Raw genomic sequence first — 72089 nt, 5'->3', positions numbered from 1 at the left:
CTCTGCGCCAGGACAGGAAGTGACATCCTCAGGGCCAGGACTGGAAATGATGTGGTTGGAACCGGTAGGGATGTCCTCGGGGCTGGAACAAAAAGTGGTGTCTCGGCTCCAGAACTGGAAGTGATGTCATCGGACCCAAGCAGAGTTTCCCATGATCAGTCTACTAATGGAAAAGAGCAAGAATTAGTGCACTCTGCCACCCCTTGGTTTTGCGAAGAATTACTGCCTTTTGAACCTTTTAGCTGCTTCCCATGCTCACATGAGTTACACTTCAATTATGGGATGTATTGATAAGGGTCATGAGACAGAGGAGAGGAGTGAGTTGGAGAAGTTTGCTTCTTAGTGCTAAGAGAATTACCTGCAATTTAACGTCAGCAAAACCAAGGAAATGGTTATGGACTTTTGCAGCACCAAACAGCCTCTATATATTTTTATATATTAAAGTTTTGACTTTATATATTCTGACGCCGACTTTATATATTCAGAAAATTAATATATTTGCCTGTTTGGCATCCCATAGTATATGTGTCTGTGTATATATGTACACATGTATGTATATATATATATATATATATATATATGCCAGCAACACTCATGACAATGACAAAACAATTACGTTGTTAATCATGTTACGTTATTATTAAAATGTTTCCTTTTCTTTTTACTTCTCCGCTGCCAAGCGTGGGTATTTTGCTATATATATTGTGGAGGACTGCCGGCTTCTCATGCCGGTCAGCACCCCCAGGCCGCCAGGAGCAGCTCTCCCGACAGCAGGATCGTGCCCCGAGGTCCAGCAGGGCCTTATGGACTTTGTAGTGTCTATACACAGCCCTGCTGGATACCTTGGGGACCACCAGGAATCTCTGTGGGGGGGATTATGGGCCCTGTGAGGCCATATGACCCGGGAGTACGTCACGGTCACGTGACGGGAAGAAATGTCGTGCTCCTGGGTTGAGTAAAAGGACTGATTGCCCTGACCCGGAAGGAATTAGGAACTATGGATTGATGGGACAGGAACACCTCCGGGTCAGGGGCTATAAAAGGACTGTGCCTCAGTCCAGACACTGAGCTGAGCAGGGAAGGAGAGGAGCAAGTGTCTGGGCGAGGAGGAGAGTTTATTGTTGAGGGAATTGTGTTTATTATAGTTAATAGTTTAAGTAGTGTGGAAGGTGCTTTGTGCACGGTGTTAAATGAAAATAAAAAGGTCTTGGACATTTACCTGGTGTCTGGAGTTGTACCTGAGGGTTCAAGGGTGCACTACTGCCCCCTACTGCCACAAAATATATATATATAGATATGACAACAACACTCATATCAATGACAAAACAATTACATTAACACTCATGTTACGTTATTTTTAAAATTTTTCCTTTACTTTTCATAACTTCTTTTACACACTACTTCTCCCAGTAAGAGTGTATTCTGCTAGTGTATATATATATATATATATATATATATATATATATATATATATATATATATATATATATATATACTTTATACTTTTAATTATCCTGTTCCATTTTGTAATTATTGTACTCACCATTAATGTGATGGGTGAACTTAAGTCTTGCAACAGTTTCTGTAGGTTTGGTGAAATGCATGACAGTTTTAGTCACAAGCTGTTCTCAATAGAAAGGATTTGTTTGTAAATCGATTTTTAATGTAATGAATGCAGAAAAAAACAGTTGTGTGGTTAGGAATCAAGTAAACTAAACCAGCAGTTTGTGTTGATATTCACTTTCAAGTCTCCATTTGTGGCAATCTCTAGTAAGTTGTCTTACTGACTTAGTGGGAGATGATTAGTGGGGGGAAGGTTGGGGGTTAGGTGTGCGGGGAGCGCTGGTACAACAATTGAAAGGATTGCCAGTCTAAAACTTTGCACTTTCAATTGCAGGAAAGGACATATGAGTCTGATGTGTGAGATGCTCATTGAAGTCTTGTTTGGCACATTCTGCCAGGTCAAGTTGGTTTGAAGATAAGAATTTGTTTAGGAAATGAAAAACCGAAGTATTGATTTCATCTAACCACTGAGACCAAAATGCAAGCCTTTTAATTATTATCTATCTATTTCCTTGATATTATCATGCACATCAAACATATTGTTGGTTAAACCCTGAAGGCTGATATTCAAGTCATTTAAATGAGAAACAAATGTCAGAAATCTGGCTTAGCTGTGAGAGCCAATCAGTGTCATGTAAACAGTGTGAGAAGGGGTTTCATAAAAGGAGTCCTTATGTTGTGGATGTTTGGTTTCTAGGTGTCTCCAAAATGGCAATGACTTCACACTAACAGTGGCCACACGTCACATGCCACCTGCTGCAGCTGATGGTAATCACCAGTCCTGATGCTGACACAAGTGAAGCCCAGCAAGACGTATTTGTCATCAGTTTAATGCCTCTTACACAAAGGCTATTTTTGTTAGGTCACTGATTACATAATATTTGTTTCTGTCAGTGTTGCTGGATGCCACCAGGTGGCACTGGCAAGAGAGGATTTCACCTCTTCATGGTAGTTGGCTCTGACCTAGAAGTGCTTCCTTGGTGCAATGTGGTAGCACCTTAAGTATTCCAAGGTCCAGCATAAAATTAGGCAACCTCACCTAAATTGGTAGTTAGAGTTGGGAGGTTGTGGACTCTTGCTTGAAGGAGACAGGAGGAAAAGCATTGTGATTATGATTGGAATTATAGCTAAGATTGCACTTTTGCTATTGAAAGAAGAACATGGAAAAAATACTTTGTATCTGTACTAATAAAAGGCAAAGCCCTCACTGACTCACTCACTCACTCACTCACTCACTCATCACTAATTCTCCAACTTCCCGTGTAGGTAGAAGGCTGAAATTTGGCAGGCTCATTCCTTACAGTTTACTTACAAAAGTTGGGCAGGTTTCATTTCGAAATTCTACGCGTAATGGTCATAACTGGAAGCTATTTTTCTGCATAAACTGTAATGGAGTTGAGCTGGAAAGCCGTGGGGGGCGGAGTTTCGTGTGACATCATCACGCTCCCACGTAATCACGTGAACTGACTATGCACTATGAAATGCACTATGTAGAAAACCAGGAAGAGCTCCAAAAAGAGCTGAAGAAAACATGCATTATACAATTGAGAAGGCAGCGAAACAATAAGAAGCGAGCGACTGATACATACAACCATATTCATGAGTGCAGCTACTTCGAAAACAAAGCATGGTGTAGACCTAAAGTTTAAATTAAGTTTATAGACAGGCTGCCGCTGGCGTTTGTCATGCCCATGGGTAATGCGGGATACAAGTTTAATGAGAGGACGCAGGATATAGACGAGAGTTTTGATCACTTTGTAACTAAGTTAAAATTGCTGGTAAAGGGCTGTGCTTATGCAAATTCCGAGAGACTGTGTTTGTGGGGGGATTGACAGTTAAGGTGGGTGGGGGAGTCATGTCATCATCTCCCCTCCCATTCACCTCATTTCGCTGTGAGCTGAGCTCCACAGCTGACGCAGTCTTGCGGAAGCAACTTTGTGATGCTGCCACCAAATACTCACAAAAAAATCCACAAGTTAATACACAAGCTGTCTCTAGAGTTTCTTCACACTCTGAATCCTCCAGGCATTACTTACAAAAGGTTACATTGACAATCGTGTTACGTTATTTTTAAAATGGTTCCTTTTCTTAGCTCAAGCACAGCTGAGAAGCTTCGATGCATGTGCTCCATAACGCATTAAAAAATAATGCATTTAATCACACTTTGCATTCCAAGCAAAGGGGAACTTCTGTCAATGCATGATTTCCTGGTACACCGATTACATTGATGCACACATCAGAGCTACAAAAATGTTAGAGTCGGAAGAAAGCTCATTGCTAGGACTGATTTGAGGAAAATTTCGTTTCAAAAGACTACCCTACGGAAGCCTTGATAAAAGTGTGGTTTTGTGCAAACTGTGCAAAAAGGAGTTTCCATACCACCCAAGCACTTCAACCTTACGGTACCATGTAAATGCACTGTGTATGCTGTTAGCACTAGCAGTAACAGTTCAAGTACCAATAAAAGGTGTCGGCAGCCCAAACCTGATGAAATGACTGGCTTCAGGAACAAAATTAGTAAGTCAACATCGGCCAAACGCATACAAGCATATTCATGAGTGCAGCTACTTCAAAAACAAAGCACGGTGTAAACCTAAAGCTTAAATTAAGTTCATAGACAGGCTACCGCTGGCGTTTGTCATGCCCATGGCTAATGCGGGATACAAGTTTAATGAGAGGATGAAGGATATAAACGAGAGTTTTGATCACTTTATAACTAAGTTAAAATTGCTGGTGAAGGGATGTGCTTATGCAAATTCCGAGAGACTGTGTTTGTGGGGGATTGACAGTTAAGGCGGTGGAGGAGTCACGTCATCATCTCCCCTCCCATTCACCTCATTTCGCTCAGAGCTGAGCTCCGCAGCCAAAGCAGTCTTGCGGAACCAACTTTGTGACGCTGCCACCAATTACTCACAGAAAAATCCACAAGTTAATACACACGCTGTCTCTAGAGTTTCTCCACACTCTGAATCCTCCAGGCACTACTTACAAAAGGTTACATTGACAATCGTGTTACGTTATTTTTAAAATGTTTCCTTTTCTTAGCACAAGCACAGCTGAGAAGCTTCGATGCATGTGCTCCATAACGCGTTAAAAAATAACGCATTTAATCACACTTTGCATTCCAAGCAAAGGGAAACTTCTGTCAATGCATGATTTCCTGGTACAACGATTACATTGATGCACACATCAGAGCTACAAAAATGTAACAGTCGGAAGAAATCGCGTTGCTACGATTGATTGGAGGAAAATTTCATTTCAAAAGACAACCTGACGGAAGCCTTGATAAAAGCATGGTTTTGTGCACATATATATATATGTACTAGCAGAATACCCGCGCTTCGCAGCGGAGAAGTAGTGTGTTAAAGAAGTTATGAAAAAGAAAAGCAAACATTTTAAAAATAACGTAAGATGATTGTTAATGTAATTGTTTTGTCATTGATATGGGTGTTGTTGTCATATCTATATATATATATATATCTGTATATATATATATATATATATATATCTGTATATATATATATATATATAATATATATATATATAGCAAAATATCTGCGATTGGCAGCGAGAAGTAAAAAGAAAAGGAAACTTTTTAATAATAACGTAACATGATTGACAATGTAATTGTTTTGTCATTGTCATGAGTGTTGCTGGCATATATATATATATATATATATATATATACATATATACACACACACATATATACATACTGTATATACACATATACATATCTACATATATACTGTATATACACATATATATACAAATCTACATATATATATCCACATATATATATATATTAGGTGGGACTCTATTAAAAAATTAATCCAATTAATTAGAGGCTGTGTAAGAATTAATCTTGATTAATCGTATGTAATCGACACGTAAATTTGCCCCAAATCGCAAATGTTTTTTTTAATTTAAAAGGGTTTTAGTGGGTGACAGAATCAAATAATAGACATGGACATGAATATTGTAAACTGAAGCTGTTTTAATTTCTGAAAAAAAGCTTTTAAACTGCATTTGAATTCAAAACAGAAACAAAAATATCATCCCTGGTTAAAATTGGGCAGACTTAAAATAAAGTGGTAGTTTAAGTACTTTAAGTACATTTTCAGAATAGTATTGTCTTTAAATAATAATAACCAAAATTTCAACATAAAGTGCAGTTTTTCTTCTTAAAAAATAAGTCAGAAACATAAAAGGTAATTTGACCAACTTAATCTTTAAACTCTGAGTAACATTAGCCAAAATTATTTTGTACATTAGGCTAAAACAGTGTGATCATTGAACATTTTGTAATTAGATGTAATTAGAATTACTAACGGTCACGGAAGTCCAATGATCCCCAGTAAGAGCCACAAAGTCCGCTTTCTGTAATGCATCTAATTTTGCTTGCTTTTCAGTGTGCACAAAACCATGCTTTTATCAAGGCTTCGCTCGGGTAGTCGAAATGATCAGTCGTAGGAGCGCGCTTTATTCCGACTCTAACATTTTTGTAGCTGTGATGTGTGCATCAGTGTAATGGATGTACCAGGAAATCATGCATTGACAAAAGTTCCGTTTGCTTGGAATTGAAAGTGTGATTAAATGCGTTATTTTTTTAACGCGTTATGGAGTACATGCATGGAAGCTTCTCAGCTGTGCTTGTGCTAATAAAGGGAAACATTTTAAAAATAACGTAACATGATTCTGAGTTAACCGAATATTTTTTCATACGTCCCAAAACCAAGGAGATGCTAAGGTAAAATGAATCGGTAGCGCGTACATACTCAGTGCATCCCTCTCGGAATCGAACCTCAATTTCGCATTAGAGCGAAGACTCTACAATTAGCCACAGCGTGTGGCTTGTCTATGAGAGTATGTATTGTAGATCGGGTATATATATACATTTATATATATATACCCGTATCGCAGTGGAGAAGTAGAAGTTATGAAAAGAAAAGGGAACATTTTAAAAATAACGTAACATGATTGTCAATATACAGTAATTGTTTTGTGAGTGTTATTGAATGTTGCTGTCATCAAGGATTTGATTATCATTATTTGTTTCAATCAGGTCGTATTTGTACGATGTGTTGTGTTCAAGTTACATTCCGTGTTTGTCAATCGTTGTAAAGATAAGAGGTTTCATTCATCGATTAGTTTCTTACTGCATCAATAAACAGCTCGTCTTCCTCTTTATCTGAGATGTGACAAACTGCATGCACGGTTTTTTTACACTGTCTTCCTTTAGCGGGACATTCACTTTTTCCACCGTGTGCTTTGTTTCGCAGTAGCTGCACTTATGAATATGATTGTATGTATCAGGCGCTTCATATTTTTTGCTGCCTTCTCAATTGTGTAATTCGGTTTTGTTCAGCACTCTTTGGAACTGTTGCTTTTGTCTGTGCACTCGCCAGTTCACGTGAGCCGCTTGGTGTTCTTGCATCGAAGGTTCCCAGCTGTGCTGGTGCCATCTCGTGTAATGTCAGCTAAGACCCGGCACTTAAAAGTTTCTCTCGCAGTTTCAATGAGTTTGTGCCAAACACCACCCTGACCATCTCATCTTCCTCTGCATAAGCACAGTCCTTCACACGTGAATATTTACCGGCAGTGTTTGTATTGGATTGCCGCTGATGGACGGCCTTATATGGGCAGGCACTAAATTACAAGCGCTAGTGGCAGCCTGTCTATGAACTTAATTTAATATAAACTTTGTTTTCCGCAGTAGCTGTACTTATGAATATGCTTGTATGCATCATTTGCTTCATAATGTTTTTCTGCCTTCTCAATTGTGAAATGGCGTTTTGTGCTCATCGCTGTTTGGAGTTCTTCCTTGTTCTCTACGTACTTACGTAGGAGGCGTGATGATGTCACACGAAACTCCGCCCCACGCCATCTCTAACTCAACTCCATTACATTATATGTAGAAAAATAGGTTCCAGTTATGACCCTTACGCGTAGAATTTTGAAATGAAACCTGTCCAACTTTTGTAAGTAAGCTGTAAGGAATAAGCCTGCCAAATTTCAGCCTTCTACCTACACAGGAAGTTGGAGAATTAGTGATGAGTCAGTGAGTGAGTGAGTAAGTGAGTCAGTGAGTGAGTGAGTGAGTGAGGGCTTTGCCTTTTATTAGTATAGATATATATGTGGATGTATATGTATTGTCAGGGATGCCAGGGGCCATGACCCGGCCGGGACGTCACGAGGGACCGGATGTGGGTCTGTGCCCACCCTGGATCACGTGGGGGTCGCCTTCCTGGTTGCTTTGGGGGCCACGGGTACAGGGCATGGAAGCTCCACCCTGTAGGGGCCCGTGGTCACCGCCAGGAGGCCCCAATGCCTTGGGACCTGTTACCCCAGCACTTCCGCCACACCAGGAAGTGCTGGGGGGAAGAGTTAGGACGGCGCCCGGAGAGCTGCCGGGAGGACACCCGGCACTTCCGCCACGCTGGGGTGTGCCAGAGGAGGCATGCTGGGAACACCTGGAGCTCATCCGGGGTCTGTTTAAAAGGGGGTCGTCTCCATGCATTCGAGGCGGGAGTCGGGAGGTGGAAGGACGAAGCTCAAGAGAGCTGTGGAGGCGTCCAAGAAAGGCATTGTGGCCAGGGCTGTGATTGGGGTAATTGTGCACGTGACTGGGGTCTGAGTGACCAATGAACTGGGGTCTTTGTGACCATATCATTTGTATATATTGAAAATAAACGTGTGGTGGTGTTTTAACAACATGTCCGCCTGCCTGTGTCCGGGTCGGCTCCACAGTATATATACTGTATATATGTGTGTATATGTACAGTGGTGTGACAAACTATTTGCCCCCTTCCTGATTTTTTATTCTTTTGCATGTTTGTCACCCAAAATGTTTCTGATCATCAAACACATTTAACCATTAGTCAAATATAACACAAGTAAACACAAAATGCAGTTTTTAAATGATGGTTTTATTATTTAGGGAGAAAAAAATCCAAACCTACATGGTCCTGTGTGAAAAAGTAATTGCCCCTTGTTAAAAATAACCTAACTGTGGTGTATCACACCTGAGTTCGATTTCCGAAGCCACCCCCAGGCCTGATTACTGCCACACCTGTTTCAATCAAGAAATCCCTTAAATAGGAGCTGCCTGACACAGAGAAGTCGACCACCTCAAAAGCTAGACATCATGCCAAGATCCAAAGAAATTCAGGAACAAATGAGAACAGAAGTAATTGAGATCTATCAGTCTGGTAAAGGTTATAAAGGCATTTCTAAAGCTTTAGGACTCCAGCGAACCACAGTGAGAGCCATTATCCACAAATGGCAAAAACATGGAACAGTGGTGAACCTTCCCAGGAGTGGCCGGCCGACCAAAATTACCCCAAGAGCGCAGAGACGACTCATCCGAGAGGTCACAAAAGACCCCAGGACAACGTCTAAAGAACTGCAGGCCTCGCTTGCCTCAATTAAGGTCAGTGTTCATGACTCCACCATAAGAAAGAGACTGGTCAAAAACGGCCTGCATGGCAGATTTCCAAGACGCAAACCACTGTTAAGCAAAAAGAACATTAGGGCTCGTCTCAATTTGCTAAGAAACATCTCAATGATTGCCAAGACTTTTGGGAAAATACCTTGTGGACTGATGAGACAAAAGGTGAACTTTTTGGAAGGCAAATGTCCCGTTACATCTGGCGTAAAATGAACACAGCATTTCAGAAAAAGAACATCATACCAACAGTAAAATATGGTGGTGGTAGTGTGATGGTCTGGGGTTGTTTTGCTGCTTCAGGACCTGGAAGGCTTGCTGTGATAGATGGCACCATGAATTCTACTGTCTACCAAAAAATCCTGAAAGAGAATGTCCGGCCATCTGTTCACAACTCAAGCTGAAGCGATCTTGGGTGCTGCAACAGGACAATGACCCAAAACACACCAGCAAATCCACCTCTGAATGGCTGAAGAAAACAAAATGAAGACTTTGGAGTGGCCTAGTCAAAGTCCTGACCTGAATCCAATTGAGAAGCTATGGCATGACCTTAAAAAGGCGGTTCATGCTAGAAAACCCTCAAATAAAGCTGAATTACAACAATTCTGCAAAGATGAGTGGGCCAAAATTCCTCCAGAGTGCTGTAAAAGACTCATTGCAAGTTATCGCAAACGCTTGATTGCAGTTATTGCTGCTAAGGGTGGCCCAACCAGTTATTAGGTTCAGGGGCCAATTACTTTTTCACACAGGGCATGTAGGTTTGGATTTTTTTCTCCCTAAATAATAAAACCATCATTTAAAAACTGCATTTTGTGTTTACTTGTGTTATATTTGACTAATGGTTAAATGTGTTTGATGATCAGAAACATTTTGTGTGACAAACATGCAAAAGAATAAGAAATCAGGAAGGGGGCAAATAGTTTTTCACACCACTGTATATATATATTTATGTGTGTTTGTATACATATATATGTATATATATATATATATACATATATATGTATACACATATATGTATATATATATATATACATATATATGTATACAAACACACATAAACATATATATAATAATATATATAATAATATATATATAAATATGACAGCAACACTCATGACAATGACAATCATATTACGTTATTTTAAAAATGTTTCCTTTTCGTTTTCATTACTTCTTTAACACACTACTTCTCCCCTGCAAAACGCGGGTATTTTGCTAGTATTAAATATACAAGACTGCGTATGTGCACTTGTGTCTGGAGCCTAGGGACCCCTATTGCTTGCTCTATCTATCTATCTATCTATCTATCTATCTATCTATCTATCTATCTATCTATCTATCTATCTATCTATCTATCTATCTGATTGATAACCTATGTCAGGCAAGGTTGTTCTATCTGTAGGTGGGATTTAGTAATGAAATAGACCAGGTAATTGCAACATTTGTTGCAAATCTTGGCACTGGGCAAAAGAATGTAGAAGGAAGATTGTCCAGTTGAGGGTCCATCTAATACCAAACTAGAAACCTAAGCCTGTACTTGAAACCTAAGCCTGTTATGAGATGACAATGTGCTTATTAGTGTTTGAGCCAAATCGTGCAAGAGAAAAAGGCACTCTAGAGGAACCCTCAAATACTGTAATTCTGCAATTAATTATGAATTCTTCTCATCAATTGCTATTGTAATGACCTATTTTATGATCAGAAAGATCAGCATCAGAGTGGTAAATAATTACTTAAATGTTTAAGAATCGTTCAGTTAACTCGGTTCTTAGGGCGCAAAGCCTACTGACGCTCACGTCCAATTTTTTTATTTTTGAACTCTTAAAGCTTGCTCCCTATTTTGGGCCTGTGAAGGCTGAAGCCAGCATGTGAACTTTGTGGCTGGGCCTGAATTTTGGGTCTTTTTGTGATCTTACACCTTTTTAACTCTTTGGAATGCACCCAGGCTCATTTTATTTAGGGGTGCCAACTAACCCAGAGTACTCCATTGAAACCCATCTGAGCAAAGGGAGAATGTGCCTTCCTCACACTGACATTGACTGGGCAGCGATTCAACCGCAGGTCCTAGGAGCTGAGAGGCAGCAGTGCTAAAATCTGTGTTATCCTTTTATCCTTCGCAAAATTTACAACCAGAAATGTTTTTTTTTTTTTGATAGCTATTGACCTAATTAGCCTCGCAACATTATAAAGGTAAATAAAAAAAAGCCACAAGTCAAGATCTTTTAAAAATGTTTTTATGAAACTTCTTCTCCAAAAACTGAATTTTTTGGGATGAGAATGTCCTACTTTTGCAGAATGCCATCTCTGCTCCAGGGCTGTGGATGTGTTTTGTCATAACTGGTTTGAGACATGACAAAGGTATGCAGAGAAAAAGAGAAAATCAACTTTCTGTAGATTTTTCCTCTTCCTTTTGGATTTTCAGAAGGCAGATTTGTTCTTAATTGTTACCCATTTGTAGGATATGTGACTTTGCTCGTTGTTGATAAGCATAAGATAAATTGCTGTTGTGTTATTTCAGACATTGCCCAAAATTTTAGAATTGCCCAAAAACTCAGTACACAGTTTAACTTTTAATATAAGTAACTGCAAATATACACGCTGGAATTTAAAGAAACTGTTCTCAGGCACTTACCCTAGGTCTCATAATCTATGAAATCTTAAGTATGATTGATATTGCTGCTGATACTGAAGAAAAATAAAACTTTCATGACATAGCACAGCAGGGCTTAAGAGATCAAAACTGAAAACAATAGAAATGGAAATTAGTCAGCCTTCATAATGACTTTCCCTTCTTGCGCTCTATTGAAGAGAGATTTATTATTATGTGCTTTCACTTGCACATAAAAATGATTGAAAAACGGGCAGAGGGGAGGAAATATATCCAAGAGTGAAAAGTTCTGACTTGTCAAAACAGAGAGAAGAAAGAAAATATGGGACCTCCATCCTTAGCATTTAGGGGGAAAAAAACTGTTATAGAATGATGGAGGTCCATGTCAGTGCTGTAGTAGGATTATTGTCCAGACTGGAAAAAAACTCAAAACTGTTACTGAGATAATGGATACTCAACACACTAACAATAAATACGTTATACAGGATGATCAGATGTGCTGCTTTAGAAGAGATAAAGGATTGGGAAACTGTAGAATAACTTGTAATGAGCCGCCCCAAGAGGGCCACCACCAAGGTACTACATCCACCAAAAGACAGAGAGAGCTAGCAGTTTAATGGAGTAACAATAGAGTAGCATTATGTGTAATCATTTTGATACTGAGTGTTTAACAGCTATTATCTGACACTACAGTAGCTAGCTGGCACATGGCTGTGGATTATTTATTTCCCCCATATAAACCTCAGGACTTCCACATGTTGTTAACGTTAGTCAGCACATGGAGTTCTCTGAGTGATGTTGTACTGAGGATGTTTGTACATTTCATCAACACACAGACTCTCTTACTTACTAGTTAGTAACTGGCTGAATTGTGAAAAAGAAACATGCAAGCAACTTTGACGCACAAAAAGAGCAAAGAGCTCGGATCAGCTTCAATTGTTGGTTCATTTAATTGGTAACTAACATTACTAATTTAGGTAATGCCTTATTGCTATCTGCTGTCATTTGATGGACAAAATGAGGTTTACATAAATTCATAAGTGTAGGTGATAGATGTTCATTTTTTAAATATTTGAATATTTAGCTTCATTTTGACTCTGTATTTACTGCAAAAAGTACGTATATTAAGTACGTTCAATAGTAGTAGTTTTTATATTATTATTAGTAGTAGTAGTAACAGTATTTTAAATCTTAGTAGTACTAGTAGGTGTTGTTGTTGTATTTCACATTATATTTTATATTAGTATCTTTGTTGTTATTATTAGTAGTAGTAGCAGTGGTAGTAGTAGTAGTATTTTGTTGTTGTTGTATCATGTCACAAGTTATACTGTTGTCTATATCAAGTAACAAAGAATTACAGCACATTAATACCCTTGACCATTATTATTATTAGGCCTTCATTTATTAAGGAAACAAATCAATTGCTATATCTTTGCCATTAAATACCACTGAAGTCCAAATCTAAAGGTTGCCCTCCAGATTGCAAGAACCCTCCCAAATGCCAGTTTTACAAAACTTCAGCTCATCAAGACAAACAGTACTGTGGTCAGCCATAGCACAACAATGTATACAACTGTCATCAGCATCATCTCAGACCTCGAGCTGAATCTGTCGTGTGATGACCTCAGAGATGACTTTGTCTTCAGAAAATGTTGACGTGTGCTGCTGTGATATGGAACAAAGTGACTAAAGAAACTCCTAATAAACATGCAATCTCAACTTTTGATTATTTTAAAACAAGAATTTGTATTTAACGCTAAACGTTATAGTTGAGTTTGTGATGTGTTCATTATTAATTATTTATTTATATATTTATTGTTACAAATACTAATGTAATAGATTCATCCCAAGCGGCTCCCGGTTAGGGACGCAGTTTGGCTGCAGGTGGCACTGAATACTGTAGTTAATGAAATCATGTAAAGTAATATCGTAAAAGTGATATACCACTGTCACTACTTACAGAAAATTCATGAAGGATATTTGGGAATATCAAATTCAAAAAAGGGCATTTAAGGTAATGTTTTGGCCCAGGATAAGTCAAAATATAACTACTTAAATAGAAAGATGTACAGTCTCCTTGAAATTTATACCTAGGAATCCTGCAGAGTGTTAAAACACTATGTTGTTTATGTTGTCGAGCTTGGGTAACAGAGTCACAGAGAAACACACAGGAGATTTATAGAAACTAGAACTTCAATCAAACATGAGTCTCTTTCAGGAGTGAATCGAGCCCCATGTGTAGACAGAGGAGACAGTTCCATCTTTTAATTAAAAGTATAGAAAATCTTCCTCTTACTAAGGGTGTACCTCGGTAGTGGGACCCCCAACAGGACAAGAGGATGTCTGTGGGAGAAGAGACACAAGGCAATGAGTCAAAAGGACAGCTGCTGTACAGGCTTTAAAATGTTTGAAGCATCACGCTAGATGCAGATCTCGCGACATGGCAGCAGCAGCAAAATCGAGCAAAGAGGAGGTAAAAAAACCTGTATTTGTTCCCATTGTATTACTGTTTAAGACGGGGTTCTGAGGAGCGACCGTGTCTTCTAGGGGTACGTTCAGCCCCCCTCTTCACAATGTGTTATAGAAAAGCGTTTTTCTCGGCCACCAATTATTTTTCTGCATATCCTGAAGTGTGTCCATTGAGCAGTGTGAACAGCAAAGTAGTAATAAAAATGCTTGACATTGGCATATATTGAGTGCCACATGAGGTTTGTAGCAATAATGGACTATAATTTACAAATGTTCATTTCAAAAACCTTGTAAAAGAATGTAATTTCATACAAAATGTATCCAGTTCAAATTTTCCTCAATCTAATGCACTTGTAGAAAGGTCATTTTAAACAGGTAATCATCTCATAAAGAAATTTAAAGAAATCAGAGGTCGTTTTAATAAGAGCTTTCAGGTGTACCATAGTACTGGCATTGGACATGGAGCTTCTCCAGCACAGCTTCTCATGGGAAGACGATTACAATTGATAAATCAATACCTGCTGAATTGTGGAGTTCTGAGAAGTAAAAGGAAATAAGAAATGAAGCAAAAAATGTTTTTAAAAAATTGGGAATAGTCTCCCCTAGACTTTCTCATATACTCAGATATGGGAATGGATAGTTGAGGAGTAAACCGCAAGGCAATGATTATGTTTTTACATTATGTAGATCAAAGAACCAAGAACAAATCAAATCAAATTAATAATATATTGAACATTTATTATAAAAATAAAGTTGAATAAATTGAACTAGCCAGCCCGTGGTGTAGCATACGCCGCATAATTATTTATTGATGTGTGAACACTTCCTGATTGAATTTCTCTTTACGGTGGCACGACTGCCACGACTGCCAGATGTCAGCTCCGCTCGGTTTCTGACTCAGCTGGAGTACCGATGCACGAGTTTAGGGTCGGGAAGGCACGCAACTTGAGTAGCAACATCTAGATCAGTGAGCATCTTTTGACGCGGGGACCGCAGCTCGTTGCTCGAGACAGAACCCGACCACGTCCACTCTCTGGCCATCAAAGCAACTACAATGCCCATGACATTCAAAAGAACCCAGAAAATAATGAGCAACATATAATGTATGGGCCTCTGCCTCGTTTGTGTTACAGTGCTGCCTTTTCCTAGAAGAGGTTTAAATGCCTATCATTTCATAAACGATATCACTGACAGAATATTGCACGATATTTAGTCATCCTCACGTTTCCAATGCAGACACTTCCAAGTTCCGTAGTCTCCGTTGAGCTCCCCTCGCTTCTTCGGTCCGGTTGTTCGCTCGGCCACCGCTTGTCGTTTCGCTGTTCAGCACAGCATTAGCGGGCACACAAAGATTTGGTGCGCAGGACAAAGTAGAGGGAGGCGGCTGCTCAGATTTGTCATTTGCTAGTGAACGGCCATCGTGTCTCTGGCTCGTCTCGTAGCTACTGTGGAAAAGGTAGGATTGAACCAGGCAGGCACTCGAGTCTTCTTGATAAAGGACAGGATAATATGACAATAGTGTATATGAGGGCATACCGATCAGAGTTGGCGGGCGGGGCTCTGTGAGTTGGTGGGCGTGGCCCTGTCGTGCATATCCCATGGTCTTAGAGTTGGTGGGCGGGGGCTCTGTGAGTTGGTGGGCATGGCTCTCTGTCTTACTTGCACTCACTGTCTTGCGTGCCCTTAGTGAATTCTATATATAGATAAAAGCTAAAGTACCACTTCTGGTTAGAAGAAATAGCTCAAAAGTTGATAGAAATCTACGTTTTGTATCTAATACTCGTATGCAAAATTTGGTTCACCTAACTGAAAGCATACTCAAGTTATTGTGTTTACAGGATATACCTACACACATACACACACACACATAATTCCAAAAATGATACTTTAGGACTCAGGAAGGTCTAAAATGTTAAGATTCATCAAAATCTCGAAATGGAATATTTGGAGGATTCCAATACTGTCCCTATACTTCATATACTAGAAAGTCAAGGAGATCTAAAACATCAAGATTCATCAAAATTTCGACCTCGAATCTTCGGACGATTACAATACTTTCCCTATGCTTCGTATACGAGAAAGTAAAAAGGTGAATTAGGAATCTTACATAACTGGAAATAGAAGAATAAGTCATTATCCAGCAAAAACAGGAATCTAAAAGGAAGAGTAAAGGAACAAGTGCACACAACATCTTATATTCTTGGAAGAAATCAGCAAGATACAATCCTGAACAAGGCATCACAATCAGAAATTTCGCAAGGAAGGAGTGAAACACAGAAACACGTTGATTAACTTGTGGAACACCACAAACAATCAGAGAATCAAGAGAGGTCATCAACAGTGGTAAAAGCACCAAGAAGACTTATAGATACATACTGAAAGGAAACAATAGTTTTAAATCAAAAGCAAGCATCATAAATATCATCTTTCTCACCCATTGTTAATAGAATAGCTTAGATCAGGGGTTAACCAAACTTTAAGTCAAGGCCCACAAAATGTTGTACCATTTGGTCAAAACTCCACAGATATAAACCCAACATAATGAAGTAGAGCTGATCTCAGATACTTGTCAAGAGTAGAAGCATGATGTATGATTTTGTATACAAATAGACCTGTTTAATACATGCTTAACTACAGCAGACTATTACCACATATACTCTATGATCAAATGGCACACAATATCTGCAGGCCCCTTGTTTTAAGCCTTTTTTCTTGGTGTACCATCTCCCAGAATTTAAATATTTTGAAGTGTCCCCAATTGTTAAGTCCCGATGTCATGAAATTGCTTGGTTACAAGAACACTTCATAAATTGCCCACTAGAGGGTGAAAACCCTGTCAAAATACCCTGTCTAGAAACCTAAAGAGCCAAGACAAAGCTTGATTAAATTAAAGGTTTATTTTCACAAAAATGGCCATGCAAGCACAAATCTCCGAAGAGCACCAAGAAGTGCCTGAATAGGCAAAGCAGACACAGCAAACAAACTCCTAGACAGTGGCTGAAAAAGAGTGGAGGTTCAAAACTATCAAATACAAAATCCAGAAATCAAAGTCAAGAAAGAGCCAAGGTTCAAAAAAATCAGAAAGCACAGTCCCAAAACAGAATTAAATATAGTTGTCCAACTCTGGACAACACAAAGCAAAGCAATAGCACAGTAACTCACTAAAACAATCTCCACTGCAGTGTGTTCAATGAACCACCAGGAATTATGGGAGGCCCTCCCTTAAATAGGATGGAGGGCCATTCTGAGAGGTGATGGGCAGGTGGCCTCGCCCCTTGTGGGACCACTCACAAAGTGCAAGGGATGGGGACAAATGAACACAAGGAAAAATGGACATTATTAACAAAATAAACTGTAATACAAATAAATGGCACATTTGAACACCAGCCAAGGGAAATATGCTGACTGAACCATAACACCTGAACTCTTACTGGCATAACTAAAAGTGAGATTTCTTAACTCCCACCCCTACCTCTAATATAGTATTTAGGGATTTTAAAAACTGATCACAAAGTTGTTTTTTTTCTCTGTGGTTGTGTTGTTTTTTATTAATTTTTCTTATGTGCATCAAATGTTTTTCTGATGAACAATTTTTAATGTAGGAACAGCAGTATAGCTTGATAAGGAATATAAATTTGGAAGCTGAAAATGTCCCTTTTTTTAATTTACAAAAATCATACAGTTACATATGAATGCAGATCAAAAGAAGTAGAAAAATAACTTAAGCTACATAGAACTCCAACTCAGAAAAAGAGATAAATAACTCAAAGTCAGTTGTGAAGGCTGACTGCATTTATAATTATAGGCTCAGTACTGTCAAGGTCCGGGCCCACTTTTCATAACTGTAAGCACAGTGCTGCTCCTAATTTTAAAGAAGGATCAAGCTTACCAAACATTGGCAAACTCTGTCTGAAACAATAGCTTTGTTAAAAAGCAATGTTTGAAATGTGTCTTTTATTATGTACTAGCAAAATACCTGCGCTTCGCAGCGGAGAAGTAGTGTGTTAAAGAAGTTATGAAAAAGAAAAGGAAACATTTTAAAAATAACGTAACATGATTGTCAATGTAATTGTTTTGTGACTGTTATGAGTGTTGCTGTCATCAAGGATTTCATTATCATTATTTCTTTCAATCAGGTTCGTATTTGGAGGATGTGTTGTGTTCAAGTTATATTCCGTGTTTGTCAACCTTTGTAAAGATAACAGGTTTCATTAATCGAAGTGTTCACTACCCAAATCGGTACTCGTGAATCTAAGATGTTTAACAGGCATTCTCGGTATTAAGTTGTGGATTTGCCTGCGAATATTTAGCAGCAGCGTCTCTATGAACTTAATTTAAACTTAAGCTTTACACCGTGCTTTCCTATTGATATGTCAACAAAGGCTTGTTCAGCTTCAGAGGGTTGTTCCTTTCTTACTGCATCAATAAACAGCTCGTCTTCCTCTTTATCTGAGACATCACACACTGCATGCATGGGTTTACCTTTCCCAGTCCTGCAAACTTTAGCGAAGTGGTTCAATTTACCACATTTTTTACACTGCCTTCCTTTAGCTGGACTTTTTCCACCATGTGCTTTGTTTCCGCAGTAGCTGAACTTATGAATATGCGTGTATGCGTCACTCGCTTCATATTCTTTTGCTGCAGTCTCAATTGTGTAATGCGTTTTTTGTTCAGGCACTCTTTGGAGCTCTTGCTTGTTGTCTGCGTACTGCATTCACAGTCAGTTCATGTGAGCCGCTCGGAGTACATGCATCGAAGGTTCTCAGCTGTGCTTGTGCTATCTCGTGCGATCTTGCAATGTCCACGGCTTTATTTAATGTTAGCTCAGACCCGGCACTTAAAAGTTTCTCTTGCACTTTCGCTGAGTTTGTGCCAAACACTATTCTATCCCTGACCATCTCATCTTTGTTTGCATAAGCACAGTCCTTCACCAGCAATTTTAACTCCGTTACAAAGTGATCAAAAGTCTCGTTTATACCCTGCATCTTCTCATTAAACTTGTATGTCATGAATATCATATTCATCGTAGGCATGACAAACGCCAGCGTCAGCGTGTCTATGAACTTAATTTAAACTTAAGGTTTACACCGTGCTTTGTTTCCGCAGTAGCTACACTTATGAATATGCTTGTATGCGTCACTCGCTTCATATTCTTTTGCTGCCTTCTCAATTGTGTAATGCTGACGGATGGCCTTATATGGGCAGGCACTCAATTACATGGGAGGCGTGACAATGAGGGACGCAACTCCGCCTCACACGGCAACCAAGCTGCAGGCTATGGCAGTATATATGTACGTAACTAGGTTCCAGTTATGACCATTACGCGTAGAATTTCGAGTAAGTAAGCTGTGAGGAATGAGCCTGCCAAATTTCAGCCTTCTACCTAAGTTGGAGAATTAGTGATGAGTCAGTCAGTCAGTGAGTCAGTCAGTCAGTGAGGGCTTTGCCTTTTATTAGTATAGATAATCATTAAAAATGTGCCTTTATTTTAAACTAGCTAAAATACCCGGCGATGCCCAGAAGGAAAATAAAGTTTTTTTAATTGTTTGAGAAACATATAATTTCAGAGCACATCAGAAATGTTCCGAGCGTCAACTGGGTGATACAAAATATAAATTAAAAAAATACAACGTGACAGATTAATTTTTGTTTTGTGGTGTAGTAATAAGTTTTTACATGAAGAATTTTTGTCGACAAAAAAAAAGTCAATTAAATTAATATTAATATTAGGTTGATTTAATTCTATTACGACTACAACATTGTTACAATAAGAATAATGCAAGATGAAAATATACTTAACAAAAACTAAAATTAAATGACAAATAATACTACGGATTTTTCGTGATAAAACTCCAAGAGTCAACTTGATGATAACATACATACAAGACTGCAAGATTGTTAATCTGCTTTATATATAAGATTGTGGCTAATTGTTGGAGGTGTGTTTATTGGAAGGTGCTTTGTGGAATAAAAACTGTTTATTGTATTTATGTTCCCATACTGTGGACTGTATTGCTGTGTCTGGGGCTCTCTGTCGCCCCCTTGTGGTTACTAAGCATCAACTGGATGATAACATACACGGTTACATTCTGCTTTATGTATAAGATAGCTGTACCTGTGGCTGCACCCACATAGTAATGAAACAGGACAAACTTTAAAAATCAATATACATTGATACTATATCTGATCGTGTTCAGCTCTGATGGGACAGCATTCCCCACTTGGGGAGAAAAGCACATGGCCGTGATATCTCTGGCAATCAGCAGCTACCCTTTAAATCACACGTAGCTATGATCTCTCTTTCATAAACGTCAAAAGTTATTCCTTAACAATCTGTAGATGATAATGTCTGTTGAACAATCAGGTATCGCTAGCTAAGCGGAGGCGAGGTGCACTCCAACATGTGGCGAGATGTAGACCAACTCGAACAGAGGCTGGTGAGTGAATGAGAAAGGCCCTGCCTCCCTGCTCTCAGCCCACAGCCACTCTCTTGGATTTGCATAAATACATCGGTACCGCAAGCGAACTATGGTGCTTAGTGCAATGAGAGAAGTCGCAAAATCAACCAGAAAGGTGAAGCAAATGATAGAAAACAGCCAGATCTAAATCTGTTAAGTAGTTCTCTCGTGAAAAGCGGACAGACAAAAAGACAGAACACCCTTGGATCATAAAATTTTTAAAAAATGTTTCTTAGCGAGCACCAAATTTCAGGTCCCAAGTCCTCATGGTTCAGGAGATTTTGTAATGAGTGAGTCAGTGGTATTTGGCTTTTAATGACATAGCTTTTTCTGCCTTAGTTTCCCAGTTTCTAAAACTTTCTATAATGATAGTATAAACAGAGTTTAGAATTTTAGGCATCTTCATATCTCAACTTGATTTTATTTTATAGAAATTAGTATGAATGGCCTGCTCATTTCAGAAATGTTCTAATGCTCTAAGAACTCAGAAACACAGCAGCATGGGTTGGTTCCAGCTCTCTGCAATCCTGGTATGATAAAATAAATTCAGAAAATGGATAGAAGCATTCTTCTAAGGAAACAGTATGTTATAGGCTGTATTTGTTTAACATTTATACTACAATATTTAGCTAACTAGTGAAATACGCCAAGGAGCAGTCTGTCCAAACTGATGCTGCTCCTGATGTTACTAGAAACAAAGCATACAGTTCCTTGAAAAAGTATTTAGCTCCCTAAACATTTTTCTATTTTTGTCTTTTTTTTAAATTTGAAATAGTTTGTTTTTTATTTCTGGGAAGCCCATTCTCATAAAGCCTGTATCCTTGGTACTAATCTGATAACTAGCGGTTGTCTATGTGAAGTCTGCATGTTTTCTCCATATCTGTGTGGGTTGTCCACCTACATCCCAAAGTTATGCAGGTTACGTTTGTGTAGTGACATTAAATTGAACCTGTGTGGGGGTGTTTGGGTATGGGCTAGCAAGGAAATGGGGCCCTGTTCAGCTGCACTGACCTATTGGTGGTTTAAGAATTTTTGTGTTAGATTAGATTTTTCCTCAATCACTTAGAAAGTCTGGTGAAACACATTACAGTAAACCAATAAAGTAAAACAAAAAAAGATAAGAATTTTAACAAAAGGATATGAAGTAAAAGTATTCAGTATTCATCTATCTATCTATCTATCTATCTATCTATCTATCTATCTATCTATCTATCTATTCATATCTATCTATCTATCTATCTATCTATCTATCTATCTATCTATCTATCATATAGTGCCTTTCATATCTATCTATCTATCTATCTATCTATCTATCTATCTATCTATCTATCTATCTATCTATCTATCTATCTATCTATCTATATTGAGGCCTGAAGGGGGCACACCAGCTGCCCAAATCCAATACAGACAGACTCCAGGCACAAGTTTCAGCACCACTCACATTTTATTTACAGTGGGAATGCTTCCCTATCATTCTCCACAGCAGCATAATACAAGGCCATAATAACTACAGCACATAGGACTTTCTTGTCACTTCTTCTCCCTCCACTCTTCCTCCAGCAAGTGTCATCATCTCCCTCCTGAGGCTGGCTCCCGGAACAAAGGCAGGTGGCTCCTTTTAAGCTTACCAGGAAGTGCTCCAGGTGGCCCATTAGAGGGGTCTGGAATCACTCCCAGGTGTGGTGAAAGGCCAAAGTAGGGCTCTGTAGCTTCCGCTGCTCCCCCGGTAGCATTCATGGAATTGGGCTGCATTGAACTTCTGCTCCCAGCATGCCCTGCAGGAATCTGTGGTGCCACAGCAACCCATGGGGGTTGCCCTCTAGCATCTGGGGGAGATAATATCCTGACCAAAATCTCACAATATTGGAGTCCCGGCCTATCAGAGCCCCTGAACGTCTGGGCTCGCATCGCTCACCAACCCCCAGGTTTGGTTAACCAGATATACAATTTAAAGAGATTGATATTTTCATTTCATTCATTTTTTATTTCTTGACATTTGCCAGTAATAAAGCTGTAGTGAATGAGTTATTCCCAACCCGGGGCTGCTTGTGCTGTGCTGCGTGATCTGCATGTCGTGATGCACGTCGATCGTTTAAAAGGCTGAAGCAGCAGCTGTCCTGTTGTCTCACTTCCTTGTTTCGCAGGACATCAAAGTGTCTCCGAGAAATTGTTTGTGTGGACGAAGTTTGCAGACCAGACAGCAGGTGTGGTTATAAAGCAGCTTTATTTTGCAGAGTCACCGTGAGAAGAGTTTCAGAAAAGCAGGCAATCAAATATATATGACAGCATCAGGGCTCTTCTGAACCCCGTCTGTTGGGTGGGGCAAGTTTTTATACCCCTAGAATGTGTGATTTAATATCATTATGAAATGTAACAGTCAACACATTTATTATACACAAACCTTGAGCCCCTTCAACGCCCCTTGTAAAACTTGATTTCTTGGCCCCTTTGTTATGGCGTTCAGATGTAAGCTAAGGGAAAATGTGATAAGGCAGACTCATGTGTGGAATGCTCAGACCTTGAGTCCTTTGCACAAACATTTTTCTGTTTGCTAAAACAAAGCATGCTGTTACATGGTTTTGTAAAGCTTACTTCTCAGACATGAATTAGTACAAGGGAACGAAGAGAACATTCGTCTTCCACATTTGTAAGTAGGGTGTGACGTGCAAATGGTCTCGCGGGACTTCAAAGTGTCTTCCAAGAAGATCACATCTCGACCCAAGATTTTTTTTATTATAATAGAGAGAGATATATATATAATATGTGTATATATATATATATATATATATATATATATATATATATATATATATATATATATATATATGTATATATACTGCTCAAAAGAATTAAAGGAACACTTTTAATCAGAGTATAGCATAAAGTCAATGAAACTTATGGGATATTAATCTGGTCAGTTAAGTAGCAGAGGGGGTTGTTAATCAGTTTCAGCTGCTGTGGTGTTAATGAAATTAACAACAGATGCACTAGAGGGGCAACAATGAGATGACCCCAAAACAGGAATGGTTTAACAGGTGGAGGCCACTGACATTTTTCCCTCCTCATCTTTTCTGACTGTTTCTTCACTAGTTTTGCATTTGGCTACAGTCAGTGTCACTACTGGTAGCATGAGGCGATACCTGGACCCTACAGAGGTTGCACAGGTAGTCCAACTTCTCCAGGATGGCACATCAATACATGTCATTGCCAGAAGGTTTGCTGTGTCTCCCTGCACAGTCTCAAGGGCATGGAGGAGATTCTAGGAGACAAGCAGTTACTCTAGGAGAGCTGGAGAGGGCCATAGAAGGTCCATAACCCATCAGCAGGACCAGTATCTGCTCCTTTGGGCAAGGAGGAACAGGATGAGCACTGCCAGAGCCCTACAAAATGACCTCCAGCAGGCCACTGGTGTGAATGTCTCTGACCAAACAACCAGAAAGACTTCATGAGAGTGACCCAAGGGCCCCATGTCCTCTAATGGGCCCTGAGCTCACTGCCCAGCAGCATGCAGCTCGATTGGCATTCGCCATAGAATACCAGAATTGGCAGATGCACCACTGGTGCCCTGTGCTTTTACAGATGAGAGCAGGTTCACCCTGAGCACGTGACAGAAGTGAAAGGGTCTGGAGAAGCCATGGAGAACATTATGCTGCCTGTAACATCATTCAGCATGAGCAGTTTGGTGGTGGGTTAATGATTGTCTGGGGAGGCATATCCATGGAGGGTCACACAGACCGCTACAGGCTTGACAAAGGCACCTTGGCTGCCATTAGGTATCAGGATGAAATCCTTGGACCCATTGTCAGACCCTATGCTGGTACAGTGGCTCCTGGTGCACGACAATTCCTGGCCTCATGTGGTGAGAGTATGCAGGCAGTTCCTGGAGGATGAAGGAATTGATACCATTGACTGGCCACCACACTTTCCTGACCTAAATCCAATAGAACACCTCTGGGACATTATGTTTTGGTCCATCCAATGCCACCAGGTTGCACCTCAGACTGTCCAGGAGCTCAGTGATGCCCTGGTCGAGATCTGGGAGGAGATCCCCCACAACACCATCTGTCATCTCATTAGAAGCATGCACCGATGTTGTCAGGCATGTATACAAGAACACAGGGGCCATACAAAGTGCTGCGTACAATTTTGAGTTGCTGCAATTAAATTTTGGCAAAATGGACTAGCCTGCCACATAATTTTTTCACTCTGATTTTTGTGGCGTCTTTGAATTCAGGGCTCTGTAGGTTGATCATTTTCATTTCCATCAAACGATGTGGCATCCTTTCGTTCTTAACACATTACCCAGTCTATATCAGTATAGATATCCAGGAGGATTTCTTTTTCCCATTGAGATCTGATGTGTTTTCAAAGTGTTCCTTTAATTTTTTTGAGCAATATATATATATATATTCAGTATATACTGTATGCTTTTCAAAATATACAGTGGTGGGGAAAAGTAAATAGTTGTTTGTCAGGAAAAAGACATGTGGGTTATGAATATCACAATAGCTTTATTAAATCAATTGTAATAATAGCTTTATTAGGTCAATTATTGTAAATAATACAATAATAAATAAATAAATAATACAAGAATAAGCTATGTGTTTCACGTACTCACAACTGTAAACCTACTTTTGCTCATTCCTGTATACATATATATAGTGCATATAAAAAGTTTTCGTCCCTTTGGAGGTTTGACAATTTATTCTTTTATGTGGCATTCAATCCCATTGTATTTAATTTGGCATTTGATTTATGTTGACATTGATCTACAGAAAAAGACTCATTAATGTTAAATTGGAAACAGATCTCTGCAAAGAAACCTAAATGAATTACAAATGTAAATGACAAAATAACTGACTACATCTAAATCATCCCTGGTGTAGCCCATGTGAGCTGCCAGCGGAACTGCAGGGCGGATAATCCCTTGGGTGTGAGGCAGTGGCACTGGAAGCACTCCTGGTTCCAGGATGAAAGAATCCACTCCAATTTACCTAAGCAAGCAATCAGGATCAGGAGTGGAGTAGGACAACACTCACCCTGGCAGGTTTGGAGGAAAGAACAAAATGAAAGGAAAGAGGTAAAAGGATTGTATTGTGCTGATCTGAGAAGGAAGCCCACTTTAATGCAATGTTTCTCAACCTTTATGGTTTCGTGACCCAGTTTTCCCTTGCTAATTATATTCATGACCCACTAGTGCAGGGGTCTCCAACTCTGGTCCTGGTGGGCCCCAGTGGCTGTGGGTTTTCATCCTAACCCTTTTATTAATTAGTGACCTGTTTTTGCTGCAAATTAACTTCTTTTGAATTCTTTTTATTTGCCTTACTCTTAATTGTTTCTTGTTCCTTAATTAGAAGCAAAACAATAATGAGATGCAAAATGAGTCAAAACCGGACCAGCAAACTGTGTCCATCATACAATATTTGAAAATAAAGAAACGTGAAGGTCTCAGGAATGTTGATCTGCTCTAATGCCTTAAAGTATTTTCACAGTGCTCTTAGAAAAGGGAAAATCTAATATTTTTCAAAAATGTCTGCCATTGCACAATGAGAGCAGCAACAGGCCATGGAAATAAAGAACGAGTTTAATTAACAACAAGAATCAGAGCCTAATTAAGCAGATGGTTGAAGTTTGAGGCCCTGACTTAGTTGATCTTCTGTTGTGTTCTTGTTCATTTCACATATCATTTCTGTTTGGGTGCCATTTAAGGAAAGAAATGAAGCAATTCAGAAGAACGATGAAGAAATTCAGGGGAACAAATTTTTAAAAAACAAGTCAATTAAAATGAAAGGAAAGGAAGTTAATTAGCAGCAAACATCGGTCACCAATTAAGAAAAAGGTTGTAATGAAAACCTGCATCCACTAGGGCCCTCCAGGAATGGAGTTAGAGACCCCAGAACTACTGGGTGGAACAAGAGCGAATGCAGAAGCAAGGGGGCTTTTCCCTTGTGAGATGAATGCAGATACAAATGGGGATATACTCTCAACCTTAAGCAGTGGTTGAGAAATACTATTTTAAGGTACTTTGTTAATTAACAAAACTTGCATTTTTTTAAAACAGGACTTCTGTTGCTGCAGTTGTGTCTCGAGTTTGGAGCTCTTTGGCACCCCCTACAGGCCACAACATTTATAGCTGTGTCTTCACAGACTCTTAACACTTTGTTCTTGCTCTTTAAAAGTTTGAACTACTCAATCTTATCAACAGCAGCATTTATTTCTATAGCACATTTTCATAAAAAAGAATGTGGCACAAAGTGCTTTACAAGATCTCAAAGAAACAACAAATAAGATCAGGTAAAAATGAAAATGAATAAGTAACAAAGAAAAGTAAATAAAGAAATAACAAATCTATACAAACATATAAAACTTAGAAATATAATTAATAGAAAGGTACCATTCTTAAACACAATATCATTTTTTAAGTGTCTAATGATCAGTCTGGAGATAAGGTCAGATGGCTGGGAGAACAGAAAAACAAAATCTGCAGGGGTTCTGATGCCTAAAGACCACCCATCTACAATAAATGTTCTTATTCCTTATTGTTTCCAGGCTTCTCATGGACAGCTGGGTACCCCACCTTCATACCAGCATCGCAGGTGGCTGCGTGGTGCCTTGATCAGGTGTTGGTTGTGCAAAATTCCACCACAGAAGAGCCGGAAAAGAAAGCAGAGGTTAGTAAAGGTTGCAAATCCCTGAAAATGATAATTCTATGCCTATATAGTTTATAAAGAGTACAACTAAAATGTAGGAGCAAAAAAGCCAAATTTAAAAGGTGGGTTTCAGTAGTTTGTAAAAATGTTCCACAGTTGTTAGCCTGGCGTATCTCAATTGGTAAAGTATTCCAGGCTCATTCATTTATTAGTACCTGTCCTGCTGCTTCAGATGTCGTTATTTGAGCATATGATGCTATTACAGATTTAATATTCGGTTATGTAAGTAGGGCAGGTGGGCTTAATATAGTGGATTCTCTGTTTTTAACCATTAATTTTTTTTTTGTTAGCTGTGTGACATCAATATTACAAGATTACTTGGGCATTTTGCTCATTATGTGAATGTAGTCTCATTAAGAAGGCCAGGCATCTGCTTTATTGATTACAGTGAGTAAAGTGAGTAGCGAGAGGTATCACATCTTAATTCAGTTTATAAAAGTAAGAAAAAGACATTTTGTTGAAATGTAACCTTTGTCCAAAGACATGCAGGTTAGGTGCATTGGTGATTCTAAATTGTCCCTAGTGTGTGCTTGGTGTGTGTGTGTGCGCCCTGCAGTGGGCTGGCACCCTGCCCGGGGTTTGTTTCCTGCCCTGCGCACTGTGTTGGCTGGGTTTGGCTCCAGCAGACCCTCGTGACCCTGTAGTTAGGATATAGTGGGTTGGATAATGGATGGATGGATATATATATATATATATATATATATATATATATATATATATATATATATATATATATATATAGTGGTACATGGCGGGCCATTCATCCCGCCAGTACCCCAGGCGCCAGATGGAGCCCTCCTTGTTTCTTCCCTGGGGAAGGTCCCGCATCAGAGAATTTCCAGTTCCTGCATAAATTCACACCCGATCTGACGCTGTTCGTTTTCAAATAATATTGCATTAGTGCGATTATATTTTCACATATATTGTCTCTTTCTTTCAGGTGTGTAATAGAAACCACAGCATAGAGAAGTGTGTACACTGCTTCTTACAGGAAAAGGCGATGGAAAAAGTGCACTTGAATAAAAGTGCACTTTTGTTATACTTTTACACCAATATATGTTCCTGTGTTTGAGGACACGGGCAGATGGGGAGTGTCTGATGATTGCATATAGCGCCGAAGTTACTGGTCTTTACCATTCTTTCCTCTGCATGTCCTGGGTACAAAAGAAAAGCATACAGCAACATGCGGGACTGGCAGGAACACTCAATAAAACTGAATAAAAGAAAAGCAAGTGACGGTGAGATACGAAGAAGGCAGCTTCGCCAGCGTTTGTTGTGTCAGAACCGGGTAGCGTTAGTATGCATCGTGGTACACTGCAGAGCTATAGCGCGTCTTTAGTGAAAACAGCCGTGTCAGATGGGGTTGTATGGATTGATTCTGAACGCGACTGAGAGAGTGAAAAGTGAATAAAAAAAAAGCTAACCTTTACAAAGATCATAAATTGCACCGGCTGTTACAGACTGAAATCAAATGTATGCTTTTATTCTAAAACAGTAAGACTAAGAGCAGTTTACTTCTCAAAACGGAGGGCGCAGGATCGAACCCGTGACCCTTGATTCCCAAGCGGGGCTGAGTCTATTGAACCACGGAGTCAGTTACAGTAAACTGGTGTCAATGTCGCATGTTAAGGCGGCTTTTGTTTCTGCAGTTATATGTTTGAATAAAAGTGCAATTGTGTTATTCTTGTGAAAATGTTTCTTTGCTATTTGGACTTCAGGCTTCATACATTATATAGTTTATGCCTACATTTTGTCATCTACTACTAGAATATAAAAAGTTTCTGTTTTAACAATGTGTTGACACAGATTACTGTAGAAAAGTTTGAACTACTCAATCTTATCAACAGCAGCATTTATTTCTATAGCACATTTTCATAAAAAAGAATGTGGCACAAAGTGCTTTACAAGATCTCAAAGAAACAACAAATAAGATCAGGTAAAAATGAAAATGAATAAGTAACAAAGAAAAAGTAAATAAAGAAATAACAAATCTATACAAACATATAAAACTTAGAAATATAATTAATAGAAAGGTACCATTCTTAAACACAATATCATTTTTTAAGTGTCTAATGATCAGTCTGGAGATAAGGTCAGATGGCTGGGAGAACAGAAAAACAAAATCTGCAGGGGTTCTGATGCCTAAAGACCACCCATCTACAATAAATGTTCTTATTCCTTATTGTTTCCAGGCTTCTCATGGACAGCTGGGTACCCCACCTTCATACCAGCATCGCAGGTGGCTGCGTGGTGCCTTGATCAGGTGTTGGTTGTGCAAAATTCCACCACAGAAGAGCCGGAAAAGAAAGCAGAGGTTAGTAAAGGTTGCAAATCCCTGAAAATGATAATTCTATGCCTATATAGTTTATAAAGAGTACAACTAAAATGTAGGAGCAAAAAAGCCAAATTTAAAAGGTGGGTTTCAGTAGTTTGTAAAATGTTCCACAGTTGTCTCAAGTTATCTCAATTGGTAAAGTATTCCAGGCTCATTCATTTATTAGTACCTGTCCTGCTGCTTCAGATGTCGTTATTTGAGCATATGATGCTATTACAGATTTAATATTCGGTTATGTAAGTAGGGCAGGTGGGCTTAATATAGTGGATTCTCTGTTTTTAACCATTAATTTTTTTTTTGTTAGCTGTGTGACATCAATATTACAAGATTACTTGGGCATTTTGCTCATTATGTGAATGTAGTCTCATTAAGAAGGCCAGGCATCTGCTTTATTGATTACAGTGAGTAAAGTGAGTAGCGAGAGGTATCACATCTTAATTCAGTTTATAAAAGTAAGAAAAAGACATTTTGTTGAAATGTAACCTTTGTCCAAAGACATGCAGGTTAGGTGCATTGGTGATTCTAAATTGTCCCTAGTGTGTGCTTGGTGTGTGTGTGCGCCCTGCAGTGGGCTGGCACCCTGCCCGGGGTTTGTTTCCTGCCCTGCGCACTGTGTTGGCTGGGTTTGGCTCCAGCAGACCCTCGTGACCCTGTAGTTAGGATATAGTGGGTTGGATAATGGATGGATGGATATATATATATATTATATATATATATATATATATATATATATATATATATATATATATATATAGTGGTACATGGCCGGGCCATTCATCCCGGCCAGTACCCCCAGGCCGCCAGATGGAGCCCTCCTTGCAGCATAGAGGTACCCCGAATGCCAGTAGGGAATTATGGACAATGGACTTCTAATGCACAGCCCTGCTGGATACAATGGGGGCTGACAGGAGTCGCTGCAGGGAGGCCCAGAGACTATTTGTCTTACGCCCAGGAAGTACGTCATAGTCACGTCGACAATGGGAACGATGTGCTTCCTTGGTGAAGAAAAGAAGGATTTTTATCTGACCCAGAAGTGTTCCAGGTCACATGGACAGAGAGGCTGAAGCGCTTCCGGGTCAAGGACTATAAAGGACTGTGGGAAATCCCAGATGGACAAGCTGAGTTGGGAAGAAGTGTGGCTAAGCATCTGGGAGAGGAGGATTGGTTTATTTGAGAATTGTGAAGAGGAGCGTGCTTTGTGCACTTTAATTGTAATAAATATTATTATTGGACTTTTACCTGGTGTCTGACGTGTTGTCTGAGGGTACAAGGGTGCGAGGAAACCCTAATCTGTAACTAATATATATATATATATATATACAGTGGTGTGAAAAACTATTTGCCCCCTTCCTGATTTCTTATTCTTTTGCATGTTTGTCACACAAAATGTTTCTGATCATCAAACACATTTAACCATTAGTCAAATATAACACAAGTAAACACAAAATGCAGTTTTTAAATGATGGTTTTTATTATTTAGGGAGAAAAAAAATCCAAACCTACATGGCCCTGTGTGAAATAGTAATTGCCCCCTGAACCTAATAACTGGTTGGGCCACCCTTAGCAGCAATAACTGCAATCAAGCGTTTGCGATAACTTGCAATGAGTCTTTTACAGCTCTGGAGGAATTTTGGCCCACTCATCTTTGCAGAATTGTTGTAATTCAGCTTTATTTGAGGGTTTTCTAGCATGAACCGCCTTTTTAAGGTCATGCCATAGCATCTCAATTGGATTCAGGTCAGGACTTTGACTAGGCCACTCCAAAGTCTTCATTTTGTTTTTCTTCAGCCATTCAGAGGTGGATTTGCTGGTGTGTTTTAGGTCATTGTCCTGTTGCAGCACCCAAGATCGCTTCAGCTTGAGTTGACGAACAGATGGCCGGACATTCTCCTTCAGGATTTTTTGGTAGACAGTAGAATTCAGGGTTCCATCTATCACAGCAAGCCTTCCAGGTCCTGAAGCAGCAAAACAACCCCAGACCATCACACTACCACCACCATATTTTACTGTTGGTATGATGTTCTTTTTCTGAAATGCTGTGTTCCTTTTACGCCAGATGTAACGGGACATTTGCCTTCCAAAAAGTTCAACTTTTGTCTCATCAGTCCACAAGGTATTTTCCCAAAAGTCTTGGCAATCATTGAGATTTTTCTTAGCAAAATTGAGACGAGCCCTAATGTTCTTTTTGCTTAACAGTGGTTTGCGTCTTGTAAATCTGCCATGCAGGCCATTTTTGCCCAGTCTCTTTCTTATGTTGGAGTCGTGAACACTGACCTTAATTGAGGCAAGTGAGGCCTGCAGTTCTTTAGACGTTGTCCTGGGGTCTTTTGTGACCTCTCGGATGAGTCGTCTCTGCGCTCTTGGGGTAATTTTGGTCGGCCGGCCACTCCTGGGAAGGTTCACCACTGTTCCATGTTTTTGCCATTTGTGGATAATGGCTCTCACTGTGGTTCGCTGGAGTCCCAAAGCTTTAGAAATGGCTTTATAACCTTTACCAGACTGATAGATCGCAATTACTTCTGTTCTCATTTGTTCCTGAATTTCTTTGGATCTTGGCATGATGTCTAGCTTTTGAGGTGCTTTTGGTCTACTTCTATGGCAAGCCAAATTAACATTTAGAGATATCTCAAAATGAATTTTGGATATCTTAAAATGTAATTTACTTTTTAAGATATCTGAAACTCGCTTTGAGATATCTTAAAATAATCTCCTTTACATTTTAAGATATCTGCAATACATTTTGAGATATCTCAAATGTATTTCAAGATATCTCAAATACAGTTTCAGATATCTCAAAATAATTGTGTCTGCATTTCAGGATATCTCAAATGAATTTTCAGATATCTTAAATTTACCTTTCATGCATTTTAAGATATCTTAAATGCATTTCAAGATATCTCAAAATCATTTCCTGTAAAATTGCCTATTATTTCAATGGGACTACTGCTTTATTATAAGATATCTGGAAATGTATTTGAGATATCTTAAATTGTATTGTAGATATCTGAAAATGCTATTGAGATATCTTGAAATAATTGAGTGTCCTTTTAAAGATATCTTAAAATGCATTTTAGATATCTTGAAATACAATTTGAGATATCTTGAAATACATTGTTAGATATCTGAAATGGAGCAGAGACCCATTTTAAGATATCATGAAATTAATTTTAGATATCTAAAAATGTATTTCAGATATCTGAAAAAAAATGAATTTCAAGATATCTTGAATGCTTTTAAGATATCTAAATTATATTTCGAGATATCTCAAAATAACTTCCTTCTCATTTTAAGATATCCCAAATTCATTTTGAGATATTTGAAATGCATTTTCAGATATCTTAAAATGACTTCCTGCACATTTCAAGATATCTCAAATACATTTCAAGATATCTTAAAATAACTTCCTGTGTATTTCAAGATATCTCAAATTCATTTTGAGATATCTCGAAATAGACAGGAAGTCCCATTGAAAAGAATAGGAAATGTTACAGGAAGTGATTTTGAGATATCTCGAAATGTATTTGCGATATCTCAAAATGCACAGGAACGTATTTCAAGATATCTCGAATTGCATTAAAGATATCTTAAAATGCATTTCAGATATTTCAAAATGTACAGCATATCATTTCAAGATATCTTGAAATCTATTTAAGATATCATAAAATGCTTTTTAGATATCTTAAAATAGATGCATTTTTAGATATCTGTAAGTCAATTTGAGATATCTAAAATGCATTTCCAGATATCTTAAAATCCATTTTGAGATATCTCTAAATGTTAGGCAGCTCCTATTTAAGTGATTTCTTGATTGAAACAGGTGTGGCAGTAATCAGGCCTGGGGGTGGCTATGGAAATTGAACTCAGGTGTGATACACCACAGTTAGGTTATTTTTTAACAAGGGGGCAATTACTTTTTCACACAGGGCCATGTAGGTTTCAATTTTTTTTCTCCCTAAATAATAAAAACCATCATTTAAAAACTGCATTTTGTGTTTACTTGTGTTATATTTGACTAATGGTTAAATGTGTTTGATGATCAGAAACATTTTGTGTGACAAACATGCAAAAGAATAAGAAATCAGGAAGGGGGCAAATAGTTTTTCACACCACTGTATATATATAAAGGATTCACACAGTTTGTGCAGCTGCCAATTGTTTGTAAGTTGCTCTTAAAAGATCATGTTTTTTCCTGTTAGGAATCTGCTTTAACTTCCTGACATCTCAAAGGCAGAGCCAAAATGCATTCAAGTATCTTCCCGAAAAGAGAAGTTCATTAGCAGATTAATATAATTCCAGATGGTTATTGTTTGATTTTATGAATTGCTTAACCGGATAAGTTCAGTTAGTAAGGGAAGAATAGCATTGGGGCGGGTGGATGTAATGGCCTTCTGGAGTTCAAAGGATATTAGTATGGGAGGTAAAAGGATTACAGTTTACAAAAAAATGTATAATAAACTATTTGCAAGATTTCATAAGCGGAAACTGTTTGCAATGTAATTAAATCCACCGTGATTCAATGCTGCATCACAATAAAATGTGAAAATGTTGACAATTTAGTTGTGTCATAAAGGGATGCATTTAAAGGCACCTACTCTACTCTTATTTGATGATAATAAGCAAAAGAATTAGAAAATGTAAAAGAGATACCATTCCATGCAAGGCCTGCAGTTCCAAACATGTTAGCTTCTTTTCATATCACCCTAAATCAGACTAAAGTCTGTCAGTTATATCCTTGTAAAGTACCAAAACAGTTTAATTCTTAGAAAAGGTGGTAAGACATCTGTGCTAAAGAATTAACAGACTCATTTCCTGTCACATGTAGACATTTTGTTGAATCGCCAGACATGTTTTTGTATTTGGCCCTCCATATCCGAAGGCTCTGCATTCGGGGATTCAACCAACCACAGATCAAAACTATTAAAAGAAAATATTCGAGAAGGTTTTGAAAAGCATAAGTGAATTTGCCATGTGCCAAGCACTACGCTGAATCTACATGAATGAAGTGATGTGTAGACACACCCTGCTGTAGCTTCCTGCCACCTCTTCTGCAGGAATGAAGAAATTATATTAGAACAATCTAAATTAGAACAGGCCATTTCAGCCCAACAAAGCTTGTTGTTTCTGTCCACTTATTTCTTTAAAAAAACCTATCAATTTGACTTTTGAAAGTCCCTAAAGTCCTACTGTCATCCACACTACTTGGTAGCTTATTCCACTTGTCCGTGGTTCTCTGTGTGAAGAAAAACTTCCTAATGTTTGTGCAAAATTTACCCTTAACAAGTTACCAACTGGTTCCCCGTGTTCTTGATGAACTCATTTTAAAATACAAGTCTCAATCCACTGTACTAATTCCCTTCATAATTTTAAACACTTCAATCATGTCACCTCTTAATCATCTTTTGCTCAAACTGTAAAGGCTCAGCTCTTTTAACCTTTCCTCATAATTCATCCCCTGTAGCCCTGGAATCAGCCTAGTCGCTCTTCTCTGGACCTTTTCTAGTGCTGCTATGTCGTTTTTGTAGCCTGGAGACAAAAATTGCACACAGTACTCAAGATGAGGCCTCACCAGTGTGTTATAAGGTTTCAGTATAACCTCCTTGGTCTTGTACTCTACACATCAGGATGCTATATAACCTGACATTCTGTTAGACTTCTTAATTGCTTCTGAACACTGCCAGGCAGTTGATAGTGTTGAATCCACTACGACTCCTAAATCCTCCTCATAAGGTGTATTTTCAATTGTCACAATCATCGTTAAGTCAACAAACCCGGGGAATTCATTACAAAGCAACACTGCTTTCTGCAATAGATGCCGTATAGTCATTCTCTAGGCTTCATGATTCAGAGGATGTAACTTTGTGTATCCCAATATGCTGGTGTCGGATTTCATTCTCCAAGCTTCTAGTTTATATTGTTTAATTTTTTATTTCCATGTATAAAAGGAAGTTTGGTGATGGAGTCAAAAAATCATTGTCAAGTGCAGATTCTGATTCTACGATGTTCCGAAGTTGATTTTAACATCAACTGTGTCTGTGTGGAATGTCAAAGTTGATTTTCACGTCTTAAAGTTACAGTTTTCATTGGAAAACTATGCAGTTTTTTGCATGGTGTGGAGCTCCTGGCTGAATACATTCCCACAAAAATGGAACATTTTAGAACAGGGGGTTTCCGAGACATCTACCGTGAGCTTTGAGACCTATGTGCAAAGATACAAAATTTGAAAAAATTGACTGATCTTCTTCAGACTAGTTGGAATCTGGACCTGGAATCAGCCTAGTCACTCTTCTCTGGACCTTTTCTAGCGCTGCTATGTCCTTTTTGTAGCCTGGAGACCAAAACTGCACACAGTACTCAAGATGAGGCCTCACCAGTACATTATAAAGGTTGAGCAGAACCTCCTTGGACTTGTACTCCACAGATCGTGCTATATAACCTAACATTCTGTTAGCCTTCTTAATGGCTTCTGAACACTGTTGGGAAGTTGATAGCTTGGAGTCCACTATGACTCCTAAATCCTTCTCATAAGGTGTACTCTCGATTTTCCGACCGCCCATTGTGTATTCAAACCTAATATTTTTACTTCCTATGTGTAATACTTTACATTTACTGACATTAAATTTCATCTGCCACAAATCTGCCCAAGCCTGTATGCTATCCAAGTCCTTCTGTAATGATATAACGGATTCCAAATTATCTGCTAATCCACCTATCTTGGTATCATCTGCAAACTTAACCAGCTTGTTACTTATATTCCTATCTAAATCATTTATATATATTAAAAATAGCAGCGCCCTAGCACTGACCCCTGTGGAACACCACTCTTAACATCGCCAGTTCTGATGAGGTTCCTCGCACCATCACCCTCTGCTTCCTGTGTCTGAGCCAATTCTGCACTCATCTAAAAACATCACCCTGAACTCCACTTCTTTTAACTTGATGCCCAACCTCTCATGTGGCACCTTATCAAATGCTTTCTGAAAGTCCAGATAAATAATATCATAAGCTCCACTTTGATCGTATCCTTTTGTTGCCTCCTCATAGAATTCCAACATGTTAGTAAAACACGACCTCCCTCTTCTGAACCCATGCTGACTGTTCAGAATAACTCCTGTCCTTGCATGTGTTGCTCAATCTTATCCTTAATAATTCCTTCCATTAATTTTCCTGTGATGCTTGTTAAGCTTACTGGCCTATAGTTGCTTGGATCTGCCCTGTCACCCTTTTTATATAATGGGATGATATTTGCCATTTTCCAGTCCTTTGGAATCTCTCCAGTGCACAGTGACTTCCTAAAAATATGTGTCAAGGGTTTATATATGTACTCACTAGCCTCCTTAAGAACACGAGGATAAATATTATCTGGGCCTGGTGATTTGTTTGATTTCATCTTATTTAATCTGAGCAGCACTTCTCCCTCTACAATTTCCAAATCCCTCAGTACCTCCTTAGTAGTTGCGTTTACCTCTGGAGGTTATCCACTTGCTCACTTGTAAACACCTCAGAAAAATGTAAGTTTAGGGCATCTGCTATTTCATTGTCTGTATCTTTTAATTCCCTTTACTATTCCTGATGAACTTGACCTCCTCCTTAACTGTTCTTTTACTACTAAAATACTGAAAGAATCTCTTGGGGTCTTCTTTGCCTTATCTGCTATATTCCTCTCCAACTGTCTTTTAGCCTCTCTGATATCCTTCTTAATGGTTGCCCTCATGTTCTCATACGCTCTACGATTCTCTTTGCAGTCATTAGTCTTATATGCCTTATACAGCAGTTTTTTCCTTTGCAACTTCTTTTTTTAAATCTTTATTAATCCATCGTGGAGTTTTTTTTAGTTTCCTATTACTTCCAAATTTAGGTATGTATCTGTCCTGCATTACATGTAAAACATATTTAAACCTGTTCCACTGCTCCTCGACTGTCTCCACATTTAAAAGCTTATCCCAGTCTATCCTACTTAGACTTTGTCGCATCTGCTCAAAATTAGCCCTACTAAAGTTCAACTTAACAATTTTAGTCTTTGCATCTGTACTCTTACAAAATACTGAGAATTGTATTACATTATGGTCACTTGACCCTAGTGGTTCAATCACCTCTACACCCTCAATTCTATCCTGATTATTACAGAATACTAAATCCAGACAGGCTTCACCCCTTGTTGGTGCTTTAACATGCTGTGTTAAAAAACAGTCGCTGATTACTTCTAAAAACTCCTGCTCTTCTGCTCCTCCATCTGCAAGGTTATCCCAGTTAATATTTGGATAATTAAAGTCCCCATGACTATAATATCTCCCTGTAAACTTGCCTTTTGATATTACTAAAAAGATGTGTGTTGAAATTACTGTCTGAATTGGGTGGTCTATAACACACTCCTAAAATAAGACCTTTTTCCCTAATATTTTCCAGGCGAAGCCACATGTCCTCACTAAGATGGGGCTCATCAGCCAACTGAAGATGACTTACATTTAATTCCTGTTTGGCATAAACAGCAACCCCACCTCCTTTTCTGTTCTGTCTATCCTTCCTAAAAAATGTGTATCCCTCTATGTTACACTAGTTAGTTTGTAATTCAGTTTTATTGAAGTTGTTAACTGTATGCATTGTGAACTGAGCAGCCTTGACACACACAAAAAGGTTTGGGGCAGCCACCCATATACTGTATTATTTCTAGCTGCAATGGGTTTTTGATAAAGCACTCATGTGCATTGGTTTGAATCCTGAATTGAACTGACGTTAAGCAGGAATGATGGCATCTTTAAAGAGTCTGGACCGGAAGTGACGTCATCTAAGTGCTGAAACCGGAAGTGCCATCACACTTGGTGCCAGTTTGTAATGTTTGTGCTTGTGCCATGTCCGGTAGTGACATCATCCTTGGCACCAGAACCAGAAGTGGCACAATTCTTGGCTCCGGAACTGGAAGTGACATCACCCTTGGCCCCGAAATTGGAATTGATGCAGGCAATGTGGAATCAGACTGGATTTTCCGTATTTAGTCTACAGAGATAACAGAATTAGGTTTAATGTACCCCGACATCCCCTGGCCTGGCATGGAATTACCTTCACCTGGTCACTTCAGCTCCCTCCTAGTCATGCATGTGCGACAGCATAACAAATCTATACTAATAAAAGGCAAAGCCCTCACTGACTCACTGACTCATCGCTAATTCTCCAACTTCCTGTGTAGGTAGAAGGCTGAAATTTGGCTCATTCCTTACAGCTTACTTACAGAAGTTGGGTAGGTTTCATTTCGAAATTCTACGCATAATGGTCATAACTGGAACGTATTTTCGTCCATATATACTGTAATAGAATGCAGCTCGAGTTTCGTATTAAAATATTTAACCAATCACATTTCAGCCATCATTTGTTGCCAGGCAGAGAGGTTTTCGCAATCTGTTGTGGAGGCACTCTAACACAGAATAAATGCCGATTAACCTGTTGCTTCAACCTATCAGATTTTGAGTTGGTGTCAGTAGGGCCCTCTAGCAGGCGTACGGCAACATCACCGTATTCAGACCCATTGATTGATTGATATGAGGAACTCTACAAGGCCATTGAATGCACCGCAAACGCTCTGAGCGAAAGATCGTCATGTGCACTACGGCCAACTCCATGGCAGGATTCTGGACAATATTATTTGCCAGACACAGACCAGATTTCAAGACCATGAAAACCTGATGTTTGTCACGCTCCTCGAGCCCCAGAAGTTTTGGGAATACAAGAAAAATTTCACGCATGCAGCCTTCTCCACTTTAACACAAGGTACAGGTGATAAAAGGCTGTCTATACTATTCATACTGTTCTGCTAATGTGTGATTGAAAAGTAAGAAGCTGATTAAAGACACCCAAATTACGGACTGATGCTGAGGTTTGAACCAGGATCCCATCAATGTCAATTTTTAGCCCATGAAGGGTAGAGAGGACAGATTTGGTCCCAACTAATAAGACTTCTGTTTTATCAGGATTGAGTTACAAAAAATTATCTGTCATCCAATGATTGATTTCCCGAATGCAGTCAGTCAGTGCAACAGGTGAAGATGTTGCAGTTGCATCAACACTTACATAAAGCTGTGTGTCATCAGCATAGCAGTGGAAACTTAGACCATATAAACGAATAATCTCACCTAATGGGAGCAAACAGATGTTAAAGAGGATTGGACCTTGAACTGACCTTTGCGAGAAACCTTGTGTGAGTGAAGTAGTGGCAGATTTGTATTCCCTAATGAAGACATAATACTGGTGATCACTGAGGTATGATAGGAACTAAGAAAGAGCAGCACCGGAGATACCAATAGCTGAAAGACAGGACAGTAAATTGTTATGGTTAACTGCATCAAATGCTGCGCTTAAGTCAAGGAGAACTAGAATAGTGGCCATCCCAGAATCTGCGGTTATTAGTAAGTCAGTGGTTACCTTAAGTAAAGCAGTTTCAGTGCTATGTAGGGCTCTGAATCCAAATTGAAAAGGCTCAAGCAGGTTACGTAAGTTTAAATAATCATTGAGTTGAGGAGCAACATCCTTTTCTAAGATCTTAGCCATAAATGGAAGATTGGGAGATAACATTTTAGCTGTAATGGATCTAAGCCAGGTTTTTTAAAACAGGGGTTGCATCAGCAGTTTTTATATCACTTGGAACAACACAAGTGCGGAAACTACAGATGATAAAGTGAGAAATGGGAGCGGAAAGTTTATCAGGGTAAGCCTTAATCAGTAAAGTAGGGGCAGGATCTAGGTGGCAGGTTAATTGATTTAATTTAGATATTACTTCAGCAATTTAAGTTGGTGTAGTGTGGTTAAATTTAGATAAATAAACTGAAGATTAAGAAGTATGTCGACAGAGATGAGGAATGGTTAGTAGAGAAATTTTGATATATGGTCATAATTTTTGACTGAAAATAGTCCAAAAATAGATTACAGTGCTCAACAGAGAAATAAGGATTTTTAACAGCAGGTTGACAAAGACGAAGAAGAAGAGCATAATAATTACTCTATAAGTTAATGTACTTGATCCCATATTATTCTGCAGTACAGTCAGTTGTGTTGTATTATGAATTTTTTAGTCGAGCAATTTCCTTCAGTATCAGTTTAGTGTAATTTACATGGAAGTACTGTGTGGACCATGCCATACTGATTTTTGTAAATGCTTAAGCAAACTGTTTCTCATTACATAAATTTAGATAAGTCTGTAAAATATAGAATGAAAAGGCTTAAATAAATAACAAATGATTTGAATAAACCCAGAGATTACATAAGCAGAATAACAGTGAAATATGGGTAAATCAAACTGTGTCATGTGCGGCAAATATTTGCTATGCAAGTGAGTGAAATAAATGTATGCGTGGTGTAACATTCAGGTGAGTTTGATCACTTGATCAGTTAACTGATTTGAAAGTTTTTCCATTTTAAATTTCTTTTAATTGCTTCCTCAAAGATTCATTTTAGTTGAATAACAGATGCTGGGTTTCCTCCTTTTTAATACTCTGCCAGGCCTTTACTGCAGCGGCTTTCAGTTGCTGTTTTTTTGTGGGACTTTCTGTCCGAAGTTTAGTCTTCAACAAGTGAAATGCAGGCTCAGTTGGGTTAAGATCAGGTGACTGACTTGGCCATACAAGAATTTTCCACTTCTTTGCTTTAATAAACTCCTGGGTTGCTTTGGCTGTATGTTTTGGGTCATTGTCCATCTGTATCATGAAACGTCGCCCAATCAATTTGACTGCATTTAGCTGGATTTGAGCAGACAGTACGTCTCTGAACATCCCAGAATTCATTCGGCTGCTTCTGTCCTGTGTCACATCATCAATAAACACTAGTGTCCCAGTGCCACTGGCAGCCAAGCCATCACACTGCCTGACTCCACCGTGTTTTACAGATGATGTGGTATGCTCTGGATAATGAGCTGTTCCACGCCTTCTCCATACTTTTTTCTTGCCATCATTCTGGTAGAGGTTCATCTTGGTTTCATCTGTCCAAAGAATGTTTTTCCAGAACTGTGCTGGCTTTTTTAGATGTTCTGTAGCAAAGTCCAATCTAGCCTTTCTATTCTTGAGACTTATGAGTGGCTTGCACCTTGCAGCGCACCCTCTGTATTTACTTTCCTGCAGTCTTCTCTTTATGGTAGACTTGGATATCGATACGCCGACCCCCTGGAGAGTGTTGTTCACTTGGTTGGCTGTTGTGAAGGGGTTTCTCTTCACCATGGAAATGATTCTGCGATCATCCACCACTGTTGTCTTCCGTGGACGTCCAGGTCTTTTTGCGTTGCTGAGTTCACCAGTGCTTGCTTTCTTTCTCAGGATGTACCAAACTGTAAATTTTGCCACTTGTAATATTGTAGCAATTTCTCGGATGGGTTTTTTTCTGTATTCGCAGCTTAAGGATGGCTTCTTTCACCTGCATGGAGAGCTCCTTTGACCGCATGTTGTCTGTTCACAGCAAAATATTCCACATACAAACACCACACCTCAAATCAACTCCAGGCCTTTTATCTGCTTAATTGATATGACATAACGACGGACTTGGACACACCTGCCCATGAAATAGCCTTTGAGTCAATTGTTCAATTACTTTTGAGCCCCTGAAATGAAGGGATTGTGTTAAAAAAATACTTTAGCTGCCTCACATTTTTATACACTCGTTTTGTTCAACCCACTGAATTAAAGCTGAAAGTCTGCACTTCATCTGCATCTGAGTTGTTTCATTTAAAATTCATTGTGGTGATGGACAGAACCAAAATTAGAACAAAGTTGTCTATGTCCAAATATTTATGGACCCAACTGTACATTAAAATTACATTTAAAGATATATTAAAGTTACATTCTATTTTAACTGTAATTTCTGAATATTAATCACTATTACAGAAATTTAAAATGGAAAAACTTTCAAATCAGTTAACAGATCAAGTCATCAAACTCACCTGAATGTTACACCACGCATACATTTAAAATTCATTGTGGTAATGTACAGAACCAAAATTAGAAAAAAGTTGTCTCTATCCAAATATTTATGGACCTAACTGTAAGTAAATTTAATGAAATTGTAGCTGCGTTTGTCCAAAATGACCAAAGTTTTGCAAGATTTAGCTTGCTCCTTAGGACAGTTCTGGCAATATTGTAGTGTGACATGTGATGAAATAAATCCACAAACCAGATATCTGTGCTTTGAAAAGTTTTAGTAAAATTTAAAGCAAAACAGTTCACATAAAATTAGAGAAAAAAGTGATATTACAAATAAAGGAAAGTTCTTCCTTTAAAGAAAGTTCAGTTAAGGCTTATTTGTTTCACGTCTCTCTAAATTTGACCATACACTCAAACTTTCAAATGTACAGTACATATCAAAATGTGAAATACAGTCAGAAAACTGCATGCCAATGTCCTGTTTGCAAATGTATCTAAGAGTCTATGCTAGCTGCGGCGAACTGGCTAAATTAACACTCAGATTTACAGATATAGCTAAGAAAGTTCTATTTCATGTTAACGTACAAGGGGTAACAGATTATACCATAATCTAAGTAACAAGGAGAAATCAATATTCTGTTGAATTTAGATGTGCATTTAACATTAACATTAATTTTCTAAAATTAGTTCTTACATTTATGACCCCTAATTGTTTATGCAGGAGCAGAAACAATTAGTATATTTCTCTTCAAAAACAGACACAAACTTTTCTTATATTCTAAATATTGTTTTTAAATAACTAACAATTTAACTGAAAACAAACATTTAAGAATTTCTTATTTCAATTATTAACTTTCTCTTGAAGTAGGTACAGTTTATTCACGTGTGCTGGTTTTGGTCTGCACACAAACTCTTCTGACTGCACCCTTGGCATCTGGCATTATCGTGAAGATTCAACGCATTACCCATGAGTTGCAGGGTGCAGCATCATCTACTGTTGTAACAATGAACCCTGATTTGACATTTCTTTTTGGTGTAAGCCATTTTTTATGTTCTTGAAGTATTGGCAAGTACTCTATAGACCATCAAATCAGCCATGTATCGAACTTGCTTCCAGCGCCTTTAAGTATACTGGTCACTTTTAGAAATGGGTCCAGGAGGCATGTTGGGCTGGGTCTTCAGTAACAGTAAGTGGATAGGTGTCAGAGCTCCCAAATCATTTGGATGATTTGATGTCTTTGTGTGGGCTGGTGCCCTGCCAGAGGTATGTTTCCTGCCTTGCACCCTATGTTGGCTGGGTTTGACTCCAGCATATCCCCATGACCGTGTAGTTAGGATATAGCGGGTTGGATAATGGATGGATGGGTGTCTTTGTGAGAGATCTGTTATTGATGATTGATTCCACTTCACACATTATTTTTTGAAGATTTTCATCATCATGTGTTTGTTGGTTGAGTTATGAATTTGGAATCTCATTTATTCTTCTAATTTCTCTTTCCCATACACCAACTTCATGAGAAACTGATGGCGGATTGAAAATCCATTTGATTTCTTTCTTCATTGGGGCATTGCTTATTTTTTCTTGGTCAAGGTTTTTTTTTGGGATTTTATTGATTCTATTAAAATTACATAACATTCCCTTCAAGTAAGTCAAGTTTTACAAGACTTGACCCAACCATGAGGAAGAGAGCTAGGCCAGCAGAGTAAAACTTTAAGCTAGTAAAAATAAGTAAATACAGTGGTGTGAAAAACTATTTGCCCCCTTCCTGATTTCTTATTCTTTTGCATGTTTGTCACACAAAATGTTTCTGATCATCAAACACATTTAACCATTAGTCAAATATAACACAAGTAAACCCAAAATGCAGTTTTTAAATGATGGTTTTTATTATTTAGGGAGAAAAAATCCAAACCTACATGGCCCTGTGTGAAAAAGTAATTGCCCCCTGAACCTAATAACTGGTTGGGCCACCCTTAACAGCAATAACTGCAATCAAGCGTTTGCGATAACTTGCAATGAGTCTTTTACAGCGCTCTGTAGGAATTTTGGCCCACTCATCTTTGCAGAATTGTTGTAATTCAGCTTTATTTGAGGGTTTTCTAGCATGAACCGCCTTTTTAAGGTCATGCCATAGCATCTCAATTGGATTCAGGTCAGGACTTTGACTAGGCCACTCCAAAGTCTTCATTTTGTTTTTCTTCAGCCATTCAGAGTGGATTTGCTGGTGTGTTTCTGGGCATTGTCCTGTTGCAGCACCCAAGATCGCTTCAGCTTGAGTTGACGAACAGATGGCTGGACATTCTCCTTCAGGATTTTTTGGTAGACAGTAGAATTCATGGTTTTATCTATCACAGCAAGCCTTCCAGGTCCTGAAGCAGCAAAACAACCCCAGACCATCACACTACCACCACCATATTTTACTGTTGGTATGATGTTCTTTTTCTGAAATGCTGTGTTCCTTTTACGCCAGATGTAACGGGACATTTGCCTTCCAAAAGTTCAACTTTTGTCTCATCAGTCCACAAGGTATTTTCCCAAAAGTCTTGGCAATCATTGAGATGTATCTTAACAAAATTGAGACGAGCCCTAATGTTCTTTTGCTTAACAGTGGTTTGCGTCTTGGAAATCTGCCATGCAGGCCGTTTTTGCCCAGTCTCTTTCTTATGGTGGAGTCGTGAACACCGACCTTAATTGAGGCAAGTGAGGCCTGCAGTTCTTTAAACATTGTCCTGGGGTCTTTTGTGACCTCTCGGATGAGTCGTCTCTGCGCTTTTGAGGTAATTTTGGTCGGCCGGCCACTCCTGGGAAGGTTCACCACTGTTCCATGTTTTTGTCATTTGTGGATAATGGCTCTCACTGTGGTTCACTGGAGTCCCAAAGCTTTAGAAATGGCTTTATAACCTTTACCAGACTGATAGATCTCAATTACTTCTGTTCTCATTTGTTCCTGAATTTCTTTGGATCTTGGCATGATGTCTAGCTTTTGAGGTGCTTTTGGTCTACTTCTCTGTGTCAGGCAGCTCCTATTGAAGTGATTTCTTGATTGAAACAGGTGTGGCAGTAATCAGGCCTGGGGTGGCTACGGAAATTGAACTCAGGTGTGATACACCACAGTTAGGTTATTTTTTAACAAGGGGCAATTAGGTTTGGATTTTTTTTTCTCCCTAAATAATAAAAAACATCATTTAAAAACTGCATTTTGTGTTTACTTGTGTTATATTTGACTAATGGTTAAATGTGTTTGATGATCAGAAACATTTTGTGTGACAAACATGCAAAAGAATAAGAAATCAGGAAGGGGGTAAATAGTTTTTCACACCACTGTAGATGTTACTAAATTAATAAAATAAGAGCGAATATGCTTCCTCAGTTAAAATGCTTGTTCTAAAATGTTATTGATTAGATCCTGCCAGGTTTTGAAAAGATTTTGTACAGATCCTCTAAGTGAGAATTAGATTTTTTTCAATTTGGTCAAGGTTTTTAACTGCTTCACTTTCTGCTCCAATAAAGTTTGCTCCATTCCCAGAGTGCATGATTTTAACTTTTCCTCTTCTGCAAATGAATCGACGTATGGTATTGATGCAGGAATCTGTGTCTAAACTGTGTGAAACTTCAATGTGTACATCTTAATTAGAAAGAATTTTAGTGAAGACCACCACTTTTTCTTTAACATTGGTTAAGCAGAGGGTTAAGGCTAAAAAGATGGGAGTGAGTTCTATTGAGAATTTAGATTAAGTAGCAATGTGCTTTATTATCAGTTTTGGAACTGGAAACTATTAAAAGCTTATGCTTGACATTTCTTTTAATAAGCTTAAAAAGGTCACCATGTATTTGTAGAAATAAAGGCCCCTGTCCTTTGCTGATAAACAAGCCTATTTGTCTCTTCAGTTGTTATGTTTTAAATTTCAGGTGAGTTATGGATGTTATGTAACTTGAGAGAACTGAAACAGACCATTGTTTTGAAAATGCAAGAATGTGCCTGCAGAGATTTGTTTAGCTTTAAGAGGACTAAATAGGCTTTATGTTAGCACATACTCGTATATGTTTTAAATAGAATTTAAGTCTATGTGTCAATGCTTCTTCTTGAATCAATATAATAATTAATCAAGTTACAGCAAAATGCATTGTACTGACTAGCTTTGAGCTATAGTATGTAACAGTTAATTGTTAAAGGTTTGTATTTTGTCTTACTTCCCAGAGGCCACAAAATACTATATATGTCTGCTCAAGGCCGTCCGGAGCATAGCCCTCACCAGTGAAGTTGCACGCTGTCGCTGCAGATGGTTTTAGCCTTAAAGGACGCTGGTGCAACAAGTAATTATTAATTGAGCGGTTCAGTCTCTCCTATGTGGGTCCTCCTAATTCTGTTCTGACTTAATGGTGAGAACTACCTCAAGATAACGTTAAAATGTGAGAATGGGAGGAATATGAAAGATGATTAGGTGATGGTCACCTCCAGGCCAGACGGCAAGTACAACCTTCGAGTGGAAATGATTGTTATGAAAAGAGTTATGATTATTAGGGGAAAGTCTACAAGGAAATGTAATTGTTATGAAAGAAGGTGCAGAATGAGGTTACTGTTATGAGATAGCATGTAAAGTGGATGATGAGAAAAATGTACAAAGCGGGGATGTTTTATCATTAGAACTGATATAAATATGAGCCATGCTAAGAATACAGGGCTCACTTCACTGAACTGAGACGGCTTTATATGCTCTGCAATGGTTTTATATGCTTTGCCATAAAATCTGTTCTGATTGCCTACCCAGAAACTTTTTTTCTGAAGAGGCTCTCTGCACAATAGTTGTCAAGATTAAACATATGCATACATATTGTCACACACGTGCAAGTAGGAGGCAGCTAAAGGACCTGAGTAATTATAATAAAACATCCAACCAGGGGGTGGCCGAGTGCGCTGACTGTCTCCCTCAGTTCCCTACAGACCTTTCCTGGGAAATCCAGCAAGGTTCTGGTCCCTTTGATGATGTCACTTCCTATATGGGCCTTTAAAGCCTCCATCTTTGTCTCATACCATTCCTGGGAAATCCCGCCAGGTTCCAGCACCACCAATGACGTCACTTCTGGTTCCGGTGCTGCCAATGACATCAGTTCCGGTTCCGGCCCTGATTACATCACTTCCTCTGCTTGTATTTTAAGGCAGCAATTCAGTTCTGTTTTAGACTGTCTTGTGAACAACTCTTTGAAAATGTACTATATTTGCAGCCAGGATACATTATATGGGTGGCTGCCTCAAACCTTTATGATGTCTGATGTGATTATTTGTATATATATATATATATATATATATATATATATATATATATATATATATATATATATATATATATATATATATATATATATATATATATATATATTATATATAAAAAAACTTTTATTTTCAAAGACATTTTGTAAAGACTGCCACTTCCTCTTCATCATCGCTTTAACAGAGGTGAATTTTATGCTGTGGGATATGGGCAGCCATTCATCCCGGCCAATACCCCCAGGCCGCCAGGTGGAGCCCTTTTTGCAACATAGAGATGCCCCAAGTTACAGCAGGGCATCATGGACTGTGGAGTTATTCATCACAGCCCTGCTGGATACCATGGGATCTCCAGGGGACGCTGTGGGGAGGAACTTCCATACAATCTTCTGATACTCGTTCAACTTCTCTTGATTGCTGCTTGCTCTTAGTATCTACTGCAGAGTAATGTCTTTGCAGCCGTCATAAGTCCACATTTCTGTCAGGGTTGAACTCAAGAAGAGAAGGTCCTACGATTTTCAGGAACATCAGTGCAATGGTTGTCTGTATGGGGTGACTATCGGATTAATCTGAGAAAATTCTCTTTCACATTCACTTGATGATATAGCAATGGTATTTAAGGTGTTTGTTAACCTAACATTTTATCCTTTGTGTAAAGCCACTCATTTCTCTGGAATAAATCATTCTTCTGAGATGCTGTTCAGCAATCCGTTAGAAGAATTGTGTTCCACTTTAGATTGGCTCCAGCAGACCCCCCGTGACCCTGTAGTTAGGATATAGTGGGTTGGATAATGGCTGGCTGCCTGTTCCACTTTATCAACACTACCAGTACAGACAATTTTGGTTTCACTTTCTTGACTTTTTTCAGGAAGAGATGATGATTCTTCATCTTCATGTTTTCTCTTGTGGCTCACCGGCACGAAATAACTACTTATTGTATTCAGAAAAATCTCAGTAGATTACTTTGTGATTAAAACAACTCATGTGGCATGTGCACAAAGCTAGTAGCTTCTAAAAATTGGAAATGAAAGTGAGTATACTGTACTTTGAAGGCAGAAATGAACCAAAAGGGCCAAGATATAGAAAAGAAAACAAAAATGGCATTTCGAGTGTTTCCTTTCAACCATTGATTGGAATTGATCTATTATCGACGATGGAAAATATTTCGAAAACAGGAGTGAACCAATAGTATCAACCTAAACAAAAGAAATCACAAATGGCATTGTAACAAATTCATTTGTGGAAAGTGACATCCAGCACCATATTTAGTAATACTCATAACTTTATTAATTATTACTATTGTACAACAAAAAAGGTTCTGATACTGCGTACCACTGAGTACCATCACATAAAAAGCACTGTTTACTGGACTACAAACTGTACTAGTTTAATAAAGCAATGTCATTGTCATTGTCAAATCAAATTAAATTCTGAAGTAATCTGTTTTCTCTTTGCATTATCTTTAGTCAATAAGGTTAATATCCTTCTATTCAGCTCTTTGAGTTGAGCATGTATATCATGAAAATCTTTATCGTACAGTTTTTATATTGTAGGAAAATCTGCAGGATCGCCTGTAAGGCTTTTGATTTCAGTCATAAGATCAGAAAGCTGATTGTGTCTTTTCTTCATGTGATTATTAAGTATATTTAATTGATCCTCATTTAAGTCTGTACTCATATCACTACAAAGCACAGTATCTCATTAGTTTAGTTATTTTTCATTCATTGAGAAGCTCCTGAGCATGAGACCTCCGATGGCAGTTTTCTGACAACATTGTAGCCACATCTGTCCCAGATTTCCAAAGTTTTGCAGCTTTCAGTTTTTAGGATTGTTCAGGCAATAGCTTGACACGTATTGAAATAAATCCACAAACCAAATATCTACATTTTAAAATATTTTGTAAAATTTAAAGCAAAACAAAGTAAAGAAAAATAGAGAAAATATGATATTACAAAAAATGAAAGTTTAAAGCTTATTTATCCTGTTTCATTGTTTCATGTCTCTCCAGGTTTGATCATACAGTCTTACTTCTAAATGTTCATATCAAAACTGTATGCCAATATCCTGTTTGCAAATGTATCTAATGGTCCATGCTAGCAGTGAGACTAACTGGCATAATTAACACTCAGTTTTACAGATTGTCGCAGTAGGGGGTGCTAGTGCTCCCTTGAACCCTCAGGTACTACGCTAGACACTTGGTAAAAGTGCCACAATTATTCTGTTTATTATAATAATAACGTGCACCAAGCACCCTCCACTCCACACTACTCATAAATTAATGACAATACTACAATAAACACAATCAATAATCCAATCCTCCAGCTCCCAGACGCGTTGCCCTCCTACCACCCAGCTCAGCTCATTGTCTGGGAGTTCCCATGGTCCTTTTATTGCTGTTCAACAGTCCACAAGTCCTTATTCCGTCCGGGTCAGGGTAAATAGTCCTTTTCTTCAACCCGGCAGGACTTCGTTTCTTCCTGTGCTGCAGAAAGTCATTTATAAATAATTAATAAAGATAGCAAAGTGAAGATAAAACAGTAGGACACCAGTATCTACACCTGCTTAATCCTGAGCAGGGTTGTTGGGGAGCTGGAGCCAATCCCAGGAAGCACAGAATGCAAGGCTGGAACGATGCTATCGACAGGGTGCCATTCCATCTCAAGGGAAGACACTCACACACATATGAGGGCCAATAGAGCAGTATTAGTTTTCTAAGCTTTTTGAATGTGGGTGGAAACATGCAAACTCCATGCAGGGAGGACAAAAGTCTCCTTACTGTAAGGCAGCAGTGCTACCACTGCATCACTGTGAAGACAAAATCAGTAGATATAGTAGTTAAAACTGGGAGCTAAATCAAAGACAGGATCGTTCGTCTCTTCCATTTTGTCTTCTCCAGTGCACTCTCCATCTCTCTCTCTCTCTCATCACACAACAGCAAATTCAATGAACTCTCTGCCTTGTATCCCACCTCCTTCACTACCTATTGGGACACGCACCAACTATATAAATGCAAAGAATTATTATTATATTGGTGTTTGTAGGACCCTGAAAGCGCATGACCATTCCTGCTCCTTAGTTCTGTACTTACGATCTGCCCCCTGCTCCAGGAGCGCTGTTCCCCTTGCCCTTCCATGGCACCATTGCACTGGCTCATGCAGCTTTCATTCACTATCTTTCTCTATTTCTTCAGTTTTATCCTCTTTCTATTCTCCTTTTATGTACCACTTTCTAATAAGTCAGACCCTTTATTTCCATGTTTATGTAGATCTTACACTCTTTGACCCACAGATCCACTGCTAATGATGGATGGGTGCAAAAATCACTCACCAGCACGTGCCTAATTAATTAAATCCCCATTAGCACTCGATGGTCACAGGTCTGTCCTACAGATACTACTTTAAAATACATCCCTGCACCTGCTCTAATCCACAATGGACCCTGTACACGCCATATGGCCATAATTGTGTGGTAAAGGAGGAACTACGCCACTCAGTAATGAACTATTGTTAATGCTAAGAATGGGTGTTGCTAGATAAGTCAGTTTTGTCAGGACTGGATCTAAGGGACAAGTAGTAGATTTCATTTTAGAAATTAAAATTATGATTTCCTGTTTTGTTATCTGTTCTGTTAAATGTAATATTTAGTTTGATATTTGATCTTATATCATCAACTTTAACATTAAATAAAGTGTGCACTTCAAATGTTTGTAGGAATTTTGCAATGCATATGAGAAATCCAAATGTCTAGGAATCTATGCTGGTATATGGAAGGTTGCCGGTTCAAATCCCATTACTGACAGAAGCTATCCCACTCCATTGGGCACCTGAGCAAGGCTTTAAACTGAACATTGTTCTGGGGTGCTGTACAATGGCTGACCTGTGTTTTGACTCCCAAAGGTCATGCAAAAGAACAATTTCCCCAATGAGTTTAACAAAATACATCAAAATGAAATAATAAAAAAAAAAACACTACTTGATTCTTCTCTTGCTTTATATACAACAGATTTTGACTTTTTACTTTGGAACCCAAGTTTGTTCATCTTTATATAAAATCCATCAGTACCAAAATTTACATGGAGCGCATTCAGATTCATCATGCTCTCAGTCTGAAGCCAGAGCAAGCATCCTGAGGTTATCTGAAGCAACAAAACATCCCCTACATGCCTCTGTGAGAAACAAACTCATGTCAGACTCATTCCCCTCATCATTATTTTGCATGTTTAAATATCTTCTGTTACTTTCAGCCCTGCAGATTATCTGTCATTGTTGCTTATTTTATATCAACATTCCAAACATCTGATATTTCTGACTTTCGTATTATTTCAAAAACCAGCTGTGCAACTCTCAGTCACCAATCATTTGATCTTTGCTGTTCCTGTACTCTTAGACTCTAATCATTGGTCTACTTGTGGCCACATTCAAATCACACACTCAGGTTTTCCCTCTTGCATTTTCTATGGATACACCTTGTCACGCATGTGCGTCAGAGGGTCACCCCCCAGGTTTCTCCTAGGTATGTAGTTGTAGTTCCACCCTTGGGCCAAGAGATGGCACTGTTGCTGTCTATGTTGTCTTTCTTTTATCTCACAGTACTGAGAAACTGCCTAGTGGAGGCAACTGACTCCTCCCCTTCCACTTCCTGGGCCATGAAAACACAACCACCCAAAAAGAGACATCACTTCATGACCAAGCAACCGACAAGATGGAGCTTCTCTGACACCTAAACGAGAACTACTTTGCCCAAATCTCTAAGGAGACTAGACTTTGTTGGTGTTTTGATGCCACTGTGTGTTTAATTATTATTATTATTATAATGCATCTTTATTATATAATAATAATAATAATAATAATAATAATCTGCGGTGGGTTGGCACCCTGCCCAGGATTGGTTCCTGCCATGTGCCCTGTGTTGGCTGGGATTGGCTCCAGCAGACCCCCGTGACCTTGTATTCGGATTCAGCGGGTTAGAAAATGGATGGATGGATAATAATAATAATAATAATAATTATTATTATTATTATTATTATTATATTTGAAGTAAATAGAGACGGTCTGGCACCCCAACATTTATTTTTTCCCAACCTGTCATTCCCTCGGATGACCACACCCAATAACACTTCCTCACACTTTTCATTACATCATTCTCTTTTTTATTGTATTTATTAAAAGCAAATAACATTCCATACAAATAATTCAAACTTAACAAAACTAAATTCAATTCAACCCCACCCAAGAGAAAGAGAGGAAGGCCAACAGCCAGATGTAAAACTTTAGAAGTAGAAAAGAGGGAGGAGAATCTTTTTCCCCAATATAAAGCTTATTATAAAATGTTATTGATTAGATCCTGCCAGATTTTGAAAATGTTTTAAACAGATCTTCTAAGTGAGAATTAGGTTTTTTCCAATTTCAAATAGTATACACAGTAACATCAGCTACACACTGACTTTAAAGAGGTGAATTAGGATTCTTCCAGTTGAGCAAGATAAGTCGACATGCTAAAAGTGAAGTAAAAGCAATTACAGTTTGTTTGTCCTTCTCCACTTTAAGCCCCTCTGTGAGCCCACCAAGCACAGCTGTTAGTGGATTAGGAGGGATTGTGACGCCAAGGCTGTCAGAAAGGTATTTAAAGATTTTGGCCCTGAATGATGTTAATTTGTTACACGCCCAAAACATGTAGCCAAGTGAGGTTGGAGCTCGATTGCAATGTTCGCAGGTTGAATCTTGCCTTGGAAAAATAAGATAGATGTGCTCGATGAAAGATTTTATATAATGAAAAATGAATGAATAATTAATAAATGAATAATTGTATGCTTTGTGAATATGGAGCTCAAGTGAATTGTGCACATGACTGCATTCCACTCCTTTTCTGAACTGTTGATACATTTCCCACTTTATTCAGGGATGTTTGAAAGGAAGGGACTTTAAAATGTTTTTATATATTACAGAAATGCTGTCTTAGTTCTCAAGAGTGATCAATATTTCTTCCAGAATACAGGTAGGTAGGAGGTGAAGAAAATTGGGCAGATTTTGTTTAGCAAAGTATCTAATTTAGAAATAGTGGGAAAATTATGTTGCTGAGAAGTTAAATTTGGAGTGTAATTGTTCATAGGATGCAAAGACGTTATCTACTGTGTGTACAGATCTCTAAGTGATTTAATTCCATATGTTTTCAAAACATTAAAAACTGTGGTAAGTTTGAGAGGGTGGAAAAAGGTGGATATCATGTAGAGGTGCTACAAATAAAAGCTTCTCTAACCTGAAGTGCTTCCTACTTTGGTTTCATATTCTTAGTGAATGAACGACAATTGGGTTGTTAGTATATTGGCGATAACTTGTATTTACTGGGGCACAAAGCAAGGAAAATAAAGAAGTACTGCAGGATTTTATTACAGGACCAAGCCTGTATGTGTTCATCCATTTGTGTCAATGTCCAGGTTTTTACAGCTTGTATATTTGCTGCCCAGTAATAACATCACATAATTCTCAATGTAATTAATTCCAACAGGACAAAAAGATGACATACCTGTGGAAGCATGGAGGTGTTCAGGAGTGATGGCAGTAGAGTTTTTAACCAGATTGTTTAATGGAATCGTGGAAAGTGAGAGGATGCCTGAGGAGTGGTGAAGAAATGAACTGGTGCCGATATTTAAGAATAAGGGGGATGTGCAGGACTGCAGTGACTACAGGGGGATAAAATTGATGAGTCACAGCATGAGGTTATGGAAAAGAGTAGTGGAAGCTAGGTTAAGAAGTGAGGTGATGATTAGTGAGCAGCAGTATGGTTTCATGCCAAGAAACAGCACCACAGATGCAAAGTTTGCTCTGAGGGTGTTGATGGAGAAGTTTAGAGAAGATCAGAAGGAGTTACATTGCGTCTTTGTGGACCTGGAGAAAGCATATGACAGGGTTCCCCGAGAGGAGTTGTGGTATTGTATGAGGAAGTCGGGAGTGGCAGAGAAGTATGTAAGAGTTGTACAGGATATGTACGAGGGAAGTGTGACAGTGGTGAGGTCTGCAGTAGGAGTGACAGAGTAATGGGGATTGTGGAAGAGAAGGAAAAATAGAGTGCAGGCAGGGTGTAATGGGTGGAGAAGAGTGTCAGGAGTGATTTGTGACAGACGGGTATCAGCAACAGTGAAAGGGAAGGTCTACAGGACAATAGTGAGACCAGCTATGTCATATGGGTTGGAGACGGTGGCACTGACCAGAAAGCAGGAGACAGAGCTTGAGGTGGCAGAGTTAAAGAAGCTAAGATTTGCATTGGGCATGACGAGGATGAGCAGGATTAGAAATGAGTACATTAGGGGGTCAGCTCAAGTTGGACAGTTGGGAGACAAAGTCAGAGAGGCGAGATTGCGTTAATTTGGACATGTGCAGAGGAAAGAGAAAAAGAGGAAGGCCTAAGAGAAGATTTATGGATGTGGTGAGAGAGGACATGCAAGTGATGGGTATAACAGAACAAGATGCAGAGGACAGAAAGATATGGAAGAAGATGATCCATTGTGGCAACCCCTAACGGGAGCAGCCGGAAGAAGAAGAAGAAGAAGAAGGACAAACAGTATGACCACCAAGTTGATGTAAAGATTGGAACTTGAGGGGTGTAATATCACAACTACTGCATTTAACAGGAGCAACAAAATGAACGGGTTAAGGAGTTACAGTGGAATCAGAAAGCATTCAGACCCCTTAACTTCCTGCACAGTTTACAGTGTTTAATTTTAAATGGATAATTTTGCCATTTTTGCCCATAAATCTACATTCAATAATCCATAATGACAAAGTGAAAACACGTTTTCAGAAAGGTTTGCAAAAAATAATTCAAAAAAACATTCAGATCCTTGATTCAGTACTTTGTAGAATATTTTTTTCTAGCATTTACAGCTTGGGCCCTTTTGGGAAAGTAGCTACAAGCTTTGTACTACTGGATTTCGGCAGCTTATCTTGTTCTTTCTGACTTATCTTCTGAGGCTCTGTTAGATTGGATGAGAAGTGTCTGTAAACTGCCATCTTCAACTCTCTGTTCTGTGAGTTTTAAGTGTGGGCTTTGGCTGGGCCACTCAAGAACAGTCAAAAACTTGTCCTGAAGCCACTCTAGTATTGTCTTGGCTTTGTACTTCAAGTCAGTGTCATGCTAAATGGTAAACTGTCACCATAGTCTGAGATTTTGTGTGCTCGGGAGCAGGTTTTCTTCAAGGACCACTCTGTGTTCTTTGTGGTTGCATTCATTCTTCCGTTATTTCTGACCTGTCTCCTTGTCCCTGCTATTGATAAAGACCCCCAACAGCCTTATGTTGGCACCACCATGCTTCACCATAGGTATGGTATTACGCAGGTGATGAGCAGTGCCTGGTCTTGGAGTTGTGCTCAGTGACTTCAGTTTTTGTCTCATCAGACCAGATCCTTTAAGTGCTATTTGGCATTTAACTCCTAGTGGGCTGTCATATGCATTTTACTTAACAGTGGCTTCCGTCTAGCCAATCTCCCAAAAATGATTGATTGATTGAGTGATGCTTAGCTGGTTGCCCTCCTGACAGGTTCTCCCATCACAGCAGAAGACTTGTCAAGTTGTGTTAGAGTGTCCTCTGGGTTCCTAGTCACCTCCCTGACCATGGCCCTTCTTGCCTGATTGCTGAGTTTGGCAGTTGGCCGTTTCTAGGAAGAGTCCTGGTAGTTCTGATCTTCTTCTGTTTCACAATTATTGAGACCCCTGTGCTCTTGGGAACACTCAAAAGCTTTAGAAATGGTGTTTTCCCCTTGTCCTGATTTATGCCTTACTAGCAAAATACCCGCGCTTCACAGCAGAGAAGTAGTGTGTTAAAGAAGTAATGAAAAAGAAAAGGAAACATTTTGAAAATAATGTAACATGATTGTCAATATAATTGTTTTGTCACTGTTGTGAGTGATGAGTGTTGCTGTCATATTTATATATATATATATATATATATATATATATATATATATATATATATATATATATATATACACACATATATATATACACACACATATATATATATACACATATATATATATATATATATATATATATATATATATATATATATATATATATATATACTGCTCAAAAGAATTAAAGGAACACTTTTTAATCAGAGTATAGCATAAAGTCAATGAAACTTATGGGATATTAATCTGGTCAGTTAAGTAGCAGAGGGGTTGTTAATCAGTTTCAGCTGCTGTGGTGTTAATGAAATTAACAACAGATGCACTAGAGGGGCAACAATGAGATGACCCCAAAACAGGAATGGTTTAACAGGTGGAGACCACTGACATTTTTCCTCCTCATCTTTTCTGACTGTTTCTTCACTAGTTTTGCATTTGGCTACAGTCAGTGTCACTACTGGTAGCATGAGGCGATACCTGGACCCTACAGAGGTTGCACAGGTAGTCCAACTTCTCCAGGATGGCACATCAATACGTGTCATTGCCAGAAGATTTGCTGTGTCTCCCTGCACAGTCTCAAGGGCATGGAGGAGATTCTAGGAGACAAGCAGTTACTCTAGGAGAGCTGGAGAGGGCCATAGAAGGTCCATAACCCATCAGCAGGACCAGTATGTGCTCCTTTGGGCATGGAGGAACAGGATGAGCACTGCCAGAGCCCTACAAAATGACCTCCAGCAGGCCACTGGTGTGAATGTCTCTGACCAAACAACCAGAAAGACTTCATGAGAGTGACCCAAGGGCCCCATGTCCTCTAATGGGCCCTGAGCTCACTGCCCAGCAGCATGCAGCTCGATTAATTTTTTTGAGTGTTTATATATATATATATATATATATATATATATATATATATATATATATATATATATATATATATATATATATATATATATACACACACATATACACACTCTTTAGGGTGCGAGCAACTGTTGCTGGGGGTGCCAGAATCCATGAAGGAAGAAAAATGAAAATCATTATTTGTACAAAATCTTAATTTATTTATCCATTCCTAAATAATTAAATGGGCAGGCTATTTCGTATCAGTGCAATACGCTGCTTGTTAAAACGGATGACTTCCGCTCTTACATGCAAGTCTGCGTGGATATTATGAACTATCGTATCTGTTCAAGTTCTATTTAAATTTTAAATAGAAGGAATTTTTATTTAGTCGACAGAAATATCTTTGGTAGGAATGTAAGTTAAATGTAGGCATCATTGCATACATTTTTCTTCACTATAGAAATGTAAAGAGTAAATTCGCCTTACATTCCAACCAAAGATATTTGTGTCAACTAAATAGAACTTGAAAAGATATATTTTTTCAAATGTGATCTCACAATTCAGATCGAGTTGACGCACACTACATCGAGCCCACGTGCTATGGTGGTTTCGCCTGCGTGCCTCAATAAGTCACCCTCCCCTCGCTCTTACTTTTTTACCGTTCATCTAATGATTACACTGAGTATGGCTTTACCAAAACAATCATTGATGGCGAATAAAGTATCTATTATTCATAAAGCTTCAATTGGTGATCTGTCTTTCTGCATTAACCGCATATTTTTCATACATCTCAAACCAAGGCGATGCGATGGTAAAAATGAATCGGGAAGCGCTGATATATATGTATGTGTGTGTATATATATTGTGAACGCTGGCCCGGACACACACAGACAGACAACATAGTTCCACCCAACACACGTTTATTTGTACAATATTTACAAATTAGTGCAGTCACAAACCCCAGTGCTTTGAGCACCGATCCCCCCAATGTCCAGGCCGCACAGTCCTGTGCCTCTCTTTCTCCTGGCCGCCTCCAGTCCTCACTCCAGCTCCGTCCTCTTCTACCTGACTTCCGCCCATGACTGGAGGGAGGCGGCCCCTTTTATAGGAACCCGGATGGGCTCCAGCTGCTTCCCGGCAATCTCCAGCAGACACACCCCCGTGTGGCGGAAGTGCCGGCTGCGCACCTGGAAGCCGTCCGGGTGTCCCCTGTCGTCTTCCCCCCGGCACTTCCTGGTGTGGCGGAAGTGCCGGGCTCCCGGGATAATCAGGCACTGGGGCGCCGCCTGATGGTGGCCACGGGTCCCTACAGGGCTGGGCTTCCAAGCCCTTTACCCGAGGCCCCCAACATAACCAGGACGGACGCCCCCTCGCGTCAATATATATATTGAAATAGTTTTACTGTGAAATAATGCAAAGATACGCGACACATGTTTCGCCCTAATTTTGGGGTCATCAGGCGTACATACTCAGTGCACCCCCTCTCTCTATATATATATACCCACGCTTCACAGCTGAGTAGTAGTGTGTTAAAGAAGTTATGAAAAAGAAAAGGGAACATTTTAAAAATAACGTAACATGATTGTCAATATACAGTAATTGTTTTGTGAGTGTTATTGAGTGTTGCTGTCATCAAGGATTTGATTATCATTATTTCTTTCAATCAGGTTCGTATTTGTAGGATGTGTTGTGTTCAAGTTACATTCTGTGTTTGTCAATCATTGTAAAGATAACAGGTTTCATTCATCGATTTTTCTTACTGCATCAATAAACAGTTTGTCTTCCTCTTTATCTGAGACGTGACACACTGCATGGACGGGTTTTTTTTTTACACTGTTTTCCTTTAGCGGGGCATTGACTTTTTCCACCGTGTGCTTTGTTTCCGCAGTAGCTGCACTTATGAATATGCTTGTATGTGTCACACGCTTCATATTTTTTTGCTGCCTTCTCAATTGTGTAATTCGGTTTTTGTTCAGCACTCTTTGGAACTGTTGCTTTTTGTCTGTGCACTGCGTCAGTTCACGTGAGCCGCTCGGTGTACATGCATCGAAGGTTCCCAGCTGTACTGGTGCCATCTCGTGCTATGTCCACGGCTGTATGTAATGTTAGCTAAAACCCGACACTTAAAAGTTTCTCTCGCAGTTTCGCTGAGTTTGTGCCAAACACCACCCTGACCATCTCATCTTCCTCTGCATAAGGACAGTCCTTAACCCGTGAATATTTAGCGGCAGTGTTTCTATTAGATTGCCGCTGACGGACGGCCTTATATGGGCAGGCACTAAATTATGCGGGAGGCTTAACTCCGCCTCCCATGGCTATCGAGCGAAGTCTATTATAGTATATGGACGAAAAAATAGGTTCCAGTTATGACCATTATGCGTAGAATTTCGAAATGAAACCTGCTCAACTTTTGTAAGTAAGCTTTAAGGAATGAGCCTGCCAAATTTCAGCCTTCTACCTACACGGGAAGTTGGAGAATTAGTGATGAGTGAGTGAGTGAGTGAGTGAGTCAGTGAGGGCTTTGCCTTTTATTAGTATAGATCACAATTTAATTGCACTGGACTACAGATTGTTCCTTGAAATGTTTTTTTGGACTTACAGTACATGCAGAGTGAATTCTAGAACCTTCTATTCACAGGTGTGTGTCTTTGTGAATGATGTCCAATCCTTTTTTTGCCACAGGTGAACTCCAATCAAGTTCTTGACACATCTCAAGGAGAAGTGAATTCTGCTATGAATCGGAGATTTCACGTTTTGAATTTTAATAAATTTGAAAACCTTTCTGTGAATGCTTTCATTTTGTCATAATGGGTTATTAAGCGTAGATGGATTGGCAAACATAGCCAATTTATCTTTTAAAATTCAATCTACAATACAATAAAGTGTGCAGAAAAAGGTGTCTGAACACTTCTGAAGCCGCAGTATGTTACAAATATCACATTAGCTCAGGCTTATGGTGGCTGAAATTGCTTTTCTAGACATCATATTCCAACTCAAGCAATGTAAACTTACATTGATGGACGTTCTGTAAGTTGTTGGTTAGGCAGGGTCTACAACTAATTATAGTTTATTGTTCTTAAACTTAAACTTTTAAAGAAGTGCTAAATGGAGTGTTATAATCTGTGTTGACATTTCAAGCCAAAACTTGTTGGGCTGTCCCGGACCATGATGGATAGCAGGATTTAGCAGCACTTTGTGGTTAAGTGAAAGTGTCTGGCACATATTGAATCATCTTATCTGCAGACAATGCAACTGTGTGAGTGTATTTAGGGTATTCATTCACAGCTTACAGAGCCTCGCTTCACTAGGTCATTTCATCTTCTTTCATGATAAGAGAAGTGTTAGGTCACCTCCCTGGTTTATTCTCTGGATTATATTTATTTTGTTTAATTCATGTTTTTGTTGTTTTTAAAATATTTTGTATGCGTTTTCATGCATTTTTGATAATATTGTTATGTCTATTCTGGTCTTGGTTACCACTGTCCTCTAAATAATGGCACAATTTAATTTAAATTTTACAGTGATTGTTTTAGCAATTATTCCCACGTACATCTGCAAAACCACGCTCAAGTCCCATGTTAGGTAGCAATGAGTCATTAAACACTTGCATTTTTATCTTCCCAGAATCGATTTTTCAAATGATTTCATTCTTACACAGAATGTTTCCAACTGTATGCAAATAAGGAAGATAAATCTGTGAGGGGTCACAGCTCTGCTCCCTAAAATATGCAGGCAAAGAAAAGGTCTATGCGATATGTGAAAAGAACTTAATTTGGGGCAACCAATTCATTATTATTTCATTAAGAGATTCCCAAAACTAACCTGCACAAACCCCTAAAATTTCTATGCAAATATTTTTGTCTAATTAAATAAATCCATAAAAGTCTTACCTATAGCACCTGATGACTCCGACTCTCTCGATTCACTAACACAATGTCTTACTGGTATTTCCGAATGGATGAATAGTAATTTTCTCAAACTAAATAAAGAGAAAACTGAAATTTTAGTAATTGGCAATAATGGATTCAATGAGGTTATCAGAAATAAACTTGATGCACTAGGATTAACAGTTAAGACGGAAGTAAAAAATTTAGGGGTAACCGTTGACTGTAATCTGAATTTTAAATCACATATTAGTCAGACCACTAGGACAGCATTTTTTCACTTAAGAAACATAGCAAAGGTTAGACCTCTTATATCATTGAAAGATGCGGAGAAATTAATTCACGCTTTTGTTTTCAGTCGACTAGATTACTGTAACGCACTCCTCTCAGGACTACCCAAAAAAGACATCAATCACTTGCAACGAGTGCAGAATGCAGCTGCTAGAATCCTAACTGGGAAAAGAAAATCCGAACACATTTCTCCAGTTTTGATGTCACTACACTGGTTGCCTGTGTCATTCAGGATTGACTTTAAAATACTGCTTATGGTTTATAAAGCTTTAAATAATCTCGCTCCATCTTATATATCGGAATGCCTGACACGTTATATTCCAAATCGTAACCTTAGATCCTCAAATGAGTGTCTCCTTATAATTCCAAAAGCTAAACTTAAAAGAAGTGGTGAGGCGGGTGGCCTTCTGCTGTTATGCACCTAAAATCTGGAATAGCCTGTCAATAGGAACTCGCCAGGCAAATACAGTGGAGCAATTTAAAACACTGCTGAAAACACATTACTTTAACATGGCCTTCTCATAACTTCACTTTAACTTAATACTGATACTCTGTATGTTCAATTCTTCATAATAACTATTCACAGTGGCTCCAAAATCCATACTGACCCCTACTCTCTCTTCTGTTTCTTTTTCCGTTTTCTTTGTGGTGGCGCAGGCCGCCACCATCACCTACTCAAAGCATCATGATGCACCAACATTGATGGACTGAAAGCCAGAAGTCTATGTGACCATCATCATCAGGTCCTTCCATGAGAACCCTAAATACAAAGAGGACTGTTTGATTTAGGTAGATTGTCCAGAGGGGACTGGGCGGTCTCTTGGTCTGGAACCCCTACAGATTTAATTTTTTTGTTTTTTCTGTCCACCCTGGCCATCGGACCTTACTCTTATTCTATGTTAATTAATGTTGACTTATGTTTATTTTTTATTGTGTCTTCTATTTTTCTATTCATTTTGTAAAGCACTTTGAGCTACATTTTTTTTGTATGAATATGTGCTATATAAATAAATGTTGATTGATTGATTGATTGATTACCTGAAATCTGAGAACATTCAATGAGGAAAACCATATTGCTACAGCAAAAAAGGAAAAAGTATGGAAAATTACAATAGATAAGATTGGTAAATACTTTTAAACAACACCATGAGAATGCAAACACTAGCTGTGGCCACAGCCTTAGAAGGTTGAAACAGAAAACCAAGATCTTATTGTTCTGGTGCCAAGTCAAGCAAACAAACAGGCATACACTCTACATGAGTTGTACAACTGTGAAGGAAATTTCGGCTTTGAATCTAAACATAGTTAAAAATATTCCAGATGTTTAATTAATAGCTCTCCTTCCTTTCCTTTCTCTTCATTTTATTCTTTTCAGATTTTTTTAAATAATTTTTGTTTCTGAAGAGGAATGTCAAGCATTGTGGAAACAGCAAAAGCAACTCACAAAGTTTTAGACAACTTTGCATAAGCAGGCAAAGTGCTACACATCAGCAACAGGAACATCATTTAAAAATATAAGATGGGAGACGCTGTCCTGCAGAAAGTAACCTCTGAGAAAGGATTGAGGGGTTTAAATCAATACAATTTTCTCATCATCCAAGCAATGTGCAGAATAAATTAAAAAGGCAAATAAAATGTTAGATTATATCATAAAAACTGAATATAAATCAATTAATATTATGCTCTGGGCTCCTGGTCACCTCCCTGACCATGGCCCTTCTTGCCTGTTAGCTGAGTTTGGCAGTTGGTTGTTTCTAGGAAGAGTCCTGGTAGTTCTAATCTTCTTCTGTTTCACAATTATTGAGGCCACTGTGCTCTTGGGAACACTCAAAAGCTTTAGAAATGGTGTTTTCCCCTTGTCCTGATCTGTGCCTTATCACAATTTAAATGCAGAGGACTAGAAATAGTTCCTTTCTTTCTAAATGACATCCAATCCTTGTGTTTTGCCACAGGTGAACTCTAATCAAGTTCTTGACACATCTCAAGGAGAAGTGAATTCTGCTATGAATAAATAATAAAATTGCAAAACTTTCTGTGAATATTTTAATTTTGTCATAATGGGTTATTAAGCGTAGATGGATTGGCAAACATAGCAAGTTTATCTTTTAAAATTCAATTTACAACACAATAAAGTGTGCAGAAAAAGGTTGCTGAACAATTCTGAAGCCACAGTATGTTACAAATATCACATTAGCTCAGGCTTATCGTGCCTGATATCACGGATATTTAGAAATGATCATCTTGGACAATATTATCATCATTCTTTTTGCATGCATTAGGTTTTCAGCTTGCAAACATAACATTTTTATGACGCAGAACCCCTAAGTACCTATAATGCAAAGTGAAATTATATATACTGTATCTATTAAGATTTCTCAGTAACAAGACAAAACAAAAATAATAATTATTAAATATTATTTTGCTCTTAGGTGGTGTCAGCTTTTGGGCTTCATAGCAAAAAAATCTTCCATTTGCACTGCATGTTTTGATAAGTTGTAATGACTTCAACTTTGTTATTACAGCCACACCAATACAGTATATGTTTAACTATCAACGAGAGCAAAGAGCCATTCTTATCATGACTGACTCTAGCAGTTTTATTATCCCAGACAAAAATGTAAATGGCACCCCCAAAAAACTTACATTCCAACCGTATGACCATTTCTGTGATGTAAGACTAGCATAAATGTAAGATTATTACTATTTTACCCTTTGGTACAGTTTTACCTATCATTTTCTGTTTATACTGATTTATATATTAAAATTCATGTATGCATTTTAAGTGAAAAATTATATCAAAGAAAACTAAGTTTACTACTGATATTAGGTACTGTGGACACTTTTTCTATAGTGTCGTTTCTTGTGGCTGAAGACAGAGAGATATCATTAAAATTAGTAAAAAATCTTTTATTAATACACACCAGGCAAAGGTAAAATGACAGAGAAGCACAGTCCTAGGACACCTGCCCTTCGTCTGCTCCGAGGGGTTGGTGTCCCAAATTTTTAGAGGGTTTTTGTCTTATGACTTTAGTTACACAAGTATTTCAAAATATTAGCCTGAATCAGCACTAACAGAATTCTACAGGTGGAATACCTCTGTTAGTTTCCTTAGTTTGGGGCTGGATGAGTCCACACTTGTGGTTTTTTGTGTAGTAACCTTAAAACAAGAAGTAGCACTTAACACGCATACTTTGGGCACGCAGGGTCTTCATGACCCTTGTCACGTACACCATGGGCAAGCAGTGGTCTGCATGGCTCTTGACACGCAAATTGATCAAGCTGTTTTGTATTTTTCCACAGTACACAAATGATATTAGGTCTGCATGTTCTCTCTGGGATGGCACGGTGACACAGGTACTCCGGTTTCCTCCCACAGTCCAAAGACATGCAGGTTAGGTGCACTGGCGATCCTAAATTGGGCCGTGTGTGTGTGCGCTCTGCGGTGGGCTGGTGCCCTGCCCGGGGTTTCTATCCTGCCTTGTGTTGGCTGGGACTGGCTCCATCAGACCCCCGTGACCCTGTATATAGGATATAGTGGGTTGGATGGATGGATGTTCTCTCACTGTGTTTGTGTTTCCTCTCAGTGTTCTGATTTCCTCCCACAGTTGAAAGATATGCAGGTTAGATGGACTGGTGATGTTAAACTGGCCCCAGTGAGTGAGTGTGTCTGTGTGTTTGCTTTTTGATGGGCTGAAGCCCTTCCAGGAGCTGTTCCTGACTTGTGCTCAATGCTTACTGGGATAGGTCTCAGTTGCTCCATGACCCTACTCTGGATAAGTGGATTTAGAAGTTAATAGATTTATGAACTTAAAATATTTTATTTACAAAATGTGGAAATGCCAGCATAATAATATATAATTACAACAATGGAAGGGAAGGTCTGTGATACGGTTTGCATATTTGCAGCTGGAGATCCACCAAGGGAGAAAATGAATCACGTATCATAAAGTAGTTTTTATTCCTGAGCTTTCAACCCCTACCAGGGGTCTTCATCAGAGGATAATGCTTAGACTTACAAAAATCAAAGGCAATATATAGCAATAACTTACGTTTGGAGGGGTGGATAAGTCCATGTGGTCGTTGGGGTGTATTGGGTGTAAAGTCTTGTTTATTATGAATAAGTTCTTCTTAAGTTTGCATATGCTAGATTTATGCCCAAGTGTCTGTTGATGGCGTTCTTAGTACTTTTAGTATTGGCTTTAAATTTTACTTGTACATTGTCCCAATTAAATGTATGTCCTGTTGATTTAGTATGCGTATAGATCAATGATAGTGAGTCCTTTCTTCAGACGGCTTTGCGGTGTTCCTGTATACTGCATATGCAAACTTAAGAAGAACTTATTCATAATAAACAAGACTTTACACCCAATACACCCCAACGACCACACAGACTTATCCACCCCTCCAAACGTAAGTTATTGCTATATATTGCCTTTGATTCTTGTAAGTCTAAGCATTATCCTCTGATGAAGACCCCTGGTAGGGGTTGAAAGCTCAGGAATAAAAACTACTTTATGATATGTGATTCACTTTCTCCCTTTGTGGATCTCCAGCTGCAATTACAACAATATAATGAGAAATAGGTTAATTGCTTTATGTTAGTTTATTTTAGTTTGATTTTATAAAGAATCAAATCAAATTCTAATCAAATTGTAAGACAGGACTTGTTTTTATTAATATGACCAGCAAATGAAGTTCTGAATGATTTGAATTTGATTTAAATTGATTTGATTTGACCTTTTGGACTTGTTCACTCTCCACTGATGAGATTGCCGAGAATGATATAAATCATAAGGACATTGTAGTGGGGTGAAAGATGAGGCAGGGCAAAAGTGAAAGGCTTGGGGTGCCACCCAGGCAAAACCCTGTTTAATTCCAACAAAAATAAGAACATTAATGAAAAATATGCGCATGCAGGTGTTCTTTGATAGGGACAATTCCCTTTAATCAGTCCTCTCTCTGGTTGCACTTTCTCTGCTTTTCTCTAATCTCTAAATATACATTCTCATGGTCAGGTCTGAAATGAGACACCACCTTCCATGATTGCCTGCCTGGGGCTGGGGCTTCCTTGGCTTCACTTCTCCCAAGGTTCAGTTTATCTAAACTATGAGGAAGAAATGAAGCAAGACTGGTAGTGACACAGCCCCCTCCCATCCTGGGGTGGCACCATATACTTTATTTGAACCAGTAAGGCAACCCTCTGATGCGCATGTGTGACAGCATATACAGTATACATTATATACCTATCCATTTATACAGTTCACGGGTTGCATACGGTATATTATATCCAAAAATCAAACTGAATTGTATTTGTCATATACAAATTATGCATACAACACAATATATAGTGAAATGCTTAGTTGCTCAACCGAAATCTCTGTGCCTTTTTGAAGAATATAAAAGGATAGTAACCATAATACATGACTTTATAATGGAAAAAACAGAATTACAAATATGTAAAAAATAATAAATAATAACTAACAAATAACCAAATAACTTAAATAACTTAATGTGGGACAGTTAATAATGCATCATGTGTTTATAGACACTTTCCTTACTCAACATACAGATGGATTGTGGACAGAAGTCACTCTGAGCTGGACTTTAGGCAGCAGTAGTGTTTACCTGACCCCAGCACAGAACAGAGGAGCTGTTGGGATGGCCATTTTCATCCAGTCATGAATTTAGCTCATCACACCACTCTCTGCATAGCCTTGTCGTCTTGCTGTGTGCTGTTGCCAGACCTGCTGGTGATACCTCCTGTCAGGATAATTTCATTGGGGGTTTTGTGGAAATAAAAAGTTATTGTCTGCTAATAAAAGTGGGATAAGATGCCAGCTGCAAGATGAGTATGTGGGGCATAGTGATTTTAGCTCAATGATCAAAGGGGTATGGTTGGAGATAACAATGCATTGTAATTACAAGATTTAATCATAAGCAAAAAATAGTTATCTATAAAGAAATAATCAATTATTGAGCAGCAGTGATGCACTGGTGAGTTGAAGGAATATGCTCTTGAGTTTGGGTTTAGAAATCTCCAGGGGTCCGATAAGTTGTGATCAGTTACAAACTTTGCAGTGTTAGATTTCATCGCACCTGTGGCAGGAGACCTATCTAGGTCTGGATTTAAAACACAATTAAAGTGCCCAGACTTTAGAATTTTATGAGTGTTCACATTGGAAATGGATGCAAATACGTTTTGGATAAAATCCCTATCATCCACATTGGGTGTGTAGATATTTATCAGAATCACTTTAAAGTTAAATAAATTGCCCATGACGATCATATATCTCCCTTCAATATCAGATACTACATCTGATACTACAAATGATATTGTTCTATGTATAAGAATTCCCACACCTCTAGTTTTCTTTGTGAAGCTGGAATGGAATATTTGGTCATTCCAGTCTCTGTACAGCTGAAACTTATCCTTGCTTTTAGCGTTTAGACCTGTTAGGTGAGAGAAAAGTTTCTTTCTCTTTAATTCGTGATTGAGACCTTTAACTTTCCAGCTCACAAAGTTAACTGTTTGATCATGGAGACCTTGCTTCTGACCTTTTGTTGTCATTTTAGCTTTTAGTTACTGGGCCCCTAAACTGTGGAATGGTCTGCCTGCTTTTATAAGAGATGCCCCTTCGGTCTCAGCCTTTAAATCCCGGCTGAAGACTCACTACTTCAGTTTAGCATATCCTGACTAGAGCTGCTGATTAACTGTACAGACTGCATCTCTGTTGTTAGTCATTAGCACTAAAACATAAGTAACATGATAGTTATAATTGGATACTAACCCTCACCTATTCTGTTTCTCTTCTCATTACTTCAGTATGATACTTGGTGCCATGGCCCATCTGCCAAGTTGTTTTGCCTGCCTATGGTAAAGTCATCCCTGATGGAGGATCGCAGGAATCATAGGAAAGAGGGGTCCTTTCATCGGATTGGCTGGCCCAGCACTGTTTCAGCTGTGGCATGGCCAAATGGGGGAGGCAGCTTGATGGATGGGGTCTCCAGGACTCTAAAAATATCAAAATCTTATTATGTGATATCATCTACTGTTAAATTCTGCTCCGTACTTCTAAAATTTTATTTTTATTTTTATGCTGTATTGAATATTTGTTCTGTTCTGTGTATTGTATTGTATTGTATTGACCCCCTTCTTTTGAGACCCACTGCACGCCCAACCTACCTGGAAAGGGGTCTCTCTTTGAACTGCCTTTCCTAAGGTTTCTTCCATTTTTCCCTACAAGGTTTTTTGGGAGTTTTTCCTTGTCTTCTTAGAGAGTCAATGCTGGGGGGCTGTCAAGAGGCGGGGCCTGTTAAAGTCCATTGCGGCACTTCCTGTGTGATTTTGGGCTATACAAAAATAAACTGTATTGTATTGTATTTTGTAGTCTTAATTTAAGATAAGATAGCCTTGACCTTAATTTCCAGTTTTTCCAGGAGTTATTGCTATGAAGCTTATTGTTACATTGCCACTTATAAGAATTAAAAGGATAAATTAAAATTAGCTTACTCCCCATCCCCCAGTCCCCTGCACACCCAATTTGCCTCTCGACATAAGGCTGGACCACACGTCAGAAAGTTCCAGTCTCTGACGTACCTAGAGACAGAGCACGTCCAAAACAAAACTCCAAAAAAATTAAAATAGAGATATCTATTGACAATACATTCTAAATACTATACACATAAATACAATCTTAAAGTCTTGAGAGAGTAAACCCAGGGAATAATGGTAAACAGTACCCTGAATAAGCATAGTAAGCCTAATACAATAAACCAAGGGTATGATGTTAAACAGTCACCAAAAAAAAAAAACAAATTAACACATACTGTACATACATACACGGATATACTTGTAGTTAAAATGCAAACAAGATGTGGCCAAGAAGGAAATAGGATGTATAATTATAGTACTAACATCATTGCAAAGGCATCAAACAGCAGGTAAGATCTTCTTTTCCATGCCAGGACCATATGCCACTCACAATTGTATTTCAAAAAAGTGGCACGATCAGTTTTCTTAGCTCTTTTTGTGCTTCTTCCATAGAAGTAAAAATATAGAGCTTGCCTTGAATGTCCACTTGCAGTTTGGCAGGATACAAGCGGCTGTATCTGATCTCAGCTTTGCGTAAGAGCTGTTTAATGTTGCAAAATGCAGTACGTTTAGCAGCTGTTAAGGGTGAAAATCAAGCTATGCATGAAAGTTTGTGAACCCTTTAGAATTTTCCATAGTTCTGTAAAAATATGACCTAAAACATCATCAGATTTTCACTCAAGTCCTAAAAGTAGATAAAGAGAAACCAGTTAAACAAATGAGACAAAAATATTCTACTTGGCCATTTATTTATTGAGGAAAATGATCGAATATCACATATTTGTAAGTGGCAAAAGTATGTGAACCTCTAGGATTAGCAGTTAGTTTGAGGGTCAGGTGTCAGGTGTTTTCAATCAATGGGATGACAATCAGGTGTGAGTGGGCATCCTGTGTTATTTAAAGAACAGGATCTATCAAAGTCTGCAAAGTGTATCATGGCACGAACAAAGGAGATTTCTGAGGACCTTCCATCAGGCTGGAAGATCTCTAAAGAGTTTGGACTCCACCAATCCACAGTCAGAAAGATTGTGTACAAATGGAGGAGATTCAAGACCATTGTTACCCTCCCCAGGAGTGGTCGACCAACAGAGATCACTCCAAGAGCAAGGCGTGTAATAGTCAGAGAGGTCACAAAGGACACCAGGGTAACTTCTAAGCAACCGAAGGCCTCTCTCACATTGGCTAATGTTCATGTTCATGAGTCCACCATCAGGAGAACACTGAACAACAATGGTGTGCATGGCAGGGTTACAAGGAAAAGCCACTGCTCTCCAAAAAAAAAAATTGCTGTTCATCTACAGTTTGCTAAAAATCACATGGACAAACCAGAAGGTCATTGGAAGAATGTTTTGTGGACGGATGAGACCAAAATAGAACTCATTGGTTTAAATGAAAAGCGTTATGTTTGGAGAAAGGAAAACACTGCATTCCAGAATAAGAAACTTATGCCATCTGTGAAACATGAATTACTGGTAAAGTTAAGAATAGGTGCTGCCAGAACATCCACTGGGCTTTTCACTAGTTTTGTTGGGACTGGGTCTGAGGAACAAGTAGTAGGTTTTATTTTAGAAAATAACTGATTCTGTGAATCATGTGAAATATGCTGTTAATGGTTTTAATGCAAACAAATATAGTTTACAAGTAAAAGCTTAAAAGTCAATATCTTTGTCTAAACATTATAACCAGTGAGCCAAGGGGCTGGATTGTTTATTCCTTATCTAGTTGTAGTGCCTTAAGGACTCAAGGGGACACCACTATTGGTAATAACACTGGGCTGAAAAAAAAGTTTTGAAATAAAATACAGTGCCAGTCTGTGAGCAGCCGGCCTTTTGAGGTACCTAGGGTTGAATACACTGGCTATACTATGAACAGTGAGACACATGAGGGAAAAGGGGAAAGGTAACAGTTATATAGCTGGTTTTGACATTTCTTCCTATCCCCCGTTAAAGTTGGTTGGTGCCTTTCATGTTAGGTGCATCTCACAGGTGATCTGACAACACAATAAAACCATCCATTATCCATCCATACATCCATCCATTATCCAACCCGCTATATCCCAACTACAGGGTCAAGGGGGTCTGCTGGAGCCAATCCCAGCCAACACAGGGTGCAAGGCAGGAAACAAACCCCGGGCAGGGCGCCAGTCCAACACAGACACAATAAAACACTCTTTGAAAGTGGGGAGTGGCTGATAACTATAACAAGCTGGCTACAAAAGCTGGCATTATAACCAAAGTGAATATATGCAGCAGAAATTACAGCTATTGCCTATATTGTAATATTAGACAAATTAACACAACGAAACACACAAATGCTTATTATCCAATTTTATAAAATTAATAGCAAAAATGATCATAGACTGTTCTTTATTTCCTTATTGGACAGCACACAGTGTGAGTACAAAGCTTTGGCAAGGCATGTTGATTGTAGGCTAAGGTCAAGATTAACTTTATTTGTCAAAGGAAGTCATACAGAGTATTACACAACAGAACTAGATTGTGTCCACAACTTGACAATGTGCAAGAGTACATTACGTATACATTACATATACGTAGATCAAAAAAGACAAACAAACAAGAATAACAATAACAACTAGAATAATAAGATTCAACAACAAAGAATTAAAAACAGATAAGTTATATGTTGCACTCTACTAACAATGTAGGACTGTATCATCAGACTGATCATTGTTTAAAAACCATAAGGACTGTGGGATGAAACGTATAAGAAATCTGACAGTTCTGCACTGTATACTTTGGGACCACTTGGCAGAGGGCAAACAGTCCATTGTGGGCCGAGTGTGGTCTCTGATAACGTTTGTGGCAGTGTTTTG

The sequence above is a fragment of the Polypterus senegalus genome, chromosome 11, assembly GCF_016835505.1.
Source record: "Polypterus senegalus isolate Bchr_013 chromosome 11, ASM1683550v1, whole genome shotgun sequence".
Lineage (NCBI taxonomy): Eukaryota > Metazoa > Chordata > Cladistia > Polypteriformes > Polypteridae > Polypterus > Polypterus senegalus.
Note: the sequence above shows the minus strand (reverse complement) of the source record.